General features: G+C 35.5%; 5 protein-coding genes across 6 annotated transcripts; 1 reads left to right on the forward strand and 4 right to left on the reverse strand.

Moving 5' to 3' along the window:
* Positions 1 to 2792: 2792 nt before the first annotated feature.
* Positions 2793 to 3710, reverse strand: LOC100934117 (taste receptor type 2 member 3-like). The gene has a single exon (XM_003772571.2). It carries the CDS (start codon positions 3708 to 3710, stop codon positions 2793 to 2795), a length of 918 nt encoding a protein of 305 aa, XP_003772619.2.
* A 7491-nt stretch (positions 3711 to 11201) lies between these two features.
* Positions 11202 to 17341, reverse strand: LOC100932037 (probable inactive serine protease 37). 2 transcript variants are annotated; one of them, XM_031939217.1, is made up of 5 exons: positions 17207 to 17341; positions 16305 to 16446; positions 14840 to 15093; positions 14230 to 14366; positions 11202 to 11399 (listed from the first exon to the last, which is right to left on the reverse strand). In XM_031939217.1, exons 1-5 carry the CDS (start codon positions 17301 to 17303, stop codon positions 11259 to 11261), a joined length of 771 nt encoding a protein of 256 aa, XP_031795077.1. In that variant the 5' UTR covers positions 17304 to 17341; the 3' UTR covers positions 11202 to 11258. The 2 variants fall into 2 exon arrangements, with proteins under 2 accessions (XP_031795077.1, XP_031795078.1); XM_031939218.1 differs by having other exon boundaries at positions 17047 to 17317.
* Positions 17342 to 24130: 6789 nt separating this feature from the next.
* On the reverse strand, positions 24131 to 30060 carry LOC100934375 (probable inactive serine protease 37). The gene is made up of 5 exons (XM_003772572.3): positions 29796 to 30060; positions 28820 to 28961; positions 28011 to 28264; positions 25927 to 26063; positions 24131 to 24357 (listed from the first exon to the last, which is right to left on the reverse strand). The coding sequence occupies exons 1-5, from the start codon at positions 29827 to 29829 to the stop codon at positions 24217 to 24219; spliced, it is 708 nt and encodes a 235-aa protein (XP_003772620.1). The 5' UTR covers positions 29830 to 30060; the 3' UTR covers positions 24131 to 24216.
* Positions 30061 to 35424: 5364 nt separating this feature from the next.
* LOC100934637 (probable inactive serine protease 37) lies at positions 35425 to 39966 on the reverse strand. The gene is given in 6 exon segments (XM_023505530.2): positions 35425 to 35595; positions 35598 to 35635; positions 36718 to 36865; positions 38003 to 38223; positions 38837 to 38978; positions 39681 to 39966. Coding segments are annotated over 6 exon segments (702 nt in total). The 5' UTR covers positions 39715 to 39966; the 3' UTR covers positions 35425 to 35476.
* An 11815-nt stretch (positions 39967 to 51781) lies between these two features.
* On the forward strand, positions 51782 to 58587 carry LOC100932292 (probable inactive serine protease 37). The gene is made up of 5 exons (XM_003772567.4): positions 51782 to 52121; positions 53187 to 53298; positions 55251 to 55468; positions 56760 to 56898; positions 58362 to 58587. The coding sequence occupies exons 1-5, from the start codon at positions 52088 to 52090 to the stop codon at positions 58489 to 58491; spliced, it is 633 nt and encodes a 210-aa protein (XP_003772615.2). The 5' UTR covers positions 51782 to 52087; the 3' UTR covers positions 58492 to 58587.
* The last annotated feature ends 12936 nt before the right edge of the window (positions 58588 to 71523 follow it).

The raw sequence follows: 71523 nt of genomic DNA on the forward strand, positions 1-71523 counted from the left end.
GTCAATCTTGGCTAGTGGTACTTCCTAATGGTAAAATAGCTTCATAGAATTTGCAGTTAGATGGGGCTTTAGACATTGCATGTAAAATAAACTATTTAACGGTAGGAGAACCCATAGTTCAGAGACCTTAAGCCACTTCACTCAGGTAGCAGTATAAGAGCAGAATGAAGGTGAGTATCCTAGGAATTTGACCATGGACTCTATTTTCTTTTAATTTCCTTATATGTAAACCACAAGAAATGAGACATTTCCATTTTTTCTGCTATTTGTGATGATTTTCCCACTCTAAGCATTCAGATAGTTCCTTTTCTAGCCATTACTTCCCCCTGGTAAGCACTGAGGTGAAAGACACTACAAACAACATTGGATAATTAGTCATTAGTTAATTGTATTAGATAATTAGTGCAATGTTATTCCAGCGAAGACACTGAGTGTGAGTGGGTTCTTCACTTTCTCTTTGGTTCTGCTTTGTAGAGAGTGTCTTGGGGCTGGGACATGACAGAACTCTCTAGGTATATGGAAGAGAGATTAGACTGATTCTGCTTGCCCTCAGAAGATAGAACCAGGAGGATCATGGGTAGAACATACAGATTGGGGATTTCTGGGCTAGATGTAAGGAAACATGACAACAACGAGGGTTGTTTAGGCAGAAAGGGCTGCTTTTTGGGTTAGTGAATTCTCCATCAATCACTGCTGTTCTTCAAATAAAGATTGGATACTATTTGGAGATAGAGAGGAGATTTCAGGTCAGTTACCACTTTATATCTTATGAGGCCTAATTTTGATTTCTGTCGTATACAAAGAGAATGTCATTGTTACACTATTGGTAGTGTGGAAATTTTAAGTATTGCACAATCCTCATCTTGACAAGTTAGCCTTCAAGATAGCTAGCTAGGATCCAGAGTGTAATTCCCTGTCCTAAAAAGTGTCATTGAATACATGTGAACTGAATAGGAAAAGCTTTGCAGCCTGATTTTTCCCTAGACTTGGCTATTCTCTAGAAAACTGTCTTCATTCTGATTTATTGATTGAAAGCAGGATGACATTAAGACCTTTATTCTTTGTTTGGAGGTAACAAGGTCTCTCAGACTCTAATTTAGGGATAATAGAATTTTAGAACCAGAAGATACCACTTGCTCTAGTGTAAGATCAGGGAATCCTTTTTGTTGAATTTTATTCTTTTCATGCACACAGATTCAACTATCAGAATACTTCTTTCTACAGGTCCACTTTTGCACCTAAGTGCAATGGGAAGGAATAAGGAGAAAGAGAGTCAGGTGTTAGAAAAACCATTTATACATTTCCTATTGTCTTTGAGAATTCCTCTATACTGCCCCTCTCCCATCCAAGTTCTGACAAGCAGATGAAGCATCCTATTATTCCTTCTTTTATTTTCCTTAAGTACTTGGGTGGAATCATGAAATTCATCTAAAAAATTCATCAACCATAATCTCTATTAATTATTAATCTCATTTGCAGTGGGTGCTATGACTATATCAGTTCACAAAGCATAACATTCTTGTACCTTATCTACAGTACAACTAAAGTGGATGACTAAGGTCAGTGCTCAATGAAGTACAGAAGAAAAAATCTTTACAGTCTATAGCTCCATAGTCAATTGACTGAGTTCATATGCTTCTTTTGATCTTGAGTAATTCAATGACTCCCATTTTCCTTTTTGTCTAATAAGGGTGTTGGAACTTTAAGTTAACTTGAGCTGTTGATCTATGACCTCAGCCTCTCTCAATCTGAGCAGAAATAAACTCTTAAGACTATATGTTAGAGTTTGTAAATAATCTTGGTATGGCCATATTACGATGGTTTTCTTTAAAATATGATTTTATTCACATGTGACTAAAGACAATTGAGAGTTAAAAATTTTGCTGATCATTTTCTCTTCTTTTGTTGTTGTTTGCTTGAATTTTATTTTCTTTCTCATTTTTTTCCTTTTTGATCTGATTCTTCTTGTGCAACAAGATAATTGCATAAATACAGATGCCTATAAAAAATGAATTGAATTGATTGACCAAAAACAAAAATAATGATCAGTTTACAAGATCCAGAGTAGGACAATCTGAGTTTAAACCTCATTTTTGTGATTTGTTAAATCTTGTGTTCTCAAATATTGAGAAGAGACTGTCATTGTCCCATTATTCTGTTTGACTAAAATACTCGGATTGCTAAGGTAAAAACTAGAATTGAAAGTTTTGAAATATCAGGATCTTTGCTTGAATTTTTTAGTTCTTTTGCATGTATAGTCACAGATTGTCTTTTAATATGAGCACTAAGATTAGAGTATGAGCTTTTGTAAAAATAAAATAAAATAAAAATTTTGCTGATGGAAAGGACTTCTTCCAGAGAAGGGAGTTTGGGTTTTCATGGATGCTGAGATCCATACAGAGTCAGTGGTAGGTTTGAACTTCACCACGGTTAGATTCACTGGAGGGAAAAAGGAAAGAGAGAGCAGGAAAAGGGTTGAATCAGTAAGCAGTTATAATAATTGAATTTCAAAGCTTCAAGGCACTATAGGGATCACTTCATCCAAAACTGTCTTTTTGTCAATAACAGTCAATAGGTGTAAAATAAGTTTGTCCAAGGTCACAAAATAGAATCTTTAATCCAAGTCTTCTGGATCTAGTTCTAGGGTTCTTTCCATTATATTATACCTTAATTTTTGCCAAGCAGAAAGTGTTATGGGAAATGAAGAGAAAATGGTGAAAGAACCTAATACAGAAACAGATTGAAAGACAATGAAGCTCTTTTCTTAAGACTTGGGTGGAACTTTCCATGTCCTAAAATTTTAGCCTCCACTTTTTGATATGGAACATCTCAAGGAATGCCTGCTTTAGCTTCTGGTTCTCTAGGATTAGAATAAAAGTTTGAAAAGAGGGATAAGCAGCGAAAATCAGAGCCCCTGTTAACCCTGCCAGTTTGGGGTTTGGAAAGAAATGACTAGACATACCAAGAAAGAGAGCAAAAATGTATCCAGTGAAGAGCAAGAGAGAGAAGAAGATAATTTTGGTGGCTTTTATGTGGGCCCTGGTGCTCAGGTCCCTCGTGCCAGGGGTATACTGCTGCATCTGCTGGGTATGTCTCATCAGGGAGAGGATGAGCAGACCAGAAGAGACCAAGCACACGGAGAAGGGAATGACTGACCAGAGAGCCCCAAGAACATGTAGGACATAATATTCAGTTTTCTTTCTTTTGAAAACTGCAGTGTTATTTTCTGAGAGATTCCTATTAGAATAAAAACTGAATTTCACAAGGAGTGCCATTATGCTGAAGAAGGAGTAGAGCCCAGAACCAAGCAGAATCCAGACCATCACCCGGGAAACTCTCCACTTGAGCCAGAGGAAGACATGGTGAGAGAAGTTGGCAATCTTTAGACAGTATAGGACACTGAGGCAGGCCATCAGACAGGTGCTTAAGTTATTGAAGAATGTCCAGAAAATATCGATAATTTGCATGACTATACCTCCTTCATGTAAATGGGGATAAAATGCGACTAAAACAGAATCAAGTATTAGTATCCCTTGCAGGATGATCCTGGAGAGAGTTAAGTTCAGCATGATGAAGTCAGGAAAAGAAATTTTCCTGCTCTTGACCCAGGTAAGACAGAACAGCAGTATAGTGGAGCCATTCACCCAAGTCCCCAGGAAGAACTCACTGCAGGCCAAGAAGAAAGCCACCATTTTAATCTCTACATTCATTATATTTGCAGAAGGGCAGTGATCCCTGACTGCTTCTCCTGGCAGGATTTCCACCTCCTTGCTATTCTGGATCTTCTCTGACCACGGTCAGGAAGACAAAATTACTTGCTGGTTTTTCCTTCTTTGTCTCAGGCTGGGGGGATGTGCTTTTGTCACTGGTCACAAAGAGCCCAGAAATCCTTGTGATCAGTCCCACAGCATCTAGTCTGATTTTTCCCAAGAAAATCTACTGGTGTTTCTGGAGTCCGGACCCCGGATTCAATTAGTCAGGGAAAAGATGATGAGCCTGAGATGCAAACTAGTGCAGTGTCACGTAGAGAAGGGAGGGACCAGAGTCACGGAAGAAGAGATTGGTTAGTATTTGAAAGCCAAAAGTTGCAATTTAACACAGAAATGTGATAACCAGAGAGAGAAGCAACAAAACCAAGGGGTGGAGGGCTGCATTTGGGAAGAGGAAGGGCTGAATTCAAATCCTACTTCAGATGCAGGTGCAAGTTATTTAACCACTCTGAGCCTTAAGTTAATAATATACCTTCTATACAATACCTTACTGTATTGTAAGGATCAAATGAAATGATGTATGTGTGAATGAATGAAAAGCACCTGGCCTGTGAGTGCTGGAAGTGTAAGTATGCTTTCAAAGAGAACATATTCCAATGGCGGAGATAAAACAGAAATTTCAGCAGCAAGTAAAATGGAATGAAAATCCCAGTAATCCCTAGGTTGCAAGCAAGGCAGCTTCTTTCACTTCTTTAGTGTTATTCCCATGAATAAAACCTTATCTGTTTCTGATATTGAAGCATTTTGATGGTTTGATGTTGATTTTTAGAACAGCACCAACAAAATGCTTTGTCAACCTTACATCACAATGTAAAAATTTGTTTTCTTAGAGCCATTCAGAAAAGAGGAATCATTGTTTCAAGGTGTGGAAGAGTCAAATCTAAGGAAGAACAGAAAGAATCATTAAGAAGAATGAATTCTATTGTACACAGTAAGAGTATTGTACTAAGATCAACTGGGAATGACTTAGCTATTCTTAGCAAAACAATGATCCAAGAAACTTCAAAGAACTATGGATAAAATTGCTATCCACCTCCAGAGAAAGAACTGATGGTGTCTGAATGCAGATTGAAACATACTATTTTCCACTTTATTTTTTTTTTCTTTGTTTATTTTGGTCTGTATTTTCTTTCATAATGTCATTAATGCAGAAACATTTTGTGTCATTGCATATTCTTAACCTGGCAGCCAGGTGGTGCAGTGGATAGAGTGTATAACACTCATCTTCCTGAGTTCAAATCTGATCTTACTTAATAACACTGGGCAAATCACTTAATCCTGTTTGTCTCAGTTTTCTTATTTTATAAAATGATCTCAGGAAAGGAAAAGGCAACTATCAGGCAAAGATACCGAGCCTAGAAAATCGCAACTGAGATGATAGTTGGACAGATTGAAGTGACTGAACAACAATATGAGCAACATATGTATAAACTATATCAAATTGCTTATCCTCTCATGGATAGTGGAGGGGACAACCATGGAGGATTTGAGCTAAACATTTTAGGGAACAAATGCTAAAAATTGTTTTTCTATGTAATTGGGGAAAAAACAAAATATTCAATGTAAAAAAAGGAAAAAAGAAGAGTGAGTTCTCATTTTACTATAAAAAGCAGATTTTCATGTCAAATACACAGAAAAGTAGATTAGGGGTCCTCAAACTTTTAAAATAGGAGACCAGTCCACTGTCCCTCAGACCGTTGGAGGGCCGGACCATAGTAACAACAAAAACTTTGTTTTGTGGGCCTTTAAATAAACTTCATAGCCCTGGGTGAGGGGGATAAACGTCCTCAGCTGCTGCATCTGGCCCGCGGGCCATAGTTTGAGAACCCCTGCAAGTTAGGCTATTGTTGTTGTTCAGTTCATTCAGTTGTCTCCAGCTCTTTGTGACCCCATAGGGTCATTTCCTTCTCCAGTGGAGAAGTATTCCATAAGAGAGATAGCTAAGTGCCATAAAGAGAGAAGGGACAGTTTCATACACCAAGTAGAAAAGAAAATGTCACACAGAGTGGAATACTGACAAAAAAACAAAATAATGGAATAAATATTTTGACTTATGTGATATAAAATTTAGTATAAAATGTAAAGAATCACACATCTAGGTACAATTTAGGAGCTTCCACATTATACTTTGATTCTTATCAAGGGGCAATGTGGTAAAAAGAATATAGAGCTGGCCTTAGACCCAGAAAGACTTGGATTCAGATGTTGTATTTGATGCATTGAGGTTGTATGATCCCTAACCTTTCAGTTCTTAGGTGGCTTTATTTAAATTTCCAAGAAGATGCTGACTGCATAGGTAGAGGGCCATTCCTTGTTCAGAACTGAGTGTGGATCACAACATATCATTCTCACCCTTTGCTTGAATTTTATTTTTTCTCATTTTTTTCCTTTTTGATTTGATTTTTCTTGTGCAGCACGATAATTATATAAATATGTATGCATGTATTAGATTTAAAATATATTTTTACCATGTTTAATATATATTGGATTACTTGTCATCTAGATGAGGAAATGGAGGATAGGGGGAGGAAAAATTGGAACACAAGGTTTTGCAGGGTCAATGTTGAAAAATTATCCATGCATATGTTTTGAAAATAAAAGGCTTTAATACAAAACAAAACAAAAAACAGTTTTCATATCCTTCCTTAGTCTTTTCTTCTCCAGGATGGACATGCCCATGGACATGCCCAGATGGACATGCCACTGATCTTCACATGCCACGATCAGAAGGATCTCATCCCGTGTTACTTCTTACCAAGCTTCCTTCCCTCAGATATGGTTCCACTTTAGTTTTCCTTTATGATTATATGCTATCTCACTTGATACTTATGACAGCCCTTACAGTAGACACTTTTGTTTTTCTTATTTTATAGATAAAAACCCGAATCTGAGAAGGCTGATCACTCAAAGGCAAACTTGCCAAGGGTGGTGGTACAGTTAATACATGCGGATACAGAACTGGAACTCACCTCACCCTAAATCCATGTCTATAGTCTACTCACTACTCCCTGTGCCCGAGATGCTTCTTTTATCAGGGAGCTACAGTGTTCAAACCATGATTCTTTGGGATCTATGAAGGTGTGAGGGAATATTTTGCTTCCGACAACCTAGACTGCTTATCATTTTTTGGGATGTGGAAGGAGACAGCAATTTGGGGAAGCAGACTGTGGGCCCTCTCATGTACTCTGAAAAACAATTCCTAATTTCTTAGGCCAGTTAAGTGGACTCTCTGAGGTCAACAAACTGACATTTGAATAACCAGTGATTTGTGTTCTTACCCATGTGTATATATGCAAACCTGTGCTCATTAAAGAAAGAGAGCAAAAGGATCCTTACCCAATTTACATGTCATTTGATGCCCTGCAATTCCTTTAAAGAAAAATCAGCCCAAAGATCATTTAATCACAGATGAAGGACAGCTGGTGCTTCAGTGACAGTGTCCAGACCTGGATGTCTGGGAACTTACTCTGTTATTGACAACTGTGCAATTCTGCCCCATTTAAATTCAATTCACATGCAAGTCCTCACCCATGATGTCATTCATTGGTCTTTGAAAATGAAGGACTTAAAATGAATGTAAATGACAAAAAACCAGCAAGAAAGAAAAAAATTAAAAGAATATTTGCTCTCAAAAGATACACAAATTTTATTTTAATTATTAATTTATTTTATTAATCTTTTATTGCTTAAATTTTTCTCAATATCCCTCTCCTTTCTACTATTACCAATCTTTCCCTGCAAGCCCCAGTTTTGGATTACTCCCAGAATTTTCTGCCTTTGCTCCTATTCATGCACTACTTGCAAGGAGCTGGAGAAAATCCTGAAACATGCTTCCTGGATCCACTACAAATATAATTTACATAATTTCAATGGCCCTCAGGGCAACAGGGCAATCCCTTTACACTTCCTTAATAGATTTACTCTCTGATTCACCACAACAGCTTTTCCAAACATTTTTGCCACTTCTCAGACTTTCCTTTCTCTTTTCCTTCCATCAACTGAGAACACTGGTTCATATTTCATTGGGAAAAAAAATGAGGCCATTTATGGAGAGCTTCTCTTCTCAATTTATACTTTTCCTTGCCAAAGACAGACAATCAAGATCTAATGACCTAATTCCATTCTTCCTTTCCTAGTAGATTGCTCCCTTTACCATCTTCAATCTTTTCTTGATTACTAACTACTTCTTTGCTACCTATAAACATGTCTATGTTTCCCCATCCTCAAAAAATTCTTCAATTGACACATGGAACATCACTTTCCTCCCATCTTATCCTTCCTCACTTTTGTGGCTAAACTCCTTGAGAAGGTCATCTATAAAAGGTGTCCCCCTCATTTCCTCTCACTCTCAACTTTCTACAGTTTGGTTTCTGACCTCGTTATTCAACTGAAGCATTTCTTTTCAGTTATTGAACATTAAAATTATCAAATAAAATGGCCTTTTCTCAACCTCATCCTTCTTGACTTCTCTGCTGCTTTTGATACCAATGATTGTCTTCTCCTCGATATTCTTATTTCTATGTTTTAATAGAATTATTATGCCCTGGTTTTCCCACACCTATATGACCACTCTTTCTCAGCCTCCTTTAGTGGATATTTATTGAGGTCACGATTACAAATGGTGGGTGTTCTTGAGGTCTCTGTCCTAGGCTCTTTTTTTTTTCTCTCCTAAGTGATAGCATTGCTTCCATGGACTCAATTATATCTATGTGGATGATTTTCAAATTTCCTGATTAGATTTTCTGCTGACTCCAGTCTCATATGTCCAGCTGCCAATTGGATATGTTTAACTAGATATCTTATAGACATATTAATTCAATATGTCCAAAAATCAACTCATTATCTTCTCAATCTTTCTCTCTTCTGTACTTTCCTAGTTCTGTCAAGTATATCACTATTTCCCCAACCACCTACACTTACAACCTAAATGTTCTCCTTGACTCCTCACTTTTTTTCACCCCTCATGTCTAATCTATTGTTAAGTCTTGATGATTTCACTCATGAGCTTTCCTTATATGTGCCTTTCTCTGACACTGACACCACTGGTTCAAGCATCTTATCACTTCACACTGGGATTATAATCAATAGTCTTTTAGTTTTATTCCTGGCTTCAAATTCCTTCCTATTTCAGGGCATCCTCCATTCAGTTGTCAATGTAATCTTCCTAAAACTACAAATCTAAGCATGTCATACACTCCCCATCCCCCAACACCACTCAAAAAGTTCTAGGATCATTAAAAATAAAGTTATTCCTTTTGGTGTTCAAAGATCTTTCTAACCTTCCCCTCTCCTACCTTTCCATTCTTCATATACCTTACTCCCATGCATTCTGTGATCCAGCAGTGGAAGTCTCTTTTTCTAATGAGATAATCCAAGATTGTACCATATTTCCTGGAGTTTTCTTCTTCCTCCTCGCTACCTCCTGACTTCCCTGGCTTTTATCAGTATCCAGGTAAAATTTCTTCTACAAGAAATCTTTTGTAATTTCCCCTACAAGAAATCTTTTGTAATTTCCCTTAATTATAGTGCCTTCCATCTGTTGATTATTGTGAATTTATATTGTATTTAGTTTGTTTATATATAATTGTTTTTATGTTTTCTCCCCCTTCACATTGTGAGCTCCTTGAATGTAAGAACAGTCATTAGCCTTTCTTTGTATGCTTAATATAGTACCTGGTGCACAGTGCGCTCTTAATGAATGCTTCTTGACTGAGGGTAGAGTTGGTTTTTGAGTCACAAAGACTTGATTTCAAGCCTAATTTCTGTCATATACTGTGCAATTCTGGGCCAGTCACTTAATTTTTTAGTGCCTCAGCAACTCTCTAAGGCTATTGTTTGCAGAAAAGGTGCTCTGATCTCCATGAGTAGAGGAAAAGTCTTCATCCAGAATTGTCTTTCCCAATGCAATCACAAGTCTAGCTACCACTCCCTTCCCCTGCTTCCATTTGCCTATTTAGTCTGGATTATCTTTATATGTTCATTGATTCAGAAGGACAAAGCCTCAGGGCCATGTGACATGACCTTCAAGGTCCCCCAACTCTCCCAAGGTGAACCCAAGAGTGTGAAGGTTATCACTGGCTGATGCAAGGTTTACATGTGTCTAGTTTTGTTCTAAAATGGTTTTGTGTCTCTTTGTAAAGCCTTGGTGGCAGAGAACGTGTCAAATACTACTTTTATATTTCCCTTAGCACCCAACACAAAGCTGGGTCTAAAGTAAGTGCTCAACAATTATTGACTTTTAACTTTTGTTCTCCTTCCATGTCCCACACAGTGGAATGTGTCTTTTTATATAAGCAAATATCAAATTTTTTTGTTTATATAGTCAAGGTTCTTTCTTTCTGGGAACATCATCATTTTGATGAGCTACAATGCTCTTCTACTTGGAAGTTCAGAACACTTCAGGTTGGATTAATGTCTTTGTTAGGGTAATTTAGGTCTGTGTGATGAGATTTCTTGAATTATTTCCTTTTCCTAGAATTCAGGCTAGAGTCCATGTGGATGCAAGTCAGGGAAGAAGGACATATTTCCTAAACAGCTTTGCATTCTCTGTCAGAGGGCTATCTCAAGAGAAACCAGCAACCTCATCCTGCTTATGTGAAAAGGAAAAGACTCTGAGGGACTGATGTCATCCCAAGGGGATCTAGAACATGATTAATATTTACTCAATTTGTTTATGGCTTTATTTCTTCATCTAACAACTTGTGGTACACACTAAGATGTCTATGGTCTAGTTTTTTTTCTTCCATCTGGCTTGAATAAAGGATATTTTGATGAAACAAGAAACAATGAGTTTTTGATTAATTGCCAATGCCATTACAATCTTCCCCATTATTGGCTTTTTACATGTTCCTGCTTCTAATTTCTCATCCCAGTTTTATCCATAAGAGGTATGCTGTATATTTCAATTTAATCTGCATTATTAAGACTTTCCATTTCTTTGATTTTTTTTCCCCAGGAATGTTGTAAAGGCTCAAATAAGATAATGGATTTTTTTTTTTTTTTTTACAAACTTTAAAGCGTGATTCAATACTTCCAATCTGGTAATAATTTCAGTCTTTGATCCTTCAACTGCACTTCTGCTAAATTCAAAGCCATGTTTATATAAGCAACACAGGGTGGATAACGAGGTTTGGGGGGGAAATCGTTTTTGCATATACTTTTCAGTTTAATTTATATGAACACTATCAAATCTAGAAATAAAAAAATAAATCAAATCTGATTTGTAGGTAATTGCTAATTTCTGAAGTGTAAAGGCTCCCAGTGAAAATTTAATGCTGACTGGACCTACCTCCTTAGTTTTTTCTTTCCCTTTGGGTCTTCTCCCATCTGGCTATATTCTTTTGAAAATGTGATGAAAAAATTAGATCCAGTATAGTGTAATCAATACATTAATGCCAGGAACACTGGAAGGATGAGTGCTGAGTCTTTGGATCTATTTTTTTTTTTAATACAATCCTGTCTTTGGGATGGCGAACAGAGAGACAGAATTTATCTTGTAGACATGATGTTCTGTATCCAGGGGACATAGTAGTAAATATTGGTGTAGACACCAATATTCTCTCCTAGGAAATGCCCTACTTCTATCCCTTGAGTTGTGTTTTGGCATATGACAGTAGCAACGGCAAGCTCCTAAAGAGAGAAAAAATATAGAGATTGTGAGAGTTAATTCTCAAATTGAAAGTTATCTAGACTGAACTCAAAAAACTACCAACTTCCCTTTACTTTACCCTCCAAACATAAGTATAGAGTGTCATAGCTGGAATACTAAACTAATAGTTATGGGAACTACCATTAATGAAATTTTTGATTAAGTTATGTTTTGCCATTCTAGGTCTTGTTTTCCACATTGACCCAATTTATAATTGTGTGAGATAGTGTTTTGAAGTTCCTTGTTCATATTGAAATCTTCTACAATTCTATAATATGGCAGCAAGAGGTCCGAGGATTGATACTACATTGTTCCTGTCATGTGAAGGCATCACAATTAGACCAGCATTAGTTACCACTATTCATTCTCCATTGTACTCCAGCTATAGAATGTAGCCATAGATAATGACAATAATATAGGAATCTCCCCTGTCCTTCTTAGGGGATCCCAGAACCCAAATTCTACCTCTTCTCAAATTATTGAAGATAGAAATATATTCATATGATATATATAATAGCATGTAAATAGATGCATCCATAGTATCCATATATATTTACCAAAGCAATAGTATATGATCACATGTGTTTACATATAACATAAATTTATATAGACTTACATACATTTGTGTTTTTCTATATATTTAAATTATATATATATATATATATATATATATATATATATATAATACATATATAAATGTATAACCACACATGCATCTCTGAATGTGAGATTCTATTAATTAAGTGAATTCCTGACATGGAAGTTCTTGCCTCCTGATAACAATAAATGACTCATTGGTTTAATCTTAAAGAGTTGTTAGGTGACTTGTCCATAGTCATGAAGAGTTAACAAATCAATCAATAAAAATAATCAAAAGCATCTGTATACCCAGCAGTATGTGTTATGATCTAAGAATCCCAAGAAAGAAGTGAAAACAGCTCCTACCCTTGATGAGCATACAGTCTAGTAGGGAAGTTTTATTGGTATAGACAAAAAGACACAAAATATATAATGGAGGAGGGGAGAAGGAAGCACTAAATGCAGCTATAGGTATCAGGAGCTGAGCCTTGAAGGAAATTAAAGCTTATAAAAAAATGAAAGAGGCATGAGCGGTAACTGGTACAAGAGAGTATGGAAAAAAGAATCTGAATGCTTTGTGAAGAAATGTCAGAAGGAAGGGTTGACGGGATCAAGCAGTAGTGTACATGGAGGGAAGGAATGTAGAATAAGGGAAAGGTTGGTTGGGACCAGGTTGTGAAAAGGGCAACTAGAATTTATTGAGCGGGGGAATTTCTCTTAAATTTCAATCGAGTCGAAAAAGAACTAAGAAGCTACCTTTTCAGACCCATACCAGACTAACAACCCCCTCCTACAATGTTTCCAGCAAGTTCATAGACAATTCCAACCAGACAATCCTCTTGCCATTTTTTTGAAGATCTCTCATTTACAAACCTACTTCCTGAGGCAGCCCTTTCCCAAAAGTGTGACAGTTTTAACTTTAGGGAATAATTTCTTATATTAAGCCTAAATTTGCCTCTTTGTTACTACCACCCATTGTTCCTAATTGTGCTTTTAAGGGGGCATGTGGGACTATTCTCATCTCTCTTCCACATGCTGGCTATTCAAATACTGACAATTGTCATTTGCCCAGCCATTTGAGTCTTCCCGTTTCTAGGCTAACACATTCTCAGCTCATTAGGTTCTTGGATTTAGAGTTGGAAGGGAATTTAGATCATTTAGTGTCCACCCTTTTTCACTTTTAGATAAGGAAATGAAGGCTCAGATTGCTAGGAGATCACATAGGTAATATGTGGTGAGAAAACTATTTCTTTAGTGTGTTAGCAGCAACGTGACTTCCTATTTGTGCCAGATATCATTTCATAGTCTCAGAAGAGAAGACTTACTGAAATGCAGTCTGACCTTATTAATTTAGACTAGATGAGAGAGAAGTAAATGTTAATAAAAGTCTGAATTATGTGGCAAATATTGTTTATTATTTTATGCTATAACACATATTGATATGAAAAGAAATGGATAAAAAGTTTTTTTTCTTTTTTCTAAGATTCTTTTTATAAAGTTCATTTTAATGGACAAGGTTAGCTTGTAAGAAGTACATTAACTGATGATCTACGAATGAATGTTGTTTAGTATACAATTGCTGCTTTCCTAAGTAGGTTAAAATTTTCCTTGGAAATTGGTTTTCACACAGCTAATTTGTTTAGCAAATTTTTTTTTTTCACACAGAGGGTGTGTAGTTTTAAACTTTAGACCTTCCAGGGTACATTCTCACAAATTTGAAAGTTGTAGGAATTGGTTAAATAAAGGAGCTAAATAAATAAGAGTGCTGGATTAGAGTTAGGAAGACCTGAATTAAAATTCAACTTCAGTTATTTATTAATTGTATCACTCTGGGCAAGACATTTAACTTCTGTTTGCCACAGCTTTTTCAATTATAAAATGATGTTAATAACAATCACTTTCCAGGTTGATTGAGACAAAATTTTTAAACTGCGTAGCACAGTGCCTGGAAACATACATATTAGATATTTAATAAATATTTCTTTCCTCCTTTTCTTCCTCCATTCCTCCCTCCTCTTTCTCCCTTCCTCTCTCCCTCCTTTTCTTTCCCTCTCTCCCTCCTTTTTTCTCTCCCTCACTCTCTCCCTCCTTTTTTCCTCTCTCTCCCTTCCTTTCCTCCTTTTCTCCTTCCTTCCTTTCCTCCTTCCCTCTCTCTCCTTCCTTCCTTCCTTCCTACCAACTTATGTGGCAGAAAAAGGTAAAATTTAAATTGAGAGGAAAAGGGAAAATTACCACAAAGAGTCTGGTGAGTGTCTTTAAAAACTTGACACATATTCCATGCTTGATAATTCTTCCTCGTTTGGTTTGCTTGCATTCCTTTTCAGAGATCAGAGATGCTTCTATGTTCTGCTGTAGATCTGGGTGCTTGCCTGGAAGGAAAAAGGAAAAAGAGCTAATTTTGCTGCTACCGTCCAGACCAATTTTCCTTTCCTTTAATTTGCCATGATTATTTTAAATGTTCTTTTTTTCTATGTAGAAGGTATAAATTTATACTCTTTATAATCAGAAAGGCCTAAAGCTAAGTGGATCTATGGGAATAAGGAGGTAGCAGCTGCTGCCAAAGGTTCTGAACAGGGCACTAAGGCCTTCTCTACTCTGAGGCTGTCTGCAAGAAATATATAAAAAGACATTCCTGGATGAATAAGTGGTCCTGTTGCTCAGGCTGAGCCCATCCTGTATAGTGGTAGCCTATTGAAAGAATTCAGGAGAGCAAGGGAGCCATGTGAAGTCTCTTTGTGGCAGGGCAATGTGGCTGAAGGGGGGACTGGCCCTTTTGATGACTTTCCTTTGAAGGTTAAATCTATATTTCTCTGTCTTGTGTTAAAATATGCCAGGCACTCACCAATATTGTCCATGCTCCAGTCCAAGCCAGAGACTGTGCACTTGGTACCTGTGGGGAAGTTTCGAGTGGGCAAGGCTATGGGCTGGACCTTATGGCTGAGGGTTACAGGCTTGGGTAGTTTGAGCAGCATGATGTCATGCTCTTGATATTTATCGCTTTCATTCCAATAGCGAATAACTTCCATTGGGCTAAAAATCTGCTCGGTTCTGTCCCTCATCCCGATCTTGAAATTCCCCAGCACCAAAATGAGATTTCTGAAAGGAATCGGGAGAGGGGTGATAAGTGAGAGTTCTGGGAGCAAGAAATCAGAAGATCATGTTGTCTCTAAAAGAACAATGTTTTCTTCCCCTTCTGTAAGCCACAGGTGAAGTTTTCCAAGTGGGTAAGTGCCATCCTTCTTAACACTTAAGAACTCTGAGCATCAGAGACAACCAAAGCAGTAATCTTGGGGCCAACTGTATGGACTAGGACACCAGGGTTAGTCTAACAATGAATAATTTCTCAAAAAAAGTCTGTCGTGTTGACAAACAACTTGGTATAAAGAAGCAAACTAAGGAAACAAAAGGCTGTAAACATTTTAAAATTGTTCTACATGGTTTTCTTTTGAAGGTTAATGTAAGAATTTTGATTTTTCATATTTGAGATAAAATATCAAAGGAAAAATTGAAGTGTCTGAAAAAAATCACAAGGTCATTCTATTGGTTCATCAACATGTTTTAAAATTTTGTTAATTCCATTGCTCTCAATCTACCATATATACACAAAACAATGTGTGTAAGTATGTGCATATACACGTGTGTACCCAAAGAAAATCCTTTGGGAGTTGTATGAGGGAAAACAATTAACCTAATTGGCTCAAGGTCTAATCCTTCACTGAGAGAACTATGATAACCTCAAGATATTATATCTATAAACCTTTTTAAAAAACTGTAGGTTGGTCACTGAGGCAGCATTTTGTCCAGTCATGGAAATAGAAACCAAAGGGATTATTGCTAACTGTTTAACAGTTATTTATATAATGCTATAAAGTTTTCAAAGATAGATCACTGTAGTGCTGAGAATAGCCAAGTTGTTCACAGTTCTTCATCATGCAATGTTGCTGTTATTGTGTATTGTCCTGATTCGGCTTATTTCACTTTGCATCAGTTCATGTATGTCTTTCCAGGCTTTTCTGAAATCATCCTGTTTGTCATTTTTTATTGCACAATAATATTCCATTACAATCATATACCACAACTTATTCAGCCATTCCCCAAATGGTAGGCATCCTTCAATTTCCAATTCTTAATTACTACAAAAAGAGCTGCTACAAATATTGTGAGCAAACAGGTCCCATGCCTGTACAAACAGGCTTTCTGCCTGCCTTTTGATCTCTCTGGGACACATCCCTAGTAGCCATAATGCTGGATCAAAGGGGATGCCCAATTTTACCTCCTTATTAAGAATCAGAGCACATATCACTTACGATAAATAGCAGTGAGAAGCTGCCAACACCCACTGTTGATGAATAAGGACTCCCACACAGGGGTTGATAGGGGACTTGAAGTATACCAAGTAAGGGGCAGGATCGTCTTTCTGTTCAGCTTTGTTATTAGAGGAAAATGTATCTAGGAAAAGAAGGAAGGAGGAGGCAGTTTATAACAACAACAAAAATTCTGCCTTAAGAAACTTGCACTGGAAGTGTGGAAAGGTTTCCTATCACTGCAGGTCTTCAAATGGAGGCTAGATGACTTTCCTAGAAATCCTGAGGGCAGCCAGCCCTGAAGTCAGGAAGACCTGAGTTCAAATCTGGTCTCAGACCCTTAACACTTCCTATATATGTGTGACCTTGGGCAAGTCATTTAACCCCAATTGCCTCAACAACAACAACAACAACAAAAATCCTACTCAGGGGTGGACTAGACTGGATAGCCTCTGTTGTTCTGTAATTCTGTAATTTCTTCTCACCTTATCCTAGGTCTGTGTCATTTTAGCCTTCAGTCTAAGACTGAAGTTTTCTGAGAGCAGAATTCAGGGGTGTAGGTAAATAGGAGGGAGGAAGGAATATTTGAATCCAGTTCTCTGATCCAGATCCAGCATTCTTTCCACCGTGCCAATGGCATTGTATTGTTGGACCCTTCTTTCCCCACTCCCCACCATGCCCCTGTCATCAGTCTTCTCTCATTTTTCCGGAATCATAAAGGTAGAATTACATATAGATCTCTCACCAGCAAAGAGAACAAAGAAAAGGATGAACTTCACAGCCATGTCAGAATCCTCTTATGGCTGATGCTGCAGAGGGAGAGAGGAAGGAAAGCAGCAAAGTGGGTTTGATAGAAGCAGTGGGTTGAGTTGGAGGAGTTATGATTGGAGAATGAAGCTTAGAACCTGAATAGGGGACTCCAGGGCTCAGAGCTTTGTTCTCATCCAGAGAAGAGAGTTCTAGAATAAGGCACCTCCACCATTCCCAAGATGACAGGGTCATGTTAGCCTCCTGCTTGCTAATCCCCTCTGGGCTTGTAAAAGTAATTTATACCTTACCCTGGTCTCTTTCCTCTTTGTGACAATGACCCCTGCTGTTAACATCATCATCATCATCATCATCATCATCATCATCATCTCCTCCACCACTGGCCCCATTAACACCCTCATCATTGTGATTCTAGACAAAGAGATTAGGCTAAAATTACTTTGACCCTTTAAAGAAATGTTAAGAGAGAAATCAAATCAGTTCTCTTCTACATTAGCCAAGCTTTTTCTAGAAATAGGGACTTCTTTGCTTTGAGTAGCAATATGGAAGATGACATTTCTATGTACCCTTAAATTACTTGCATTATAACTAGCAGATTTCTATTCCAATTATAAATCATTGGAACTGTATTGCAATAATGAGTGTATATCAGTTCTGAATTGTAATAAAAGATTAATTTGCTTTTTATAACAGTTTACATGCTTCTGAAAACATGCTAATAGCTATTGCTTCATTCCATTCTTATAAACATCATGGCATAACGGGTAGAAAGAGCTGGCCATGGGGCCAGAAAGATCTGATTTCAAGAGTCATTTTTGATCCTGGATCCTGGATAAGTAACTTAAACTGTATTCTGCACTAGTGATGGCCAACTCAAATAGACATCTGAGCATTGGGTCACTGATCTGTGTATCAGGATCTCTGGGGAGCTTTAGACTAATTTAGTTTTAAAATGTAATTTTATCTATGTCATGCTGTATTTTTCTTTATTTTGCTAAATATTTTCAAATTCCATTTTAATCTGATTCTAGCACACTTGAATGTTGCAGGCTTCTCTGTGGTGTGTTAGAGACTTCTCCTTTAGACCAGATCTTTTTAAATTTTTTCCATCTGTGATCCCTTTTTGCATGAGAAATGTTTATATGACTCCATTATATAGGTATATAAAATATATATACAAATCAAACATTTACTAATGATAATTCTTAATTTTGCAACCCCTACATTCAGTTATGTGACCCCATATGGTGTTGTGACCCACAGTTTAAGAAGCTTTGTTTTGCTTAGATAATTCTAAAACTGTAAATTGGAGAGAAAGTGCTGATCTATAATGGTAAAATGAGTTTTCTCATCCAGTAGTTCCTTGTATCAATGAAATTATAAGTCCAGTCCCTATTCTGTATCCTAAACACACACACACACACACACACACACACACACACACACACACTACACCAAGTATGGAAAAGATATTCAAGACATGCAGTGTGCTATAGTGGAAAGAACATTAGATTAGATTGAATCAGAAAGACTTAGGTTTGACTTGCACCCTTTGGCTAAGAGAAAATCCTTTAACCTCTCTAAACCTCAGTTTCTTCATCTGTAAAATGGAGATAAGGTTACTGTTACTGGAAGTGCCTTCAAGGTTTAAACCTCAGAGTACTTCAGAGGTTCTTGTAAAGCTTAAATAAGCAATTCAATAAAAAGTATTTTGCAGACTTCACAATGCTATATAAATGTCAGCCATCACCACTGTTCTCTTCAAGGTGATCATTTTAAAGTACAGTTCTGATTAACTCCTCTCAATAAAACCAATTGCTTCCTAATTGCCTCTAGAATCAAATAGAAACTCGGTTTGATATTAATATTTTTGAATTACCTTGCCCTTTCCAATATATTTCCCCCTTCCCATACAATCTTATAGTCTAACCATACTCACCTTTTTCACTGACAACAAGACATTTACCATCCATTTATTTGCCTTTGACTCTCCTTACTTCAAATGTATGCTTCTATTATTGCAGGCTGGATGTATTAGCTTTTCTCACAGCTATTTTGCACTATTGGCTCCATGTTAAATTTGTGGTCTTCTAAACTCCCTCTCTTCCCTACTAGGTCTTTTTTATGTGAATTATTGTCAAAACAGGTGTTCTTTTGCAGTACTTGTGCAATTTATTTTCTTAACCTAAATGTGTATGTTTTGGATGGTTTACAAGAAAAGCAAAATGAAAACTCAGTTGAAAATAAAAAGCCAACTTCCATTGGAGAAGGGATTTCTATAGGAAGAAAACTCAGTTGAAAATAAAAGTAATTTTTATTAAAATGATAGTGCAGAAGGAGAAAAAAATGCAATTAAAGGTTAAACATGACTAAATCTTTTAGACGAGAAAACCTCATTCTAGAATACATATTCATAATTTTCTGAGCAAGTGGATCTCACCACATCAGTAGGCACATCAAGATTGAGATGGGAGTCTCTAGGTCAGGGACTCTTAAATTTTTTTGTGTCATGAATTAGACCTGGTCCCTATGAATGATAAGTCTCTGGTTGACCCTAAACCATGGGTTATGTTATTTTGCTATGATTTATTAAAATTATTATAATAATTTTCATTTTTGAATTCCTGAATAAATCCATTCTGGTCCAAATGGATGCTTTAAAACAATATGCTTCGCTATAGCTTTTTCACTAATATATTGTTTTCTCAAAAAATTTATTGATGCTTCTAAAAACATTGCTATTATTTGCCAATATCATACCAATTGAAGATTCCTTTGAAACAAAGAAGTGCATTTAAGCAAAGCAAAGCAACACATTGATCTTATGTGACAGTATTTATACCACATTCCATTTCACTATTCTGAGAAGGAATATTTTAAGAGTCCTCCAAATTCAGAATTAGTCATCAGCTTGAAGAATTCTGATATCTTTCATGTTAATGTCATCATTGTAGATTGTTTAGTTAGTTCAAGCTTCCTTTTTTTTCTGTATCAATTCATACATTTTGTAACAGTTCATACATCCCAAGTTTCTCTGAATTCTTTCTATATGATAATGTTCTAGTATATTAACATACCACATTTTTAAGGCAGCTAGGTGGAGAGAGCACTGGCCCTGGAGTCAGGATGACCTGAATTTAAATCCGACCTCAAACACTTGACACTTCCTAGCTGTGTAAATGGGAGCAAATCACAACACCAAATGCGTCCAAAAAAGAAAAAAGGAAAAAACAAAAAAAAAATGTACAACTTTTTTTTTTATTAATCAATGAGCACTCAACAATATTTTGTTATAAATATTTTGACATCTAAGGAAACTTTCTTTCTCTCTTTAATCTTCTGTTTGGTAGTGATAATATCTTCATGCCAAAAGGTATGAGCACTTTAATCATTTTCCTAACTTAAAATTGTTTTCCACAAAGTTGGATCAATTCACATTTCTACTAAGTGCTAATGTGCTTATTTTCCCACAACTCTTTCAACATTTATTCTCTTCCAATTGCCTTGGCATGAAGGGAAATGTAGAATTTTTCTAATTTGCATTTTTTAAATTATTAATTATTTGGAACATTTTTTCTTATATAATTATAATTTGCATTTCTTCTGGAAACTTTATACTCATAGCCCATATATTATTCAGTAATGAATCTTGCTCTTGTGAAGAGAAAATATATTTATAACATTACTTATTGCTTCTCTTCTTTGAGACTGTGGTTTCTATTTCTGTGTAGTTGCATTCCCAATCAATTGCTCTCCCTTTTATTTAATGAGATAATCACAGATTTAAATTTTCCTATTCTACCAATTATTACTGTTAAACAGGCCATAGATCCTGCTTTCACAATTCTCATTTCTATTTTAAAAACCCCTTAGGAAGTATGTGTTGTGGTTCCATACTCTCCTCAAAATCTACAGGAACCCTTTCTCATCAGATGTTGCATCATTTTCCTTTGTTTTGCAATATTTATTCCTAGATTGCTGACTTTTTCTGCCAGATATGGAGGCCATATTTTCTTATGTTATTAATATCTTCCATTAAGATCTTTGAGTTTTATTTTTCCTGAAATCCGTGGCAATTTTATTTTTTCTCCTTTTCCCCTATTACTCACTTTTTTGCTTCTTCCACTTTGTTGGTAATTTCTTTGGGGTTTCAAAATATTTCAGCCTTGTTCCATGCTAAAAAAAAATAATAATGGTTTACTAACATAGATTTCTGCCTCTAGTTATTTTTGAAGAGACAAAACTGGTCCCATCTGAATGTTGAATACTTCTGTGCCATCTGAATGTTGAATACTTTCCTCTGACTTAGCAGAGTGACATATCTTCCCCTCCCCCCTAATATATGATATCTTATCTTGTTTTCTCTGGTCTTCAGTTTTCTGTCCTATCAGTACAAAATGTTGCTACATTGATGTTATTGCATAGTGTGCAAAATTCTGCGATTTGGAGTCTAAATTGCTGAGCTGCTGGGAGAATATAAGGATAAGAACATAGAATAAAGCTCTATTTACAAGTCTAGACATACATCTGGACCATTCCTTCTTTTCATACATTGGCTTATAGAGTTCTGTTTACAGAATTTTCACTGTTTTCAAAATGAATAATTGGAGCTACACAAAGCAGACCTAGAGACAAATTTTAGAAATCAAATAGTGGTTTAATTTATCTCTTTCAGAGTGAAGAATACAGTTTGCAAACTGAAAATTCTCCTGGGAAGACCATCTCCATCTGTTGCAGAAAAAGCAGATGTTTTACACACAAAAAATAAGTGGGAAGGGAGGGGATTATATACAATCTTTTTCAAGGCCTGAGTGGTTATCCATGAGAAGCCCCCAAGTGCAGGACAATATGGATATTTTCTAATCCTGTGGGAACAGTTTTTAAATGATTGTTTAAGATCCCTGAGGTTGTTACTTGGTGGGGCCCAAGACCAGAGTTCTGTGATGGGAACAGGTTTTGCTATTTTTGATTGACTTCACTTAACATATAAAGGAGAGTTTTGTCAAGTATTGATTAATCATTTCATGCTTCATTGTTAGACTCTGATTCCCAAGTCAGAGTCTACTGGAAAAATGATAATTGAAAAATCTAGATTATTAGTATACTCATTACCCATATCATATTGGCAATTATGAAAAGTCAAAACTATTTTCTTCACATGTTGCAGCACAGAACACTGACATGGCACTACTGTGAAGTGTCAAGATGTAGAATTGTGTTTATTGTAAGCCTATGTGTTGCATTTGTTAGTGCAACTTTGCTACTGGGATAGTGAGGCAAGGGATGCTGAATGAAAGAGAGATAGATATTTGTGTCCATTGGTCTCCATGAGACCATGGAGGCAGTTGAAATAGTTGATTTAATTTTGATGCATAATTTGTATTTTAGAGAGGTTTGAGAGATCTTGAGAATCAGAGGAAAAATTTCTTGTCCTCCATTTTTTCCAGTCACTTCTATATATTTGTTTCTCTTCTATATAGATTTTGTTCATGAAAACTTTTTAAATTTTATATAATCAAAATTGTTTATTAACCTCTTGTGATTTTTTTCTCAAGGTTGTAAAATTTTACATAAACCATAGATATGAAAGGTGTGTCTCCTGTTTTGTTTTGTTTTTAATGATTTGGCTAGGACCTAACATAAAAAAAAGATAAAAAAACAGCAAAAAAAAGTTATCAGAAATAATTTTCTGGAGGCAGAAATTGATTGAAAAATAAAGCTAACAAAATTTCCCTGATAAAATCTTACATAAAAGATACTGAGATCAAATTCATAAGATTAAGATCCATTTCTAAATAGAAAAAGGTTTAAAGAATATGAACAGACAGTTTTCAAAGAAAGAAACCCAAGCTATCAAATTTAAGAAAAATCGTTTCAAATCACTAATCATTAGAGAAATGAAAATTAAAGCAATGCAGAGGTACCATATCACACTTATTAGATTGGTAAAGATGACAAAAGAGGAAAGTGACAGATGTTGGAATGGTTGTGGGAAAATAGGCAGGCTAAAAATGATGGTGGTATAACTGTGAATTATTCTAGCCATTCTGGAAAGAAATTTGGAGCTATGCCTAAAAATTTGCTGATCTGTGCATACTCTTTGCCTCAGCTATACCATTACTGGACTTTGTCTTAATGCAGGTAGAGTAAGATTTGGGATCCCAGGGTCACTGTAAGGAAACATGAAACACACAGCAGAGAGAAAATAAATCAACCCAGCTTTATTGAGGAGAAATGCAACAAAGAAGAAACAGTCAGGAATTATAGAAACAGGATAGGTCTCCTGCCCCATGGAAGGAAGCTAACCCAAATTAGTAGACTTTGGTGGTTTTTGTAGAGTTGTTATCTGAGTCAAACGGGATTGGATATTGAGGGAAAAGAATGAAGAACCTGAATCTTATTCATGTTGGGTTGTAGGAAGGCTAGTTGATATTCAAACTCTTTACTGGAGAAAAAAAGAGGCTTTTGGCTGTTAAGGGAGATAGGGAAACTACTGAAGTTATGTATAAAAATATTATAGGACTTTTTTGTTTTGATTTTTGTTTTCACAGTAGCAAAAAGAAAAAAAAAGAAAGAAAAAGGAAAAAAAGGGAAACCAAGAAGGGTAAGTAATTTCATTTAACCTAAAAAGGAGAGGAAGAATAAATACTGGTCAAGATATTCTACCTTATTTCCCACCAGTTCTCTTCTATTTTAACTTAAATCATATTCCTCTTACCATCAGTCCTTTAGAAGCAAAAAGGAATATCCACTTCTCTTTATGCAATCCTTTGATTTTATTTAAACATGGTATTGAAGTAATTCATTAGTCTTCAAATTTTTCGTCTCTGGACCTTTTCCCTATCTTTTTCATATTTCTTGCCTAGAGTTCTCTAAGACCATACTACACTCTTCATTATTATGAAAAAACGGTATCCCAAATATTTAATATATTTTAATATATTATATTTATATATCAAACACATATACAATATGTATACTTAATATATATACATATATTAAATACATAATGTGATTAAAATGGATGTGTTAAGTGCAATGGAAGGATTCTTTCCAGGCCCTCGAATGTCATATTCCTTTTAATAAAAATGAAATACCACATTTAATTTTCCCTTGCAATAGCATAACTTTGGGAAACAAAGGCAACTCATTTCATGGACATAATTTTCTGGATCCAAGGGATATAATGGAAGATGTTAGTGTAGACACCAATGTTACCTCCCAGGAAATTCCCAACTTCTATCCCTTGAATCTTATCTTTGCAGATGACAGCAGCCAATATTGCCTCCTGAGAAAGATAAAAGAAAAAAGAATTAGAGATTCTCTTTTGATTTATAGATCCCCAATTACCAAGATTGGACCTGGCACTTCCCTACCTTTCTCAACCCCATCTATAGAGACAATGTCATGTAATAATTATATTATACTATATTGTATACTGTTATAATAAGAATGAGGAAATGAGTTAGACTCCCAAATCTGCCACTGCAAAGGGTTTATCCTCCCAGAATCAGTTAAACCAAGTGTCATATAAAGGGTTGGATTCTCTAAGGTGCAAAGAAATCTCGGGGTCTTTTAAAGTTTAGAAGTTTGTATGACTTTGTGAAATCCTAAACATCAGGGTCCAAAGCTCGGGACTCATTATCTCGATAAGCACTAATAAATGGTGTTAGGATCATGCTGAGACCAGCTTGTTAGTCAGTCCTAGTGACCTTTATATCCAGGACTATCGTGAGGAAAAGCATGTAATCTCATAGGTCTAATTTACCTTAAGACTTAAACTCTATAATCCAGCAGTGAACATTAATGGACTACATCTCCATGGTTGGTTGTTATCCTTCCTTCTTGAAGAGGACCAAAATGTTATCACTAATTTAGAGTCGAGTTACAGTGTGTCTGATTGTGGCTGATCAGACCAGTATGAGCTTGGAATGCTCTGCCATAGTTCGGACACAAATAGTCCCTATGAACATTTGGGGTGGGTTTTCTAACTTTGCACATCTTGTGCATCTTCTGAACTAATTCAATTCTGCTTTACACATAGAGCACAGCACTTTCTCTGATGAGGGCACAGCATGTAAGTTGGTACAGTGTCAGAGTCTTCCATGTCATACAATCAATTCTAACATTCTTAAGAGAGACCTTGAGTATGGCGTTGTATTGCCTTTTCTGATCATCTTGTAAGCAATTGCCCTGTGTGAGTTCTCTATAAAATAACATCTCCATTATATAGTAACATAATACCTTATGTCATTAATTAGCTTCAAGAAAATTCAGTGTTAGATGAAGCAATTGGCCTGGTTTAATGGATAATGACACATGTAGCTCTTATAAACAAGACAAATGTTTGGGGTGACCAAAATCAGAATTACAAAAATAAAGAAGAGATGTGCATGGGACATTTCTATTCTAATACATGTTTATCAATGGACCACCATAGTTTGATCATCACAAAAATAAGTAGAAGATTGCTCCATCTTAATGATTTTAATGGTCTGTCTGAGTGGACAGAGACAGAAAGACAAGAATGACCTTATTTATTGTGTACTCAGAGGATTATAGATTAGAGTTAGAAGGGACCTCAGAAATCATCTAATCTAATCCCTTTATTATATAGGTGAAGGAAATGAGACCTAGGAAGGTTGGGATTCCTGAGTCTAAGATCATACAAGTAGTAAGTGTCAGAGAACAGCTTTGAAATTAGGCATCCTGACTCCAGAATCAGCATTCTTTCTAAAATACTATACCACCTCTACTCTGACAGAAGAAATGTGGAACAATGGAAAGAGCCTGGCTTAGATCTTTATGAGAATAGAGAGATGTCTTCATAAATTGAGAAGAGAATAGAAAGAGTTACCACAAAAATTCTCTCGAATGACTTTAAGAATTTCACACATATCCTGTTTTTGCTGACTTTTCCTTGTTTTGTTTCCTGGCACTCTTTGTCTGACAGCAGAGATGCTACAAAGGTTTGACGAAGGTCAGGGTGCTTGCCTGAAAGAAAGAGGCAAAGAGAATTTCTTATTTCTAGTAAACATGATTCTTTTCAAATGATTTTAGTGTCTTCCTTCCTCTCAAAGTATCCCATGTTTATATTTTTTTTGCATTTATTCTCTTTATATTTATTTTATATAGTCATATATATTCTCTCTTCCATTAGAATGTTAGCTATTTGTAGTAGGGGATTGTTTCATTTATTGCATTTATTCTACCAGTGTTTAACATAGTCTTGCAACATGGTATTTAGTTAATATATCTGTGGATTGATTTCTTGATATATACAAAAAGCATTCAAATAGAAAAGAGAGAAAGATCTTGTTTGTAAATGATCATAGCAGACCTTCATTTCAATATATTTCCTTTAAGCTTGTTTATTTTGCCTGGCCATTGCAGCAACTGTGGCAAAGAATCTCTCTTTCACCTAGTCCAAAAAAAATCTAAATAAATAAATAATTGAAACCCCTCAAAAGTTTTATTTCCCATCCCTTCCTATTTATCCTATATATGAACTTGCTTGTATGTATATATTTGCTTGTTGTATCACCTATGTGAGCTCCTTGAGAGCAGCAAATTTTTTTTGCCTCTTTTTGTATCCCCCCTCCTCAGTGTTTAGTACAGTGTCTGGAACATAATAGGCCCTTCACAAATGTTTATTTATTGACTATTTGAAATATAATGACACTTATTGATGAGCTTAATGATGAATTTAACTTAAATGATGAGATCACATATTCATCGTGCAGGGGTGTAGGCAGGATTTGAGAAGATGAAAGATTTCTTCCATTCTTTTGTCTGTGGAGACTTGCACTTTCATCATCTTCTTGCCCCATCTTCTTTCCTCCTCTGTTCTTCCCCACTATTCTTAGTGATTTCCCTAAATACCAATTTGTGCATCTAGCAGAATACTACAGGCAAATGAAGCCAAAAGAAGAATGATGGACTAACACTAGCACTTTGGACTAATGGATCAAGAAGGAGCATTGTTAGAAAACAATGGGACATTTAAGGAATCTTTTATGGACTTTGAGAGAGAAGTTCTGGATTTAAACAGGAGAAATAACATGGAATGAATGAGCAAAAGGAGAGAGAACGTATGGTAATACTCCAATTAGAAAAATAAAAATTAAAACAAGAGCATAAGGGCAAAGACAGAATTGTAGGGAGTCCAGGATATACTAACTAAAAACATAGTTTAAATTCAGTGAAACTAAGTAGCAAGTAAAGTGATCTATAACAAGGAAGCAGCAAGAAATCCTGAGGAGAAAGAAAGTATAATGTGTGTGCCATGTGAGTCAAATTATTGTCATCATCTCCCTTCGGACCCTGAATGAGCCTGTTGCTTCAAGTTTCTGAATCCTAGAACCCCAGTGTTCTCCAGACCATTGACTCACCTTTTAGTCTAGCCCCAGAAGCCATCATCCAGAGCATCCACAGATGCAATTGTGAGTTTTGCCACTTAGCAAATACCTTCTTGAAGCTCCTGCCTCTTGAGAAGTTAGAATTACTGAAGACCCAGAAAAAAAAGTTCTTACCAACAATTTTTTCAAATGGATCAACAGATATAATTCTTATTGATGGAAATGGAACTAAAAAATGCATTACTAGGTGCTTTGCTTCTACTCATTAAAGATCCCTCTTCTCATTAAGTCCTTTCCATTTAACATTTCAGAAACTGAAAATTCTTCTATTTTGTCTCCCTATTAGAATTTGAGTTTTAGACATCTGTATCACTATTATTTTTCTGTTCTTTAAAAAAATTTTTTTATTATAGCTTTTTATTTACAAGATATATGCATGGATAATTTTTCACATTTTTCGGTTCTTAAGCTCAGAGCTTAGTAAGCTCATAATTTTTTTTTCATTATCCATCCATCCATCCATTCATTTTTTGAGGCTCCTTTAAGATGACCTATATTTACAGTCAGTCATATGAGTACTCACCATTATTTTTTACACTCCAATCCAAGCCAGAGATAATACACTTTGTACCTCTAGGGACATTTTTAGTGGGCAGGGCCATGGGCTGGACCTTTTCATTTAGAACTGCAGGTGTAGATAACTTGATGAGCATGAGATTGTGCTCAGAAGAATCTGTGCTCAAATTCCAATAACGAATGGTTTGGACAGAATTAATGGTCTGTTCTGTCCCATCTCTAACCCTTTTCTTGAAATTTCCCAACTTTACTTTGAGGCTTCTGCAATACAGATTGAGAGCAAGAAGAGAATAAATTATGAATCCATTCAATCACATCTTTGAGGTTTGCTTAAAACATACATTAGCTAATTCTCCTCTGACCTGACCCTACATGGACTGTTTTTCTTTTCTAGATTTACAAGTCTTCTACAGTTTTAGGAGGTTCTTTTATTATAAAAAAGCAAAAATCCTCCTCATTTTTTCTATAACACCATCTCTTAGCACAGGGACTATGTTGTCATGTCTTGATCTTACAAATTGCATGATCTCTTCAACTCTTATTACCTCCCATTTTAACCTTTTCCATTTTTTAAATTAAGTTTCTTTTTTGCTCATCAAACTTAGAGCCTTTCCCACACGCCTCTCTCCCCTTCTGTAATCTCCACTGATCTGGAGTGGTTTAATAAGACAAATTTAACTCTTCTATTTGGTATTGATACTATCCTTCCTGAGGGAAATATAACCTTAAAAATGTTTTCCAGCTACAGAATTCAAGAAAAAAAAAAACAGTTTGAGAGGGAGCTATATTTTAAGTATGAAAATCTTTGTTACTTACGGTAAGTAGCAATGAGCAGCTGCTAGGACCCACTGTTGATGGATCAGCACACCTACACAAGGGCTAAATTGGTTTTTGATATAAACAAGATAGGGTGCTGGATCATCATTCTGCTCATCTGTATAACCAAAGGAAAATTCACCTTGGGGGAAAATGGAGAAAGGAGTCAATTTATAGGATAAGAAAAATAGAACATTCTTTCACTCACTCAGTTGTCTCAACTGATACTAGTCTTGGTCTTGCTACTTCATTGCTTCCATACTCTATTTATCAAACAAAAGCAGCAAAGGAGATGAGTAAAAATGGTAGAATGAGGTAATTCCCATACCCACACCAAACTTCTTTCCTAGACAGTACCAGAAATCCAAGGACCTAGGATTGTGGAAGGGAGAGAATTCAGTACAATCTTTTTAGCTTTTATGATTGGAAATGAGATAAATGTTTTGAGTTTTATCCTACTGTTATTAAAATAGGATTTTCCCCTAAAGCAATTGAGTCCATGCTTTCTAATAACCTGATCAGGATAGGGAGAAAAATTATACCAAGAAAACCTCTTAACTCATACTATTTGGCTTGGGGAACATGAAGATGTGTGTGACACTTCTCTGAGATGGGAAAAATCAAAGAGTAGATGGACATCTTTGTCCATAATTGTCTCCACACTATCCTTATTACCTCCTACCTCTAAACCCCCATCCAATCAAGATCCTGGACATTTCTTATTATATAAGAACAGTTAGGTGATATAGTGAACTTCATGAGCTCAAATTTGGCCTCAGACACGTCCTAGCTGTGTGACCTTGGGCAACTCATTTAAACCTGTTTGCCTCAGTTTCCTTTTCTGTAAAATAAGCCAGAAAAGTAAATAGTGAACCACTTTAGTATCTTTGCCAAGAAAACCCCGAAATGGGGTCATAAAGAGTGAGAAATGACTGAAAAATGACTAAACAATAATAACAAATCTATGACTGCTCACCAGCAAGGAGAATAAAAAGAAAAATGTACTTCATGATTATGCTAGGATATTAGGTATCCTAATGATGAAGCTGGGATTACAGGAAAACATGGAGTTCAGTTCTCCCTTCCACTCTTGTTCCCTGGTGGTACAGAATAGAAGTGGATGGTGTTAGAAAAGAATATTCAATGGGATAAGACTGAGCTTGAGCTGGGAATTTTAAGGCTCAGAGGTATTTCCTTCTTCAAAATAGAGCATCACGAAGCAGGTTATTTCCACCTTTTCCCTTTTAAAGCAGTAATAAAGTTTATTTATACCTTTTTCTTTATGACACCCATCTCTCCCTTTCCTATATCATCACCATACCCATTATCAACATCACTGATGTTGTCCTGAGCAACAGACTAGACATTCTGAATGTATCTCAGAGCAGCAAAGTTGCATGTGGGAATTAAGTGCATAAAGTCAAACCAGTTATTTATTTGCTAATAAATAATATTTAGATTGGGTTCATGGGTAGTTTTACAAATCAGAAGATGTTATGGTGAATATCAATTCAGGGGGGTAATACTAGAGACAATTTTAAATATAATTGAAAGCATATCTCTACACTTGGGAATCCTACAAATTCTTTAGGTTCTTGTCTCATTTCAGCTCTTCCAAGAAGTAGCTGTGTCACTATGAGCCAGAAATTTAGCCTTTCTGAACCACAATTTTCTTATATGAAAAAGATAGAGGTTGGATAATTTTATTTCAAAGTCCCTTATAACACCAAAATATTATACTTCTATAATTTCCCTCTAGAAACTTATTTGATCTCTATGAAATTTCTGTTGTCAATAGTGTATTTTTGTATTGGCCTTGGTGTCTCTCTCAATGATTTTTCAAGGATTTCTAAGAGAGATTCCTAGGGTTATAGTTGCAAATTCTTTCACTGTCTTGGGAGGTAACTCATCACTGTCCAGTGACTGAGACTTCTCAGATCTATGAGCTGAGAACTTGGAAAAGTCAGCATCTCTTGGGCCTCCATCAGAGCTTCCTCTGTGTCCTAACGATATAGCATTGACTCACACATTTGACCCAAAGTATTATAAAGAAGGCGAAGATACAGTTTGCAATAATAACCACCTCTCTTGAAAACATGGGCCCATTTAAAGCAAGGGTGGGAGTTGTTTCAAAAACCTTGAGGCACTCCTTTAAAAGGCTCAGTTTCACACAGAAGTCTTACCTCAACAACCTTCTCTTTAGAGAGAAAATCATTGTACTGTTGTGTAGCTTCTAGGTTTCTTGACTTTCCAGCCTCCCCTCACTTCTCATATTTCTTCCTGGTTTGTTTTCTAAATTGCTTCTACTTAATTGCCTTGCCCATTATATTTTAAGTCATTTGAGGGCTAAAATTGTGTCCTTTTCATTCTTTTATCAGCAGTACCTAGTACTTTGTATTGTTCACCATGGATTCTGTTAAAATTGGCCTTTAATTGAATTGAATTGAATTACAGAATCACGGAATTAGAAAAAATCACCTAGTCCAATTCATACACCATTGTTATCCCCCTTTTCCCCCCAAAATAATTTTTCCCTATTTAACAAATGCAGCCTTTGCTTTAATCCAGATTGAAGCAGTTAGGTGATAATAGTGCATAGTGTATTGGACCTAGACTATAAAAGACCTAACTTCAAATCCTACCTGGAACACTTGCTGTATGAATCTGGGCAAATCGTTTAATCTCTTGTCAAGCTATCCTTGTTGTTACTGTTGTGTTGATGGTACGCGTATGTTGATGTGTCTTCCTTCTTTTGACCAGTTCAGATGTCTTATTTGCATTAATATCTATTTGTATATCCAGGTCATTTTACCTATTCTCCTGCCCCACTTCCAGTATATTCTTGTTCCCTTTCTTCTCCCATTCTTTTCTTAAGATCATTAAGACATAACCATTCCCAGATCTTTTCTATGAACCCTAATAATAGGATTCAGAAGCAACAAATGAATCTTCTCCCCATATTTGAATGCAAGCAGTTTATCATTATTTGATCCTTCATTGCTATTTATGTTTCCCTTTTTTATATTTGTCCACTTTTGTGTTTGAACTTCAAAATTTCTCTGTAGCTATGATCATTTCATTATGAATACTTGGAAGTCCTCTATTTTATTAAAGCTCTATTTTCATCTTATATTGTTATGCTAAGTTTTGCTGGTAAGTTGTAGGTTGTAAGCCCTTTGCCTTAAGGCTTGTCATATTCCAAGTTCTCTGCTCTTTTACAGTGGTGTTTCTAAATCATATGTGATCTTTACTCAGTACTTCTTTCTGACTGCTTGTATTTTTTTTTCTTTGACTGAAAGATGATATAATTTCTTTCAGGAGGTAACAAGTCAATTCTTCCTATTTCACTCACTGAGGCAATAAACATTCTTTGAGGACCTATTATGTGCCAGGCACAGTGCTAAGCAATGGGATATAAATATGAAAATAGTCTCTGCTCTTGAGGAGCAGACAATCTAATGGGGGAAGACAACACAAGATATCCAGTGCAGGGTAGAGAGACAAATAAGTCCCAAAATAATGCAACTAGGTGAAAAATTAGATATTCTTAGTTGAATTCCCTCTTTAAATATACTAGAGTATTTGCTCAAACAGTTTTTACTGATAAAGACCACAATAAGAAATTTGGAGATGTAAAAAAGTGCATGAAATGCTGTAAAGCAATAGAACCAAGTGCATAATTGATAAGATTTATAACTTTAGAGGACCAGTCAGTTGGTAAAATTTTATTTTTTTTAAGAGACATAAAAGCGATACATCTTCTTCCATATAATCTTCCCATTTTTCCAATAATCCATATAAAATTGTTTAATGATCCCAAATGATCTTTCATATTCATTAGATACATTTAAAAACATACTAATAGTTAATTTCAACAGAACTTTTCAATGAAAATGAATATGAATAAGTATGTACCAGATTCTGCTGCCAAATAGAGGGTTCTTCCCACACACACACACACACACACTATTTGTTCAATGAAAATAAGTAATGAATTCCATTCTAAAATAAAAGGAGAAAGAAATACGGATGTCTTAGTGAGATTTTTTTTTCTCACTGGATTTCAAGTCTTTATTGACTTTGATATTTGTGAATATAGGTATGCCTCTCCCCACGAATTTCACAAATTGTACACTCATTCATGCCAGATTACTCTACTTGACTTTTATCTATTGTCTTGCCATCAATTCTTCACAAGACAATTGGTTTTCTATCAATATTCTGAGGTCCTTTCTCAACAACCAAAAAATGCATTTATTAAATGTCATAAATTAATGTTAATTCTCTATCTTCCATTAGCAACTCAATTTGGTTTCAATTTCACAGAATATTTTACTTCTGCATTGGATATCTTCTGGTATCCTCAACTTAAGCATCCAATTTTGGTTGTTTTTGTCCTCTATTACATTAGAAAAATTAGAAAGCTCCTTGAGAGCAAGACTATATTTTTATTCGTATTCTCAGTGCTTATAGCACAGCCCCTTGCATATAGGATCTTAATGTTTATTGAATTAAATGATCTCTCTGTATGTGCTTTTTAAGCTGAGGACACAAAGGGTTCTTTATGTTTTGTCATTTAGCAGTGTACCATGTGGGCTAACCATTGATTGTCTCATTTGCTCCAGGACTCACTTTACTGTCATATTTTTCTGACATCCTTTATGCTTTTTCTCTTGCTCTATTCTTGGTTAATGTTTTTGTAGCCTGTTTGTGCCTATCAAGGCTTCTCTCTCCTTTACATTTTGGATAACTTGCTTTTTACAAAATTATTTATCTCATGAATCAAGATAACATACTAGTGCTATTTGAACTTCTAAGGCATCTTTTCTAGTCTTTAGGTTGCCTCTTCTAGTCTGCAGGAAAAAAAAAAATATTCATTTTAATTCATTAAAAAATGCCTACTATTACCATTGTTCCAGGCTCCGAGACACTGAACAAAGACAAATTAGAACTATCTCTATACCCAAAAGAACTTACATTATACTAAGCAGCAGCAATACACATATATAAGGTAAATAGTAAATACAAGATAGAGCCTAAGGGGGTTCTCCAAGTAGTGAAGGTAAGGAGAAAGAATTTTCCAGGCATGTTTGAATATTGTGTAAAGACATGGAGACAAGAATTGAAATAATATTGTGTGTAACAGTGTATGGTTTTGGTACAGAGGGAATAATAAAAGAAAAGACAAGTTTGGATCCTAATTGTAAAGGGTCTTAAATTGAAATACCCTTTATTATTTATTCTAGAGGCCAAGAGAATAAGAGATTCACTTTTTTGGGGGGTGGGAGCTGGGATTTTGACAGAAACAGGGAGATGAGACAATTTTTAGAGAACTATATATGGAAAATGTATAGAAAAGCAGAGATGTTGTGTATAAGAAGACAGACCAAAGGAAAAGTTATTGCAGTAGTACTTCAGGTGCACAAGATGCAGGGAGATGGCTTTGAAATTTTTTTTCTTTTCTGCAAGATGATCCAATACATGAACTGAATGATTTTTAGAATCTGTTATTGTCCAACAGAATTGATCTACAAAAATGCATATATAAATATAAAGTGGTATTTGTCATTCATCTTCTAGAGGACTGAAGACAATCTTCCAAAAAAATCTTCCACCTGAGGGTCTTGAGATATAGTTCTCCTCTCCCAATCCTAATTTCTTATCAGCAAATCTTATAGAGCAGAGCTTCTTAAATTTTTTTTACAGGTGAACCCTTTTTGTTAGAGAAAATTTTGTGACACCTTGAGTATGTAGGTATATAAAAATAGGTATAAAAATCATACATTTACTGATAATAAATCATAATTTCATCAATCCCACATTCAGTTTGGTGCGGTTGTGACCCACAGTTTAAGCAGCTTTGTTATAGAGTATCTTATTTGAGCAACTATACAGCACTGTTTATGTTCTACTTAGTTTCACATTTATGGCTGTAATTCAGATTCTGGAATTTGGCTGTGTTTATTGTCTTCCTTCTTTGAATTTTATTTCACAATTCTTTCCTCCCTTTTATTCTCTATCTCACGGCCTAATACCAGGGCCTACCAATAATATTACTTCAAAATAATAACAATAACTACTACCTACTTCTATTACTTCTACTCCTCCTCCTCCTCCTTATGATTTGCATAAAGGTCCTATTATTAACAAAATCCATCTACTAATATCTGGATTGCAATCAGCTCCAACACTAAAGTCTTGGAGATTTGCCTGCAGTATGCTGTTAAGTGATCTGAAGGGTTCAAACAAAACAGTCCTTGGTTCAGGACTTTCCAAGTTTTCTTCACTCTAAGATCAGTCATCTTGCTGTCTCAGTATGTATGTACCACATTGATACCTCTCACTTCAATAAAATTTTTAGTGCAGTATAAAATCTTGGAGTCAGATGCATTATCATATCAATATCGATTTATTCTTTTCTCCCAGATGCCTCAGAAAAGCAAAGTACTAAACACTTCATTTGGTGTGTAAGGAAAATTAAATGAATAGGTCTTGTGTGAGAATAAAATTTAACCAGATGTTAGTTCTCCTTAAAGGTATGTTTGAATCCTTTATGAAATGAAGAAGAAAGAGCAAAAATGAGATCCTGCAGATATCTTTTCATGTCATATTACTTTTAATATACAACCCATGACTTTTTTCTAGCAACAGTGTAAATCAGAGGGAATAGAAACGACTCATCCTGTAGACAATTTTCTGGATACAGAGGATATACTGGAAAATATCAATATAGAGACTGATAAGATCTCCCAGGAAATGCCTAGCCTTTCCCCCCTAAATCTTGTCACTGCAGATGATAGCAGCCAATACCACTTCCTAAAAAAAGAGGGAAAAAAAAAACAACAAAGTGATCAGAATTATTTTTTCTGGGCAAAAGATTCTCCATCTCCTAAGAATGGAAAAAGCGTCCCAAAGTTACATCTTTTCTTACCCTTCAGAAGCAGTATGATGTAAGGGGAAAATACTAAGAGAATCAGGAGAAGACTTGAGTTTAAATCTGAATTCTAATATTACCTAGCTAAATTTTAGCCTCTGGGCTTGAGAAATTTTATTAGAACAGTTTCTCTAAGGAGAATATATTTAAATTTTTTGTTTAAAACTATGAAATTGAGAAATTATGATACCCTAGGGAGCTTATAAGAGTATGAACCTAAGCTCCATCATGGATCCTAAACCTGAGGACCTTTCTCAGGGACAATTTTGTTATTCACTCCTAGGGAGAAACATTTATAAAATTAAATTTTAATTTAATTAGATACCATATGATAACTGTGATGTTATGATGATGTTAGATCATAAAGATATATATTTTATGATGCAAACATATTTTATAGTAACAGAGAAAAAAGGACTTTATAGGGAATCTTTATTTCAAAGTATAAGACTGTTCACAATTAAGTTTCCACCAGCCTTTGAGTTCACTTTGGTTGTCTTCCAAATACCATCAATCTTCCCAAGAGCCAATAAGGGATTTCACTAATCTCTGAGTCTCATTTTACCTTTCCTATGTCCCCAGAAAACTTAATTTTCCCCATCTTCAATAACATCAACAATATGCAACCAGAATAGGTTTTTTGAGGATTAATAACAATACCTTATTCTTTCTTGTCAATAACCATGTATCGTTTATGTTATTGATAGATCCAAAAAAGAGCAACAACAAAAACCCAACACAAAACTTAACATAATGATAGAATGAAAGCCACATTACAAGGCTATTGTCCTCCTTGAAATCACTTAATAAAAGGAATGCATGGAGCTAATTAAGCTTTTTTATATAATACAAATAGGCTACAAAAGTTTTAATATTCATACCACTCAGAGTCAAATTTGAAATTATTGGAGGCTAAAGAATCAAATATTTCAAATTGAGAAGAGACTAGATATAAGATAGTTACCAAGTTTCCACACAAAGTCTCTTGAATGATTTTAAGAATTTCACATATTTCTTGTTTTTGCTGCTGACTTTTCGAAGTTCTGTTTTCTGACACTGTTTCTCTGTGATTAGAGAAGCCTTAACATTTTTCTTAAGGTCAAACTGCTTTCCTGAAGAAGAGAGAAAAATTTCAGTCTAGTAGCTTTTAACACCCAGTCCTTCCCAACCTCTCTTTTTTCTTTCCCTCTAAATTACCATGATTCTTTTCACCATAATCACCCTTTTTGTGTTCAGACATATAAAAAATAGAATGCATTGCTGCAATGTGGGAAAAGATTTTTATTTTTAAATCATTATTACAGTTATCATTTCTCTTCCCTCCTCAAGAATCATATTTGAAAGTTATATTTTTCCATTTTTTTTGAGCAAGAAAGTGATGTGATCTGATAATGTCTTCATTAATTTTGTTACTTGAGTTGATCAGGTTTTAAAAGGAAAGACTTGGGAATTACCTATTAAAAATCTAATTGAAAATATTTATATCTAATGCTAAAATAGCCCAGGAGTTGCCTTTAATACTGCCACTCTGAGATATATAAGAATTCTGATGTGCTTGCTGTATATTAAGTAGCTCAGTGATTCAGGGAGAAGGATCCATATAACACATTTCATTGCTGGGATAAGCCCTGCTGAGTTTAATGGATCATATTTTGCCAAGTTTCTTCCAAGAAAGGGGACCCAGGTAGAAAAGGAGCTCACGTCTTCAGGAACCTAAGGGACTCATCCTTCTGGGTATTTGGAACTAGTTGGTAGTGATCTTCACTGGCCAATTTCTTTCTCTTCAGATGCCCCTTTTTTGGAATTCTGCGCCATTCTACAAAAAAAAAGGAGGTGATTCGCCCTGCACAGTTTATGAAATGTCCACTGGGTGTCTCACAAAACCAATGTGGCAGGGCTTACTAAAATAGAGAGACTAGAACACTCTTACTATGTATGCACAATGCCATGTATCTTTGTCTTTTTCTTCTCCTTAATTGTAAAATTCACTTTATTGATTTTGGGTTATTTTGATGGTTATCGTTGTTATTTTAAAGAGGTTCTTATCTTGGAAAAAGAAATTCAGAACTTTTATAGATAAAATAGATTTTGAAAGAAAAGACAGAGTTTGGAGTCTTAACAAGAGACAAAATGATTGCAAGAAAAGCCTATAGAGTGCTGAGTTTTTTCTTCATTTCTTCCCCTATGTTCAGGCTTCTCCCCTCTCTAAATGACTACTAGACTGCTGCTAGATGGACCACACTACTCACCATCATTCTGGATGCTCCTATCCAAGCCAGAGTCAGTATACTTGCTGAGCTGAGGGATGACATTGATGCTTTTAAAGGGCAAGATCAAGGATGGCTTGTTGAAATGCTTGGAGGAATCTGTAGTTAAGTTCCAGTAATAAATGATCTGGATGGAATCAATAGTGTGTTCTGTTCTATCCTTAAATTTGTTTGAGAAATTTTTCACTGTCACTTTGAGGTTTCTATGGGGATAAAGGAGTGATATTTGGGGGGATTGAGCAAAGAAAGGGGTATATGATTTTTAAAAGCTTAATAACATCTTCTTCGTTTAAAAATGATCACATCTCTATTGTTCAATGTCCAAAACCAGATGCAACAAACCTAAATTTCTCCTTTGTTCAGTCTACCTTGGGGGCTTTTCTTCTTTTTTTATCCTCACAATTTCACTGAAAATATCAATCTCCTTTAAAAAACAACCCAGTAAAAACCTATTTCCTTATGAAACAACAAAACCCTTTGTGTTCACCTTTCACATTTCCAAATGACCCCTGAATCTATGTATTTATGTGTATGTATACCTATATAAATTTATATATCTCTCTATACACACATATATTTATATCTATATAAAAACATACATACATATTTTGTCTATAAACATATGTATTTATAATCTATGAAATTTAATGAACATTAAGGGCACAGATTACAAGTGTGACTATATTTTTCTATTTATTATTTATCTCTCTAATTTATTTATCTATTTTCTTTTCTAGGTGTTTGTAGAAGTCCAGGGTGGAGAGGCTGGAAGAATGGGAGTGCAAGGCTAGAAGGTTGGAGGTCTCCATTACTCATGGTAAATAGCATTGGGCAGCAGCTAGCAGAGATTGTTGGTGCAAGACAGCAGCTATGCAGGAGTGGAAATAATTTTTGCTATAGACCAGGGAAGGGGCAAGATCTTTCTCTTTTTCTGAATTATGACCAGAGGAAAATGCACCTATGGAGAAAGAAGAAGGAAGGCAGATTATAGAATCAGAAGAAGCACATCCTCTGTTCTTAGTTTTTCTAGTACACGTGTGTGTGTGTGTGTGTGTGTGTGTGTGTGTGTATGTGTGTGTTTCCAAACATTCTCAGAAATGTAGGGACTAGGGAGTTAGGAGGGATCAACCACTGGCTTTTAGGACTGGAGAAGAAGCAGTTGTCTTAAATTTCATTTTCCAGTGTTTAAGAGTATGATTTCTGCAGAGAGTAATGGGATTCATATTAATAAACTGAGTCCTGGGAAGGAGGATTTTTTCAAGGCAAGAATAAACTTCAAAAGTGACATAAATAGGGGTCTGAGAGGAGGTAAGCAACAAGGCAAGATATATTCATCATGATTCATAAATGTCTCCAAATTCTCCTTATTCCTCTTTCCATATTTTAACATACATAATTTCTACTCCCCCTAATCCAGGTACTTCCTGATAAAGATGGGAACCCACAAAAATTTACTTGAAAGGAGAGAAAAGGGAAAAATGTAGGTGAAATAAAAAGTAGATACAAATCTCTGCTCATAATTGTCTCTATACTTTATACTTCTCCATCTTTTACTCTACATAGAGTATATAAATAAATAGTCTATATATTTACTTTTTCTTCTCTTAATCTAAATATTTTTTTGGCAAGAGAGGAATCTGTAGATACTCAAGACACTCACCCACAAGAAGAGCAAAAAGAAGAATGAACTTCATGGTTGTGTTAAGGTTCTGCTCTAGAGATGAGACTGGGGAGTTCAGGAGGACATGGATCCTAGTCTCCCCATGTCCCGTTAAGTGGTAGAGGGTCAAAGAAGTGGGTAATATTGGGAAGAAGTTTTCAATAGACTAAGAAGCCTGAGTTGGATATACAGGACTCAAAGCTCTTTTCTTTTTCCCCAGAGTAGACCGTTCCAGAGGCAGGTTATCTATACATTGCCCCTAGTGATCCCTCTTCTTTCCCCACTACTTTCCCCCCAACCATATGAATTATTTATATCATATATTGGACCCTCCCCTCTTTATGACAGTGTGACTTTCCATCCCTGTTAACCTCACTACACCATAGGCATCATCAGCTTTATTGTCCTGAGCAACAAAATAGTAATGTTTTTCAAAGTGTGTCCAAGAGCAACATCCAGTAAATGTATCTTAAACAGTTTAGCTAGGGTACATGTGGGAATTGAGACACATCCAGGCCAAGCCAGATAGTTACTTTGTCACTAAAAGTAAAATTAGGACATTTGACAATAGAGGATTTTCTTATGGTATATGTCAGAAGCAGTGTAATTGTGGCTAGAATAAACCCTAGATTTAGGAAGCAGGAAATCTTGGCTCTTTCTCCAGTCCTTCTAAAAAGTATAACTTTCAGCAAGATGATTAGACTTCCTCAATTTCAGTTTTTTCCACAGTAAAATTGAGGTCTAAACTAAAGGATCTCAAAGTCTGATATAAAGCTTTAAATTCTATGATTTTATGATTTCTTATATTTCAAGGACAGTTCTTTTTCAATAATACGTTACTACATTATCTTTCATGTCTCTTGTTTTCCATAATTTATTTCTTTTTGAGAGAAAAGGGTCTTTTAAATGATACTTTAAAAAATAACAAAGCATCAACCAGAAGTAAAATATACAAACTATAGCTGATAAAAGCTCTTTTGAAACACCCAGTAAGTGTTCTAAATTATTTAGATTCATTTTTCTTTTAGATTGCTATGTGATGCTATTTTCACAACTACAATGTGTCAGTTGCTTGAATCAATGCTCTTAGAGATTTTTACTATTTTCTAGCCATGATAGGTCTTTCTAGTTATAGTAAATGTGTTCGATTTATGAGCATGGAAGATTCAATTCTTTGTCTTTATTTTATTCATTATACATACCTGTGTGATGAGTGCTAATAATCTGGCATAGACTGGAAGTTACTGCATATTATTGGATTGCAACCATTCTAATGGGTTGTAGATGTTTAAATTCCAATTCTAAAATAATTTTGTCAATATTTTGACAAAAGTTTTGTTCCTTGGTCAGAAAATATAGCAGGAGTTTTATTATGAAATTGTTCCTAATTTATTTTTTGGAATATGTTAAATTCTTCTCATAGATGTCAGTAAGTCTACAAACCTTAAAACATTAGAAGGTATGTAACCAACCTTTTGGTATTATGGAAGAGGCTGAAGATCATAGAAATAAAAGGGAACTTAGAAATCATTCACTCCAGCTACATCATATTACATATAAGGAAACTGAGGCCCAGAAAAAGATTTGCCTAAAAGCAATAGATAATTTATGGCAGAGCCATCATTAGAACTCAGGTCTTTTGATTCCTGGTCACTTCATTTTCCTTCACATTATGCATACTGTTCTGTTCTGTTTCTTTGGAGATGGACTCGAGGGAGAAGAATTCCTGTAACAGTCCTGTAACAGCCTGACATAACAGGATAGATATATTATGCCAGTCTTTGACATTAACTGGATTATTGTCAGTTCATTGCCTCAATGATGCAACTTTCTATGCTGACTAAAATGCAGGCAACCCCTTTGTGGAGAAGGCTAACCTCTCTTTGTAAAAAAAAAAAAAAAAAAAAAAAAAAGCCTAAAACATTTAGAAAAGCTAATTGAAACACAAAGATAAAGTTTTTTCCCTTTATTTTTTTATTTTTATAGCTTTTTATTTACAAGATATATGCATAGGTAATTTTTCAGCATTGACCGTTGCAAATCCTTTTTTCCAACTTTTTCCCTCCTTCCTCCCACCCCTTCCCCCAGATGGCAGGTTGACCAATACATGGTCAACATGACCAATACATGTTAAATATGTTAAAGTATAAGTTAAATACAATATAAGTATACATGTCCAAACAGTTAATTTACTGTATAAAAAGAGTCAGACTTTGAAATAGTGTACAATTAACCTGTGAAAGAAATCAAAAATACAGGTGGACAAAAATGGAGGGATTGGGAATTCTATGTAGTGGTTCACAGTCATCTCCCAGAGTTCTTTCACTGGGTGTAGCTGGTTCAGTTCATTACTGCTGCTCTATTGGAACTGATTTGGTTCATCTTCATTGTTGAAGAGGGTCACGTCCATCAGAATTGGTCATCATATAGTATTGTTGTTGACGTATATAATGATCTCTTGGCCCTGCTCGTTTCACTCAGCATCAGTTCGTGTAAGTCTCTCCAGGCCTTTCTGAAATCACCCTGCTGGTCATTTCTTACAGAACAATAATATGCCATAATATTCATAAACCACAATTTATTCAGCCATTCTCCAATTGATGGGCATCCACTAAGTTTCCAGTTAAAGATGAAGTTTATATGTTCCACTTGTCAATTCTCAAAGACTTGAGACACTGGATTTCAGGAAAAAAAAAAAAACCCCAAGAGTCTTGTTTTTTATGAATTTTAAGAAAATTTGTGAAAATCTTTAATGCCATTTTTCATCTTCTCCAAATTGTTTCATATAATTAAGAGATTTGTAGGTTTGCTGTTAATAACAAGTAATGTCAAAAACTGTATGACACTAATATATGTCAAAAGATCTACATTAAGAACTGACTGGATTTAGTAAAAGGAGATTAGTATTAAAGGCTGGTGATTTTTTGGTAAATGGTTGATCTGCCATTAACAATTTGGATTTTGGTGAGAATCTTCTCTGAAAACCATTGACATTTAACTACCATCTATGCTGGTGATTCATGGGGAAGTGAAGGAGAACTTGAGAAGAAATCTAAGTGAAACATTTAGAAATTAGGGGCAAGAAACGATAATGGTAGAGTTTTTTTTTTGTTTTTTTCCCTTGTCATTTTAAAAATCACTGTTGGCAATTAAAGTTAGAGGATTCAGATTAAAAAAAAAAAAAAAGCAGATTAGGAAAGTAAACAGTGGCTTAGAAGACAGTCCCTGAAAATAGATTGTGATTATGTCACTTAACAAGACCTGGTCATAATATATCACTTTTGTTGTTCAGTTGTGTCTAGCTTTTCATAAACTTATTTGGAGTTTTCTTGGCAAAGATCCTGGAATGGTTTAACAGCTCCTTTCCCAGATTCACTGAGGCAAATAGATTAAGTAACTCACCCAGAGTCACAAAGCTAATGTCTGAGAATGGATTTGAACTCAGAAAGATAAGCTTTCCTGATTCCAGTCTCAGTGCTCTATCCACTGGGCCACCTAATTGCCCAATATACTGGCTTAAGGTCTTGGAAATCTGGCAAGGCTTCACACTAAATATGGAGATAAGGGAGAAAATTGTCGACATATTTGCCTAGTGAGTAGGAAGTACAACATAGAAAGAACAACATAGTAGAGAACAAAGACAACCAGAGAAGGGAAAACTCATCTTGTAGTGGCAGTGAGAAGAATCTTCTACATATTTTTTAATTGCCCCAAACTGAAGGTGAGAGGGCATCTACAGTAGCCATTGGCCTGTGGTGTGAGTCTCTTATTTAGTGGGGATATAGAGAAAGAATATGAGTCAAGTAAAGAAGAGTCACATATGCAAATGTAGCCAGGGGTCTCTCTACTGGGGCTTTCATTCTGAGACCTAAAACAGGATTAGGAAGAAGTCCAGTGTGCCATGGGTGAGGGAGTCAGTTGGTGAGTGATGGTCAGAGACCAGAGGCAGTGGGCTTCAGTTTTGATATATAACATTTTGGATCCAGGGGATAAAGTAGTAAATCTTGGTATAGATGCCCACATCACCAGTTAGAACATACCCACGAACCCAGGATAGGATCCCAATGAGCTTCCTTCCACAGATGGCTGCGGCTGCAGAGACCTCCTGCCAGAAAGACAGCAAAGAAATTCATAACTCCTACCTTATGCTCCACTGCTGCTCCTTCCACTTTTGCTCAATTGTTCTCTAGACATTGGGTATGATTCCTTCCCTCTCCCCACAAAAAAAGGTTATGAGGAGATCAGGTACTTAGAAAGCTGCTTCACTGACTAGTTTTCTGCCTTATTTTCCATTATATCTTTCCATCCATGGCCAGGAATATTTCAGAATTAATTGAGAGATTTCAGTGATCCATTTGAACACATTTATAGATAATTCTTGTTTTTTAATCTACTTAAGATAATCAAAACTATTTTTTACTTAGCATTTGGGGTAGGGAGGGGGAAAAGAATATTAGTATTATGCTTAGAAGTTAGAGTCTGAATCAACAGAACAAACCTAAAAAGAGGGAGAACAGAGGCAAAGTTAGAATAACATTGTACATCTGGTCACAAGTGAGGATCAAATAAGATCTAGTAGGAGAGAATTACTTGACAGGGGGAATGATGGATTTCCTGTAGCCCCATGAAGAACACATTCTTCATGGACTTCCCAGGGAAGACACAGAGACACTACCTGAAAGGAATAGGGGAATGTTTCACATTCTGGAGAATGATGTCATCTGAGCACAGAAGAAGACACAAGATAACCATTTCTATTTGCTCCTTCAATTAGTCTACTTCTCCTCTTGCTACTTTATGCCTCTTTTTTTTTTCAGCTTTATTTTTTCTATTTTTTCTATTACTACACTTTGAGGAGAAAAACTAGGAAAGAAGGAAACCTAGGACTAAACACCAACTTCATGAAGCAATGAAGGGAAATCAAACCAAGTTTCTCTTTCTCTCTCTGTCTCTGTCTCTCCCCCCCTCTCTCTCCCTCCTCTTTTCTTCCTCCTTCCTGTCCCCCTCCATACAATTCTTCCTTTGGTAATTCTGAGTCTGAATGTCCCAGGAGAAGGTTATCCTTTTTGGGACATCTCTACAGGAGAACTCAATTCCACAAACATTTCTTTCCCCATCCCTTCTAGTAAATTTTCTAGCTGTGACATATTGCATGAATACATCCACACTCCCCATTCTCCCCATCTTCTCATTTTTTACCACCCTCCAGGAAGTCACAATAAACTCAGGAATGGACCCTGCCTGCAAACTGATAATTACTTTTTTGTTCCCCTTTACCAAACCCATAAAACCTCTTTGATGTTGCTTAAGTTTGGAGAGATCCCAGTCAAAGTCTTTGCCTCCTAAAACTTGACTGGCCCCAAGTTCCAGTTACTCATGGTAAGAAACATGAGCATGAGCATGGTAAGAACTCACTGGTAAGAAGCAGTGAGCAGCAGTCAACACCCATTGTGGGTGAATGAGGGTTCCCACACAGGCTTGGGAGCTGGATCTCAGGAAGATGAGGTGGTATTATCAATCAATATGGAATGGCTGAATAACTGGAAGAAAAAACACGTTTCAGAATTCAGCTGAATGATGGTTACAGAATGTTCAAAAACTCAGCTTATTCCACACTCTTTGATTTTCATTTAACTGGTTTCTGACCCCCTTTTCCTGCCTCTTGGGGCTGTCCTTAGAGATACAGGAATTTATTTCTTAATTCTTCTTTATTTTTCTATGGCCTAACCCTTACCCCCAATAATAATAACAATGGCCAGTTGGTCAGTTGATAAATACTTATTAAGCACCTACTATGTACCAGGCACTTTGCTAAACACCTGAGGATACAAAGAAAGGCAAAAGACAGTTCTGCACTAGATCACAATCTAATGAGGGGACAGCGTGCAAATAACTAGGGACAAACAAGTTATGTACAGGATAATAGCTAAACATTTAAATCTCACTTTCAGCTTTGCAAAGAACTCTCTTGATATGATCTCATTTAATTCTCACAACGATCCTGGGAAGGAGATGCTATTATTACCTCCATTTTATAGATAGTGGCTCAGAAGGAATGTGATTTGTTCAAATCTTCCTGACTAGGAGTCCAGCATTTTAGCCCCAGTGCCATTTAACTACCGGATTCAACCCTTGTTTCTCAAGGGTACTTACAGAAGCCAACAGGCATTCAGCACACACTGTCAGGAGATGGAGAAAAAGGAGCTACCACATGGCAATAGTCAGATCTTGTCCCTCTGATGAGACAGAGAGGGTGCTGGCTGGATTTAATTTAACTGCTTGCTAAGGGACTTTCAGCCAGCTGCAGGAGGAAGATGGACAATGAGCCTGGAAAAGTGTTGGACTGTTGTTATTCTTTAGACTTAGGACCCTGATTCCAATGAGGACATCTATCAGCGATGTTAGTGGTAGACTGTTAGTGGTGGAAACAGAGAAATAAATTTCGGGTCTGAAAAACTTGTCTCACCATGGAAATGAATGCCAAAGAGAAGCTTTTTCCTCCTTCCTCCCAAAATGAAAGTCCTCAGAAAAGAGCAGCCGGATCTCCGTGTGTGGCCATCTTCCCTTATCCCTGTTCTTCCCCCTAATGTATCAACCCTCTCCACTGAATAACATCCCTTACTTCTGTGTAACACTGACCCCTTCCCTTTGTGTGACATTAGTCACTCCTTTGGGAAGATGTTTGCACAAAATCAGGGTTAATTATGCTTCTTATAGGTCAATATATTCAATATGGAAAAGACCTGAGCCTCAATTAAACCTTTGATGATATAGGACAAGTCACTTAATTTTTCTGAGCTTCAGTTATTTTATCAGTAAAATGGTGATGATGATAATAGCTCAGAAGATTGTTATTAGGCTCAAATAAGATAATGAAGATAAAGTGCTTTGTGATCCATTAAGTGCTCTAAACATATCAGTATCTGTTTCTTGGTGTCCCACAAAGATGGAAGGAGTCACTATCTTAATGTTGTACAGAGAAGGGAAGATTCAAAATCCTACAGAAGACAAAAATTAGTATTACACAGGTGAACAGGGTCGCTTTTACTTATTTGGGAGCATCTCTTTTACATAAAGGACATGGTGGGTATGCACATGGCTAGGATGAAAAGAAGGGAAGGGTAACTGATTGTGGAGAAGAAGGAAGACCAGGAAGGAGGCCACTGTGACACTAACTTCCTAGAGCCTCAGGGAAATCCACTTACCCTCATTGGGGGAAATCTCTCTTCCTAGAAATAAAATAAAATAAAATAGAGATAAAAAAGCAAAACTATAATAGACCTCACAGTCCAATGTGGCTATGACATTATGGCATTTTTAGCTATTTTTAGATACTCAAATTATGGTTGAAGATCCTTGAAAAGATATGGAGAATGCCAGAAGAACAAAAAATTATACAATTCCTAGAAAAAGAGAAGAAAACTCGTTCATTTCTTTTTCTTTTTTTGGGGGGGGGCGGAAGGGTTATTACATTTTTTTAAGTTGAAGCTTTTATTTCAAAACATATGCAAGATTAATTTTTTCAATATTGACCCTTGAAAAACCTTGTGTTTCACTTTTCTCCTCCATTCTCCTTACTCCCTTTCCTAGATAGCATGTAATCCAATATATGTGAAACATGGCAAAAATATGTTAAATCCAATATAGGCCTATGTATTTATACAATTATCTTGCTGTATAAGAAGAATCAGTCAAAAAGTAAAAAAAAAAAAAAAAAAAATGAGAAAGAAAATAAAATTCAAGAACACCACAACAAAAAGAGTGAAACTACTATGGTGTGACCTACACTCAGTCCCCACTGTTCTCTCTCTTGGTCCAGATGACTCTCTCCATCACAAGATCATTGGAACTGGCCTGAGTTATCTCAGTGTTGAAGAGAACCACATCCATCAGAATTGATCATCTATAGTCTTCTATTGCTGTGTTCAATGTTCTCTTGATCCTGCTCATTTTGATGTGGGTGTGGTCCCTTTAAAATTCCTTTCTTACTGGAAACTGAATGGATGCCCATCAATTGGAGAATGGTTGGGTAAATTGTAGTACATGAATGTTATGGAATATTATTGTTCTGTAAGAAATGACCAGCAGGATGAATACAGAGAAGGTTGGAGAGAATTACATGAACTGATGCTAAGTGAAATGAGCAGAACCAAGAGATCATTATATACCTCAACAATGATACTGTATGAGACTGTATTCTAATGGAAGTGGATTTCTTCAACAAAGAGAAGATCTAATTCAGTTTCAATTAATCAAAGAGGGACAGAAGCAGCTACACCCAAAGAAAGAACACTGGAAAATAAATGTAAATTGTTTGCATTTTTGTTTTTCTTCCTGGGTTATTTCTACTTTTCAAATCCAATTCTCCCTGTGCAATAAGAGAACTGTTCAGCTCTTCACACATATATTGTATTTAGGATATACTGTGACCTATTTAACACGTATAGGATTGCTTGCCATCTGGGGGAGGGGGTGGAGGAAGGGAGGGGAAAAATCGGAACAGAAGTGAATGCAAGGGATAATGTTGTAAAAAATTATCCAACTGTCCCATGTACATATGACAGATATGAATCATGTCAGAAGGTAATTTCTGATCAAGAAGAACCTCAAAAGAGAAAGTCAAGATCATAATCAAGACCTCCCACAAACTACTCTTTGGCTGCCTCAATCAGCCTAAGTGCCAGGTGAGATAGATTAATTGCATGGGACAGTTCTTACATGATATTCCATATTGTTCTTAAATAGGTATCAGGAAGATAACAGAAAAGAAGGCATGAAAGGAGAAAGAATCTTATGATAAGTCAAATACAAAGGAAAATTTCTCTCTCTCTCTCTCTCTCTCTCTCTCTCTCTCTCTCTCTGTTTCTCAAAGAAGGAGGAGGAGGAGAAAGGAGAAAGAGGAGAAGGAAGAGGAGGAGAAGGAGGAGGAGGAGGAGGAGGAGAAAGGAGGAAAAAGAAGAGAAGGAGGAGGAGAAGGAGGAGGAGGAGGAGAAGAATCAGAAGAAGAAAAGAAGAAGAAGAAGAAGAAGAAGATGCTAATGTTCTATAGACCTTGCAAACAAATCTGATCCCTAACAGTTAGTACATCTATAGAAGAAAAATCACAAAGGACATGTTTTGTGTGGGAGTTATCACAGAAATTCAATACAAGTGTCTGGTAATTCTTCCCAATTCCATTTATCTTTTTTTCTCAGTCATTGTCATTAACTCTCTCTTTGTTCAGACAGAAATCTTTCTCAGTGGTCAAGATGAAAAATGAAAAAGAATGGGGCCCAAAATAATACTTCCCATTCTGTCTTCTTAAGTACCCCTAATTTCTAATCAAAGGAAATCAGAACTGTGATAACACATAGATAAACTATGAGATTAATTTTGAAGAAGCCTCAGCTAAGGCAGAGGAAGGATGAAGAAGATAAAATTAAGACTAGAACCCATGAGTCCAAGGAGTTATCCAAGAGTTATCCAGTAACTCTTTTACTGGAGATTGTAGTGGCCATCCCCAATCCAATGTAGACAGAGAATGAAGTCCCAAACAAAAACCAATCTAATTCTAATTGGACACTAATTAGGTCCTACACCAAGCCCCATTTGATCATGGTTTGGGTTCTGATTGTTTCAGATTGAATGTAATGACAGCAATGATTTCTGCTTTGGCCAGAAACCCTGAGGGTCTTCCCCTTCCAGATTCATTCATTCATTCATTCATTTAGATCTTTTTGGACTAGATGGAAGAGCAGATTCTTTGCCCAAGAAGGTTAACATCAGGCCTAGAATATTGTTGTTAAGTCATTTTTCATTCATGTCTTTCTGATCCCTTTTTGGATTTTCTTGGCAAATACACTAGAGTAGGTTTGCCATCTCCTTCTCTAGCTCATTTTACAAATGAAGAAACTGAAGCAAACTGGGGAAATAATTTGCCTCAGGTCACACAGCTTGTAAGTGTCAGAGGTTATATTTGAACTCAGGAAGATCTTTTTGACTTTAGGCCTGGTGTTCTATCCACTTTACCACCTAGCTTCCCCATAGTAAGTACTTTAATATTTGTTGAATTGAGGCCCTTGAAGGTGAGTTATGTTGTCTAATAGAGGAGATATGACTAGGCCACAGTGTATCTGAAAAAAAGATCTCTGAATTTTAGTAGACTGAAAAGTTCAATATGAGTCCACATAGGGAAGTGGGATGAAAAACCGATTTAATAATCTTAAATTAGAAGAACTTAAGAGGAGACAGTGTTCAGGATTAGAGACAGGCTCCCCAACTGCATCATTAACTGAGGCTCCCTTATGAAACTGTTTCTTGTAAGGGGTCCTCAGCACTTTCCAGGGGGCCCTGTCCTTACTTACTCAAGGGATAGGGCTTCTTTCCCGCAATAACTGAATAATGTAGGGAGCTTGGCAAAGCAGGGAATTTGGAGAGGTCTTGTTAAGACCTTGTTGGTTCCCTTGAGAAGTTGTGCCTTTTAAAGAGGATTTCATGGAGTCAACTAGGTAGTACAAGTGGATAGGATACTGATCCTGGAGTCAGGAGAACCTGGGTTCAAATCCAACCTCAGACCTTATTAGTTATGTGATCCTGGGCAAGTCACTTAACTTAGATTACCTCAAAAAAAGGGGGGGTACCTTTGGGATTTACTGGCTAGCCTTTCTCCTTAAAGGGGCCCGCCTTCCGAAAGGGACCAAGCTTCATGAAAACGTGTTCACCTCCTTCATCCCAGGAACACACAGGACTGATGTGGGTTCTCAGAGCAAAGAAGGAGCTTAGGAGCATGTCTACATGCACAATCTCTTTCAAATTTTTAGATCAAGGAACTTAGAAGTCTTAGTATATCTGGTAGCCAACTAGCATTTATTTATTAAGCATCTGTTATATTTCAGGGCCTGTGTTAGGTACTGGGGATGCAAAGAAAAGAAAAAACTACAATAGTCTCTATTTTTTTTTCTTTTTTTTATTTAATAGCCTTTTATTTACAGGTTACATGTATGGGTAACTTTACAGCATTGACAATTGCCAAACCTCTTGTTCCAATTTTCCCCCCTCTTTCCCGCACCCCCTCCCCCAGATGGCAAGATGACCAGTAGATGTTAAATATATTAAAATATAAATTAAATACACAATAAGTATAAATGACCAAAACGTTATTTTGCTGTACAAAAAGAATCAGACTCTGAAATATTGTACAGTTAGCCTGTGAAGGAAATCAAAAATGCAGGTGGGCATAAATATAGGGATTGGGAATTCAATGTAATGGTTTTTAGTCATCTCCCAGAGTTCTTTCTCTGGGTGTAGCTGGTCCAGTTCATTACTGCTCCATTGGAACTGATTTGATTCATCTCATTGCTGAGGATGGCCAGGTCCATCAGAATTGGTCATTGTATAGTATTGTTGTTGAAGTATATAATGATCTCTTGGCCTTGCTTGTTTCACTCAGCATCAGTTCATGTAAATCTCTCCAGGCCTTTCTGAAATCTTCCTGTGGGTCATTTCTTACAGAACAATAATATTCCATAATATTCATATACCACAATTTATTCAGCCATTCTCCAACTGATGGGCATCCACTCATTTTCCAGTTTCTAGCCAAATAGTCTCTATTTTCAAAGAGCTCACAGTCCAATGTGGCTATGACATTATGGCATTTTTAGCTATTTTTAGATACTCAAATTATGGTTGAAGATCCTTGAAAAGATATGGAGAATGCCAGAAGAACAAAAAATTATACAATTATAGGAGTTTCCAAGTGAAGTTTCCATAGGAAGGTAGATCTCACACAAAGGATTTTTTAAATCATCTAGTTAGACTTTGGCATTTTAATGATGGGAAAGCAGATTCAGAGAACATCTTATCCACAGTCACCCAGCTATTTATCAGAAGACTTGGAGCAGGAATCTGAATTTTCCTCCACTCCTGTTACAGTTTTGCAAAATATCTTTGAAAATCCCTCAACTAAACAACTTGTTTGACTTTGATCTGTCTCATTTCTTGCATGTATTGTAGCTTTTTTGCTAGGTACTTGTGGAATGTCTGACCTGTTGCTAAGGACAACAGTGATGATGTGGATAATGGAGATGTCAGTGATAATAGGGTACAGGAGGGCTAGTGTGCATAGTACAAATGACCCTTATCATTAGAGAGGAATTGTAAATGAGGAGGCAAGATAGACCAGGTTTCTCTGGGGAAAGATGTAGATAACCTGTCTCTGGGTTGTTCTACTTTGGGGGAAAAGGAAGAAAAAATCTCTGAGCCCTGGAAGTCCCTGCTCAGATTCAAGTTCCTATCCTACAAAAAATTCTTTCCTAAGATCAACAACTTCTCTGTAGTAACATTAGGGAGGGGAAGAGAAGAGGGGAGAGACTGGGTTCTCCTATCCTCCCCCACCCTATGACTAGGGGAGAATCCTGACCACAACAATGAAATTCATAATTCTCTTCATTCTCTTTGTGGGTGAGTGTCTGTGGATTTCTGTCTTTATTTGCCAGAAAGAAATTGTTCTCAGTTGGGAGAGGGAGGAGTGGAAGTAGGAATGGAAAGTATGAGGATGAAAGAGAATCACTTATGAACACCCTTTATTCTCTTTGCCAAGTTCTATCTTTAAAAAAAGGATCAAGCTGATTCAGACCAATTCCAATGGTCTTGTGATGAAGAGAGCCATCTACATCCAGAAGAGGACTGTGGGAACTGAGAGTGGTTCACAACATAGCATTTTCACTCTTCTTGTTGTGTTTGCTTACATTTTATTTTGTTTCTGATTTGGTTTGATTTTTCTTGTGTGACAAGATAATTGTATATATGCATATATTGGATTTAACATATATCTACCCTGTTTAACATATATTGGACAACTTGCCATCTAGAGGAGGGGGTGGGGGGAGGGGGGAAATTGGAACACAAGGTTTTGCAAGGGCTAATGTCGAAAAATTGTCCATGCATATGTTTTGAAAAATAAAAAGCTTTAAAAAAAAAAAGGATCAAGTGCTTCTCCCCACATTCACCCCTGTACTCCATTTCCAGGTCATTGGAAAAGTTTCCATTTCCTACTCAATACTTATTGCTGTCCTCAGAAATAGGGGATACATATGGGATAACTCCTTTGTACTCATTTTACTACAAAGTATGACCCTTTTTCCTCAGGTGACCCCATTTCCTATGTTAATAACAAGAAAACAAATCTCAGGATCTTGGATCCCTCCTGAATCTTCAAAGCTTGTGCTAAGTTCTTTTCTACTCTCTCCCCTAGACCATTGTCCTTCTGAAAGTATCTGGAGAGAGTTTGGTGGGACGGGATTACTTCATTCTACCATTATTATTCCTTCTTTCTTGTTTCTTCCATTTGATAGTAGAGTGAAGACAAGAATGAAATAGAGCAATCAAAATCTAGAATGAGGATTGAGATGGGATGGCAAGGACAGATCAAGAAAACCTGATGGAGTCAGGAAATAGATGGAGTCTTTTTTCTCTTTTTATAATCTGTTCTCATAATTCTTTCCCTTCTTCTCTTACCCCAACTAGCTTCATTTTCTTCAGGTCACAGAACTAAGCAAGATGAAAGTTTTGAGAGCCACTTCAAATCCTGTGAAGTCCAGCAACAATGTCTACCAGCAGCTGCTCACTGTTATTTAGGGTGAGTTTTAGGGGCTCTAACCTTCAACTTCCACTTCCAAGCACCCCCTTAGTCTGTCTTTTCTGGGTTTGTCTGACATAAGTCAACCCATTTGAAATCAACTCATTTATCCTCCTTTTTAAGTAAGATAGTTGCTGTTCCTCAAGATATGAAAGGGCTCGTTGTTTCTTTTCATCCAAAAACTCATAAAAGCAAACAAGAACAAAATGAGAACAATTTATAAAGCAACAACACTGTAGCTACAAACAACTTTGTAAATTCTCTGTATAACATAATAACCACACATATTGTCAGATGTGTACGGTTAATAATGATTGAAACAATGATTCTTCTGATTGAGAAGTGATGGATTAACGATACCATGATTGAGGCCATTTTAAATGATTTTGGGATGAAGAGAGCCATTTACACCCAGACTGTGGGAACTGAGTTGGATTACATCTAGTATTTTTACTCTTTTCATTGTTGTTTGCATGCATTTTGTTTTCTTTCTCATTTTTTTTCCTTTTTGATTTGATTTTTCTTGTGCAGCAAGATAATTGTACAAATATCTATACATATATTGGATTTAATATATTTTAACCTGTGTAACACATATTGGATTACTTGTCATCAAGGGGAGGGGTGGAGGGAAGGAGGGGAAAATTTAGAACACAAAGTCTTGCCAATGTTGAAAAATTATCCATGCATATATATTTTTTTTATTTAATAGCCTTTTATTTACAGGATATATACATGGGTAACTTTACAGAATTAACAATTGCCAAACCTCTTGTTCCAATTTTTCACCTCTTACCCCCCCCACCCCCTCCCCTAGATGGCAGGATGACCAGTAGATGTTAAATATATTAAAATATAAATTAGATACACAATAAGTATACCTGACCAAAACATTATTTTGCTGTAGAAAAAGAATCAGACTCTGAAATATTGTACAATTAGCTTGTGAAGGAAATCAAAAATGCAGGTGTCATGCATATATTTTAAAATAAAAAGCTTTAATAAAAAAACAGAGAAGTGATGGATTAAGGACACAGAATGAGACTATATACACTATATTACTATATTCCAAGTCCTCAGGTCATAGGACTAGCAAGTGTTGGTATATCAATTAGCCAAGTAGCATTCATTAAGTAGCAAGTATATGCCAGCCCAATGTGACCAGAACAATGATAAAGAGAAATCCAGGATACTACATTTTTAGCTATGCTTCTTCAGTCATAGATGAAGACTGAGAAAACATGAAGAACATCAAAGGCACGAAAGGTTATACAATAAATAATCCACAAAAATTTCTAAGTGATATTTTCCAAATGAAATTTTTGTAGCAAGGTAGATCTCACATAATTTTTAAAATCATCAAATTTGGCATTATACATATACACATACATACATTATATGTGTATAAACACCTACCTCCATATATGTGTGTGTATATAAATATATACATATATATCTATTTACATATACAGTCATTATAACAAATATGTATTCAAGCAAAACAAATTCCCTCATTGGCTATGTTCACATAATATATGTGACTCTACAAATTCATTAGATAGCTGGGTGGCAGAGTGGATAGAGTGTCAGTCCTTTGAATCAGAAAGATGAGTTCAAATTTAGCTACAAACACTGTAGCTGTGTGACCCTAGGTAACTGATTTGAAGGCAGGTAAGAAGATAGGTATCTAGGTGGCTCAGTGGAGGGAGTGCTGGGTCTGGAGTCACAAAGACTCATCTTCCTGAGTTCAAGTCTGGTCTCAGACACTCACTGGCGATGTGACTCTGGACAAAAATGACTGGGAGAAGGAAATGGCAAACTATTCCCAGGATCTTTGCCAAGAAAATCCCAAATGGGGTCATGAAGAATCAGATATGATTGAAAGACTGAACAACAACAACAGCTTCTTTCTCCCACTGGATTCAATGCTTTTATCTCTTTTTTTTTTCTAGAGACATCAAAATGATGCTGGGAAATTCCATAAGGAGGATTAAGAAGGGAAAAGAGTCACTTCTTAACTCTAGTCAGATTATTCAATGCTATAACTTCAGCACAGATTTTTCCAGGCTCATCCTGTGGTCTAAGCCTGAAGTCCTTTATGATGTTCAGTCTAAGTCCCTATCTACTCAAAATGTCCCTACTGGCACCAAACATACTATATCTAATGGTGGTGAGTGCTTATTTAGAAGGAGAAGGGAAACTAGAGGGAGAAGAGGAAGATACCCATGTTAATTTTTTCTAATAGACTAATTACCTCGTTTTTTTTTAATTTTGGGTTTTCTCTCTCTCTCTCTCTCTCTCTCTCTCTCTCTATCTCTCTCTCTCTCTCTATCTCTTTGTCTCTCTCTCTCTCTCTCTCTCAATCCAGTTTCTCTGAAAATATTCAAAATACTTATCCAGGATTTCTAACAAGAAGTCCCATTTTTTGCTAGTACCACCCTATTCTCATCAATGATTATTTAGGGATGAAGAAGCAGAGCAAAATGTGTCTGGATAACAAAATTGTATGGAGAAAACTTTGGACTCTCTTAAATCAAAACAACCGGGTACCTGAGGTTCTAGAAATGCCAATGATTTTATTTATTTTTATCTATCATACTAAATTTTTTTCCATATTTTTTTCCATTTTATTTTTCCATATTTGTGCTTCTGGAGAAAAATTTCTTTCCATTTATGTTGGAGTCACTGTGCATACTGTTTTCTTGTATCTGCTCTGCCACCAATTTATATAATTTTATGCTTCTCTGAATTCCTCATATTTTTTTTTGTGGCACAAAATATTCAAAGATATGCATATACCGTGATTTGTTTAACCACTGTCCCAATTGATAGGCATCAGCTGTTTCCATTTCTTTGTTATCATGAAAAAAGTATAGCTTCAAATATTTTGGCATATCAGTGACCTCTTTCTCTTCTTTTGCCCCTATGAATGTACCCCTATAACAAGGTTTCTTAATATTTTTTCAACTCACAACTCCTTTTTACTGGGGAAATTTTTATGTGACCCAGATATATAAATATATAAAATAGGTATACAAATCAAACATTTACTGATAATAAATCATAATTTTGCAAATCCCCTATTCAGTTACCCATATGATTATCATGGGTCATGATCCACAGTTTAAGAAGTTTTGCCTTCTAACAGCTGATAAGTGAAATTTTCCTAAGGTACAGATCTAATCATTTTATTTTCATGATCAAAAACCTTCAATGGCTTCTAAATAAACTATGGCTTTTGAGGGATGTGAGGTTGTGACCACAAAATAATTTGAACATTTTAAGATGTTGCGTTATTGTTATTATGTATACACAAGATCTTCTCTCTAGAGAGTTCTTTTTTTTCATGTCTGGACACAAAAGGAGTTTGATGGAAAAGAATGATGATTAGGGGAAAGGGTTGGAAGGAGGCAGAAATTCTGCATCTAATAAATTGCAAATTCCTTTTCTTTTTCCTTCAGGTAAACAACGTGGGCTAAATTTTAAAGTCCCTCTGACTGGAGAGAAAAAATGTCAGAAATTGGAAGTAGGGAAAGTCAACCAGAATAGGAAATACATGAAATTCTTTAAATCATTCAGGAAATTTTGCTTGGAAACCTGGTAACTCCTTTGTTGTGTCTTAGCTTTTATGTACCATGTAAGTCAATGTTTAATTGAATGAATTCATGAATTCACCAAAACATTCTCATTTTAAAATTGTGAAAATCTGACCCAAACTCATTTATTCTCTCTGTTCTTTGTGAAGAAATGGCTTGTGCAGTGAATTAGCATGTGGTGTTGGAGCTTAAAATTGGTCTAAAATCTCCACATTATAGTACATTATGTTAATTTTCTTAATTATATTGCTACAAAGCTGTTAAGACATTTATTTATATTGAAGGGTATTCACTAATTTATTCCTCCACCAGTACATTTAGAAACATTGTGCCTAAGCAACGAAAAAATATGAAGTTCAGCTTAGAGTATAGTAGTATAGAGTAGTATACTCTATAGTATAGAGTATACACCATCTATATAAGACCGTGTACTAATTTGGAGAAGACAACATAAACTTGAGAAGTGTGAAGCTTTGTTCATATTCTGATGAAAGAAAAATCATTTCTGATCAAAGAAGCACCTTAAAATAAACCTTCTCCCTGGTTAAATCTAAATAGGGAGATTTTGTCTGGTAATTTTGTATGGCAGGGACAGTGACTTTTTCTTCTTCATGCATTGCATTTACTTAAGGACTACATATAACACAATTTCCTGTTCTTGCTTGTCTCTATCCTCTATAGACCTTTGCTGGAAGGTTAGAACAAGATTTCACACAGTGAGGGACATAGTATTGAAGCTACCTTTCCATTCTATGTTAGAAACAGGCCATAAATACTAGCCTCTCACTCTCCAAATTAGCTCTCTGGTTTAGATTTTTTTTTAAACTTTGCCAATTATTAAAACCCAAGAATACAGATGTTTCCTTATTTTCTTTTATGAATTTTGACCACTCAAGAAATGCTCTTATTTATAATGTTATTCTGATTGTACTATCTTTTCCTTTCCCCCATATTATTTTAAACAACATTATACTTTTAGGACATTAATTAATGACATAAGGTGGCACACAACTAAAATGGGGAGAGTGTCATTTTTTTAGATTTCCCAATCTCTAGGTTGGGATTTAATGTCTTCTAGGTGATTAAAGAAAAGACAGATCTTTTATTAAATGAAATTTATGGATTGCATACTTGCCTATTCCTAGGATATACCCATTTGAGAATTATTAGTGGAGAGCTCATTAGATTAGACAGCGTACCTGGATCCAGGTACTATTATTAGAATATCATAAAATCAATTGATTTTTAAAAGATCTTAGAGAGTTTTCCTACTTTCAAATAGCCTTCACATAGAAGATAAAAAAATACACTAATATACTTTAGACAAAGCTGTGCTGTTAGTAATGATATAATTGGGATTCAAACTCAAACCTAATGATGATCTGTATAGTTGTTCTATGACATACTGTTTCAGCTTAAGGCCAGAAGAATATTTCTGACCACCTTTTCCTTCTTTCTTTTTCTTAGGAAGTGGTATTGGCTGCTGTCATCTGCATTGACAAGATTCAGAGCAAGAAAAATTAGGCGTTTCCTGGGGGCTAATATCAACGACATTTACCACTATATCCTCTCAATCCAAAAAATTTTAACAGGATGAATTGCCTCTATTGCCTCTGGAGCCTTGTTGCTGTTGGAAACCAAAACCAATGTGATACTGAATTATATTAAAAGGCATATCACATTCAAGAGCACAGAAACAACCTTTTCATGGCATTGTATTATCATTTAAGTGTATTGTATCTAATTTTTAATATCATAAAGAGAATGAAAAGACTAGAATAGGCTCAAAGAATTGTGGGAAAGATATAATAGGGATGGAAAACAAATGATTCTGAGGAAGGGATGGCAAAAGGATTGTTTAATTACCATGTTCAAGTAAATAAAGAATTTTTATGGGGAGGATGCTAATCAGATATCCATTTTGCCATGAAGGATACAGTAGAAGTAGATTCAAATGAAAGTGGAAGAATTACTGTTGGAGCTAAGGAAGAATTCCTTGATCAGACTTAGAGACACACTGAGATCCTCCTCTTCCATCTATTTTAAACTTAGTGAAAATAACTTAACCATTTTTTTTGTTTTCACTTGTTATGTCAAAAATTCCATTTCAATATTCAGTCAAAAATTTTACACTTATGGATATTTCATGGACTGAATTATAGGTAGTCTTCCTCCTACCGGTATATAGGGAAAAAGATTAATACCATTAGTGGATAACATTTGTATTTACACTGGTGTGTTTTATCTTCATATTCTCAATCTAAAGGCACAATGCCTTCCTGGCATGTAATAAGTATTTAATAAAATGTTAATTTAAAACATCAAATTAAACACATAAGAAGTATTTAATAAAATGTTGTGATGACATGACTTAGGTCAGCTTATCACCTAAAAATTGTATGTAGTCAAAATTATTCCTGAAAGTACTTTAAACCCAGAAGAGAATAGAATCAAGTTCAGTGTGAGATATAGAGATATAGAACAATATGTGAAGTAAGTATTGAATTTATTACATGTTCATCCAACATAAAATAGAATCTCCCAGTTTTATATATGTTCATCTTTTTATGTAGAAATGTTTGTTTTTTGCTGTTTGTCAAATTCAGAATTGCAAAAATCTCTTAAATTGTCCACAAAATGCAGAACAATATCTTTATACATTTGGAGATTGACCTTTTAAAAAAGGTTACTATCAGAGCACAGGCAGAAATGGTCAGTGTTGGATGGACTGGGGTGGCGGGGAGATAGATCCATAAATTCATTGTTTATGGAGTTGTAAATTGGTTCAACCATTTCAGAAAACAATTAGAAATTGTGCAAAAGAAATAGTACTAAAATGTTCTTGTCCTTTGACCTTGTCATCAGTATTCTTGACTATAATTATAAATGATATGGAAAAAGGAAATTGTTTGGAATTCAGAACCAGGGTGAGGTGCAGCCATGGCAGTTTGGCACTCCTAAAATCTATGTTTTATTGTGATGAGGTCCAGTCAGCCATGTCTGACTCTTTCTAACTAGGCAGTGGCTTACACACAATGGGTAGTGCACTGAACTTGGAATCAGGAAAATGAATTTTCCTGAGTTCAAATCTGGCCTCAGACACTAGTTATGTGATCCTGGCAAGTCACTTAACCCTACTTACTTTGGTTTCCTCATCTGTAATGAGCTGAATGAGGAAAAGGCAAGACAATCCCAAATAGGAAGAGTGAGGCACAATTGAAATGACCAAACAAGAATATAATAATGAGAATAATTGAACTTTTACACTAAAGAATTTGGTTTTAGGAGCTGACTTCCAGTTGATCTTTAGTCTCTAATCCCTATAAAGAGAATCCCATATTATTCTGAAAGTTCATTTGAGACTATTTCTTGCTCTGAGAAGAAAACTTGACTTTTCTTTTCTCTATGTTTTTCTTTGAGTTGCTTTAAACAATTTTTTCCTTTATTTTCTTAGGTTGGGATGGTCTTTTAAAAGTAAACTTTACAACTAAAAGTAAACTTCAAAAAGACTACTATGTGATGATCAATTCTGATGGACACGGCTCATTTCAACAATGAGGTGATTCAGTCCAGTTCCAATAGACTTTGATGGAGAGAGTCATATGCATCCAGAGTGAAGACTGTGGGGATTGAGTGTGGATCACAACATAGTATTTTCACTTTTTTGGTAGTTGTTTGCTTGCTTTTTGTTTTCTCATTTTTTTCCTTTTTAATCTGATTTTTCTTGTGCAGCATGATAACTGTGGAAATACATATAGAAGAATTGCACGTGTTTAACATCTATAGGATTACTTGCTGTCTAAGGGAGGAAGTGAGAAAAAATTTGCAATATAAGGTTTTGCAAGGGTGGATGTTGAAAACTACCTATGCATATATTTTGAAAATAGAAAAATATATTTAAAAAAATAAAAGTAAGCTTTATAAATTGTCATTTATTTGAATTCATATAATTTTGTATTTGAGGATAATTGTAATCTTCAGGATCACTAGCTGGGGTTGGTCTTAGGCCTTCTTAAAGGCTGTTAAATTTGGGACACTATAAAGAACTATGATTAAGAGACTATTGGAATTCTTTTGTGGAATAGGATAGGGAATAAGAACTGTACTGTGAGAACTTTTTGAGAAGGTTAGAACATTCCCTGGTGGAGACTCTTGAAAAAACAATGCTTGAGCTTCCCTCAAATCCCAGAGAACTTTACAGAATTGGAAATTTGAAAATTTGCCCAAGTACTGCAATTGATTCGCTAAAGCTAACAAATATTTCACTGGGGGGAAAAATATTGCCAGAATCATTTCAGGACATCCATAAAGCTACTCTGTCTGGCTAGTTGTACTATGGCTGTATGGGATAAACTGAGGAGTGAAGACACTCTCATGGGAATATAGTTTTAAACTATACCTTTATTAGTGACTTGAGACTTTATAAGTAGATCTATAGTTAAAGAAAGTTACAGGTGCTCCTCCCCTCCAGTTTCCTACCACCTCTTAATTAGCATTTAAGTACCTCTTTCAAAGGCAATTTTTCTTTTATTTCTGGGATTTCCTCCCTTAGAACATAAACTCAGACTCCCTCCCCCCCCCCCCAAAAAAAAAAAAGAAAAACAATGGGAAAAAAGATCAGGCTGGAGGGGGTGAGGGCTTCTCTGTTCAGGCTATTTAATCTTGTGTTTTGCAGTTTTTACTTTGCACTCCTTTTACTGACAAACACCTTGTCAAATGAGAGATACCCTGTCTCACGAGTTTGTAATAAACCTCTTTTTGCTTTTTCTTACTCTGAGAGTCTCTGTTTTTGTGGTCAGTACTGTCCCACACAGTAGACAATTGGGACAGCAGTCGATGACATGGTGTTTTGAGATGACAAAGCTGAGATGCACTGGGGGAATGAATATAGTTAGACAATGTCCATGGCTCTAGAATGGAGGGACCCCTTTAAAAAAAGGAAGTAGATATAGTACTCCAGCTCCTCAGGCCCAGTAAATGATTTTAAATATTAGATGTTAAAAAATAATGAAAACATTGTTTTAAAAAATTAACTAAAAAGAAAACAATCAATTTGAAGTTTGATTTGTATGAAAACAGAAATTGGAAAAAGTTTCAGCAAAATATTGCTAATATTGGTAATCTCTAAGGGATCATGGAGAGAGAGATTTTAGACTCTGGAGATAAAAAAATATTTTCCCATTTCCAAAAGGACACAAAATGTATTCTGAAACTTTTAACTAATAAGAATGATGTCAACATCTTGTGAAATTCTTAGAAGAGACTACTAAACAAATGGTTTATAAAAACTTATAAAGGAAAAGATAATCATACTTCACTAAGAATAAGGCATATTAAATTAACCACAATTCCTTTTTAAAAATATATATTTATTTAAAACTAAATATATAATAATAAAAGACAAAATAGAAAAAGGAAAAAAAAACACCAAAAAACACAAACAAAACAAAACAACAGAACAAAAACATAAACAGAACAAAACTTCTGTGCCCAGAAGAACATTAGGGAGGATTAGAAATATATAACAGGAAATCTACCTTTCAAGAAAATATATAAATAATAGAAGATACTATATTCATCTCTTTCCATCTTTTCTTTGCTTCCTTGTAGGTTATTCTTTTGTTCTCTGCTGAGAAGTTTTTACTTTTTTTTTCCTTTTCATCCCTTCTATCTCCCCTAAACAGGTTGCAATAAAGCATAGATATATTTATGTATACCATTCACACACATATATATTTGTATGTATACACCTACACACATATATACTCCCACATATCTATTTACATATATACATACACACATATAAATATACAAATGCATTTACACATGCATATATATGCATTTAAAATTATTAATATAGCTAATATAATGTAGATTTCTTTCTTGATTGAATCTTTTAGTTTGACTTTATCTGAGATAAATAATTACTAGCCCTATTTTTTTTCCTAATAAACTCTGCTCTCACTAGAAATAACTTTCCTACTCCCCTGCCTAATCTTCTTAGTTTTTTACATAGTTCTCAACTTTACCTCTATCTCCATTTCCATCTCCACCATCTCTAACTTTTTCCTCAATCTCATTTAATTTTAGAAGTCTTTTTTGAGTTCTTTTATAAATTCTCTCTGGACAGAGAGTCATTTCATGTTCCTCTTTGGGGTGAAAGGAAGAAACTTTTTTTTTAAATTTCAGTGTTCTTTTTTGAAGATGTCTTCCCTATTTCATTGTAAATTTGAATTTTTTCTTCTTTGCCCATTCTTTTTTAACTTAATTGTGTAACCTTTTCTAATTTGGGGTCGGGGGGAGGGATGGTACCTCTAGCTTCACTTCAGTTCTCTCCTCTGACCTGAACCTTAAACCAAGAGCCCCCCACCTCCTGCAAGTGCCAGCAGCCAGCAGCACCCTTGCCCCTCTGCCCCACTGCTTCTGCACTTACCAGAAAAGCTGGTTCTCTCCCACCCATGATCTCTGCAGCACAGTTGGGCCTAGCATTTCTAATCAGCCAAGGTTCCCTCAGTCTTCCTGGATTCTGTATGAGGTTGGGGAAGTGAAAGTTCCTGTGTTTCTAAATGAGGCTGAAGCCCAACTCAGCTAATCTCATGGCTCCCCACTAATTGTTTGTGTAAGTGTTTGCATTTCACACTGCTCAAACAGGGGCTGAAGGTCTTTCTTGGTCTCGGTTTGTCCCCAAAAGAGTCCTATTTTGTCCCAAATCTTTGTTTCATGGGTTTATGTTCTCCCAGAGGTGCATTTTTGTTTGTTTGTTTGTGGGGAAAATCTGGAGATCTTGGAATTTTCTGACGTACTCCTTTGTCTTCTAATCCTCCCCCACTATTACTCCCATTATGATATATCTGGATTTCAGAAGGGAATTCAGCAAAGTATTTCATACTAGTCTCATTGACAGAATTAAAGACTCTGGCATGAATGTATGGCTGTATTTAAGTAATATTGATTAATGGATGAATGTCAACTTGGAGTTGTCTAGTAATCTAGGGAAAGGCTCTGCTATTGGTTTTATATTTATATCAGGGACTTAGATGAAAGCATGAATGGCACAATTATGAAATTTTGAGTCAGGTGATTCATATCTAGGAAGAATAAGGATTCTGAATTATAATATTTTGGCAGGTTGACCATTTGCCTTCACAAATTCAAAGGCAAAACAAATACTTTGTGGCCTGGCTAATGACAACAATATATAGCTCAGACAAAGAAGCTTTGCCTAGCTGAAACAACTCTGGATATCCTGTCCTTGTTGAATACCTTTTTCCTGTCACTAAGTGAATTCACACTAAGTGAATAAGTTTCTTTTTGCTAAATGGCCTACTAATGTCTCATTTTGTGTTATACTTCCAGGGAAGTGGACTGAATCAGGCTCTGTGGAGAACAAATGGAAAAGTAGGCTACAGCTCAGAAATTATTGAGATTATTTTTTATTTTTTTGGGGGAAGGAAATATCTGAGTTTTCTCTATGCTTCTGATATGTTCCTTCTTCTATACCTTGAAATTAATTTTCTTCATTCCATGTCTGCACCAGGGAGATGTGGAATGTTGCATATCCTATCAGATATGGTTGCTCTGTCATTCTTTTTTTTCTTAAATGTTTTCCTTTGTTACAAGGAAGGTTTCAGTGAAGGGGGGGTTTGAGATATTAAGATACAGTGTGTAAAAAATACCCATCAATGAAATACTTTAACTTAAAACAAAAAGAGATAATGCTAAGCTATTTTTTTTTCCGATAGGATTACTAAAGTGAGATTAGGGGAATGATGTAAATATTATTTACTTAGATCTGGGTACTCCCTCCACTGTGCTACCTAACTTCTGATTATATTAATATCTAATAATAGCAAAATCTAATTAATTCATGTTGCATTAATTTCAGTTTTGGTAAGAATCATTAGATTAATTAAAACATTCATTCATTCATTCATTTTCTCCATAACCATTGTTAAGTTATTAAATATTCAATAATGCTTTTAATCCAGGGAGGAGGATATTATAAAGGGTGTCTTATTAGAGCTTATAATGAGATGGATATGACACATATACAAATGTGTACTAACTACATAATAATCATAAGACAGAATAAGTAATATAAATATTTTCAAGTTATACTATTATTCAAGGACTTATGAAAGTCATTTCTGATGGTAGTAGGTGGTATTGGGGAGGGGGTAAAGTAAAAGTAATAGTCATTAAATAGTTATTCCCTCAAGTGGTCTTAATTAATGAAAGTTATTTAAGTTTGTGTTGTTTTTCCTCTTGAAATTATGAAATATTACAAGATAGGAACAGAACCATTTTCTTTCACACCTCTCTGTAGTGCCATCAATGCTCAAGCACACATAATAAATGTTATTATGTGTTCATTTTTATTTTTCTTTCTTTGTTTTCCAGAGAGACCTGAATATGAATCTGAGCAGAAATATAGAATGGAGGGAAAGGGACTTATAAAGATGATACCCATACTATGATAAATGAAATCCAGCAGGCAATTTACTGTTGCACAGATAGCTATCACCTAAGAATATTGAGACTTCCTACTTACATTATTCTTTTTTTATAGTATTAATTTGCTAATTCAGAACATATATCCCATCATAACTTTGTTTTGATGGAATTACCTTCCCCTTGTCATGTTTCATCTAACATTGTGTTTTCATGGAACCAAAGTGCCGTTATTCCAAATGATGTATGAATGTATATTAGGCAGCCAATCATCCTCCATTCTTCTTTATGTTGGAGATTTAATTTTCTAGGCATATAGGGGAAGAATGAATCCCTAAGTAGATGAGACTAAAGGAATAGTCCTTCTTGTGACTCCCCTTGGGATGCATCTACCTGGGGATGAATGATGTGAGGGTCACTAGGGTGGATTTAAGATAATCCTCACCTTATTAGGTAATTGATTACTCATTAATTGATTATTGGGCCATTTTGTTAGGTTATGAAACTTTCAGATATTTAAAAGATCTTAGATATGGTCCCTACTTTAAAAATGGCAAACTCCTCATTTTACAGATCAGAAAACTGGCTCTGGCAAGATCAGTCCTTTGTACAAGACTGTATGTGTGACTATATCTTTGAAAGTGGCAGAACTGGGATTCAAATGAGTATTTGGATTTTTATTGGATACTCATCTTCCTGGGGCACACTAAGGCATGTTCTGACTGAAATGACTAAGAATTTCTTGGCTAGAAGTAGGCCTCTGATACTCTGTCATTTCTTTCTTTCTTTGGAAGTGGTATTAGTTACTGTCATCCACAAAGACAAGATTCAGGGCAACAAAGGATAGCCAGTTCCTTATCAGCATCTACATCAATATTAAATACTATATCTTTAGCATCCAGAAATTTTTCCTTAAGGTAAGTTCTGCTGTTTTCTGCCCTATGCTGTGAGAAAAAAGTCAGTGGTGATACTGAATTGTATTAACAGGAATATGACATTCAAATGTCTAAATATAATCTTTCTACTGCACTCAGCATTAAGCAAATCAATTTGAGGGTCACTGTATACTTAATTTTAATAATCATATAATAATCAAATAATCATAAATATAATTTAATAATCATATTTTCAAAAGAATGAAGAAAGTAGAATGAGTCCAGATATGGAAAAAATGATGGAAAAAAGGTCCTATGATAAAAGGTTAGAATAATATCAAGCTTCATTAGCCTGAAGAAGGGATGACTAAGGAATAAAATTTATCCTGTTCAAATAAGTAAATAAAAACACTGATCATGTTCCTTTTGCTCATGAAGAACTGAGCATAATATGGAAACTATTTAAATTCAAATAGGAGAAATTCTATTGGATAGAATGCATAATTTTGTGATTAGTGTACTCACTCAATTTATTTCTTCATCTTTTCTATTTTAAGACTCATTGAAGATGGCCTACCCTCCTATATGCATTTTGCTTTACAGTATCCCTTTTTGGATAGATAGATAGATAATCAGCTCTGGAGCTAAATTATTCAGATGAAGGAGAGAAAGAACAATTCATTTGAGCCCCCAAGATTCAAAATGAATTAAGACTTTCCTTGCCAAAAGACAAATAATTATTTAGCCTTTCTCTCTACCATGAAGTAAACTTAAACACGAGACATTTTTCATGTGTTGTTTCCTTTAATTAGAGCTCATTGAAAGCAGGCATAGTCTCAACTTGTATCCCCAGTAATTAACAGATTGCTTGGGACATAGATTAATATATACTTTTGCATCCCATTCTATTCCATAATTTGAGTGTCCATGGAGAAACGATCATACTCTGACCTGTAATGGAATGTTACCTTTTTTTTTCCTGCCTTCCATCCCTGATAGATACATTCTCTGTCTGTCTCTGTCTTCTGTCTGTCTGTCTGTCTCTCTCCTTCCCTTTCTCTCTCTCTCCTTCCTTTTCTCTCTCTGTCTTCTCTCTCATTATCTCTCTGTCTCTCTCTCCCTTCCTTCCTCCCTCTCTCCTTCCCTCCTCTCCCCCCTCACTCCTTCTCCCCCCCTCCCCCCACAATTTGTCAGAATAGAAGTTAGCAAGCACAGGACAATTCAAAATATCATTAAATAAAATTTTGTACAATTTTGTGGTAGATGTTTTGCTTATTTTTTTCCAAAGACAGCTGATTTGGTTAAGTTCAGTTAATGTATCAATTCAGTGGAGATGAGGTAAGAGAAGATAGGATTAAGAATAGTAAAATTCGTTGTCCGAAAGGAAAAGCCATGTTATTTAAAACAGTTGACTTGGTTCTTCTGGACAAATACATTTAGTGACCTATGTGTAATCATAGTGATATTATTTTCAAACCCAAAGATTATCTCTGCAAACAATTCACAGTATTCATTCCTACTTAAGACATCTCATGTTATTTATCTGGCAGAGAATGAGATTATACATCCAGAGTCTTCCTTTCTTTTCTAGGATCCTTGCAGTCCCCACAGTTCATATTTCTTTCATGAAAATCCCATACTAGAAGGGGATAGGTAAAAGTCTCTAGGAAAACAGACTTGGTATGTATTTCCTGCAGCCTCTACTACACTGCATAGAAGCAGACAGCTAAAGATGTTTTCAGCTATTTGCTATATATTTTTAAGATCCCCTTAACTTTTTGCTGCAATCCAACCTGTATGTACAGGTTTAACATTGTACTGCTAATAAAACCACAAAATCATGAAAAATGGAATGTAAATCATTGCAAATGGGGATTTGTATCTTTATTTGTATCTCTAGCACCTAGCATTTAGTAGGTATTTAAGAAATACTTGCTGACTAATGGATTGGTTGGTTGATTGAAAATCATAAAATAATTTCCAAAAACTAAACAAATTCCTGTGGAATATTGCATTGTTTTAGAATATCTATGCATCTGCTTCCTTCATCATAATGGTAACAGCTTCTGAAATTATGTAATCTCATAAAAGCATCTTGGTGTTAAAATGCTAGTTTTCATTCTAACTCTGCTCATAGATATTAAATCACAGGATCAATCAAACAGAAAGCATTATGTCAGATACTATACTAAGTTCTGAGGATATAAAGAATAATATAAATATATATTATATATAAATGTTATATATAATTAATATGATATAAATATTATATATAATTAATATAAAAATAAAAATTTCAATAAAATTATAAAGAAAAAGAAAGAAAGAAACCCCAAAGTATGTATAATTTATATACAGAATAGATGGGAGTCAATCTTAGGGGAGAAGGCATTGGTAGCTGGGAATATTGGGAAATGCTCCCTGCATAAGATGGTGTTTGAAATGAGTTTTGATGTAATTTAGGGATTCTAATAATTAAAGATGAGGAGAATACATTAGGGGGAGGGCCAGGTCAAAATCATGATGAAAAGTCATGTGTTTGGAATAGTAAGTAGAATAGAAGGCTGAACCAAAGAGTAGAAGAACCCGAGGTCACATAGTTCAACCTAAATTTTCTCTACAATATCTCTAACGAATTGTTCCTCCAGAACTCCAAATTGAAGACTTTCCCTGGTGGCGCAATGAATGAAAAGAAAACTAGAACTGGAGTCAGGAAGATTTGAGCACAAATCCAGTCTTAGACACTAGCTGTGTGACCCAAGTTAATTTACTCAGTATCTGTCTACTTTAGCTTTCTTTTCTATAAAATGGGGATAATGATGGTGTTTGATTCTGCTTCACTTCACTTTGCATCAGTTCAATTTTCAAGTTTTTCGAAAGCTTTCGGAAAATAAAAAACAATTTCTCGTTGTTTCTTATAGCACAATAGTATTCCATTATATTCTTTTTTTATTATTTTTATTTTTTTTATTTAATAGCCTTTTATTTACAGCTTATATGTATGGGTAACTTTACAGCATTAATAATTGCCAAACCTCTTGTTCCAATTTTTCACCTCTTACCCCCTACCCCCTCCCCCAGATGGCAGGATGACCAGTAGATGTTAAATATATTAAAATATAAATTAGATACACAATAAGTATACATGACCAAACTGTTATTTTGCTGTACAAAAAGAATCAGACTCTGAAATATTGTACAATTAGCTTGTGAAGGAAATCAAAAATGCAGGTGGGCATAAATATAGGGATTGGGAATTCAATGTAATGGTTTTTAGTCATCTCCCAGAGTTCTTTCTCTGGGCGTAGCTGCTCCATTGGAAATGATTTGGTTGATCTCATTACTGAGGATGCCCAGGTCCATCAGAACTGGTCATCATATAGTATTGTTGTTGAAGTATATAATGATCTCCTGGTCCTGCTCATTTCACTCAGCATCAGTTCGTGTAAGTCTCTCCAGGCCTTTCTGAAATCATCCTGTTGGTCATTTCTTACAGAACAGTAATATTCCATAATATTCATATACCACAATTTATTCAGCCATTCTCCAACTGATGGACATCCATTCAGTTTCCAGTTTCTAGCCACTACAAAAAGGGCTGCCACAAACATTCGTGCAAATACAGGTCCCTTTCCCTTCTTTATAATCTCTTTGGGATATAAGCCCAGTAGTAACACTGCTGGATCAAAGGGTATGCACAGTTTGATAACTTTTTGAGCATAGTTCCAAACTACTCTCCAGAATAGTTGGATTCGTTCACAACTCCAACAACGCATCAATGTCCCAGTTTTCCCACATCCCCTCCAACAATCATCATTATTTTTTCCTGTCATCTTAGCCAGTCTGACAGGTGTGTTAGTGGTATCTTAGAGTTGTCTTAATTTGCATTTCGCTGATTAATAATGACTTGGAGCATCTTTTCATATGACTAGAAATAGTTTCAATTTCTTCATCTGAGAACTGTCTGTTCATATCCTTTGACCATTTTTCAATTGGAGAATGGCTTTCGCTGATTAATAATGACTTGGAGCATCTTTTCATATGACTAGAAATAGTTTCAATTTCTTCATCTGAGAATTCCCAGTTTATTGCTTCCCTTCTAATCTTGTCTGCATTAGTTTTGTTTGTACAAAAACTTTTCAGTTTGGTATAGTTGAAATTTTCTATTTTGTGATCAGTAATGATTTCTAGTTCTTCTTTGGTCATAAAGTCCTTCCCGTTCCACAGGTCTGAGAGGTAAACTATCCTGTGTTCCTCTAATTTATTAATAATTTCATTCTTTATGCCTAGGTCATGAACCCATTTTGACCTTATCTTGGGGTACGGTGTTAAGTGTGGATCAATGCCTAGTTTCTTCCATATTAGTTTCCAATTTTCCCAGCAATTTTTATCAAACAGTAAGTTCTTATCCCAAAAGCTGGGGTCTTTGGGTTTGTCAAAGACTAGGTTGCTATATTTGTTGATTGTTTTATCCCTTGAACCTAACCTATTCCACTGGTCAACTAATCTATTCCTTAGCCAATACCAAATGGTTTTGGTAACTGCTGCTCTATAATATAATTTTAGATCTGGTACAGCTAAGCCACCTTCATTTGATTTTTTTTTTTCATTAATTCCCTTAAAATTCTTGACCTTTTGTTTTTCCATATGAATTTTGTTGTTATTTTTTCTAGGTCATTAAAATAGTTTTTTGGGGAGTCTGATTGGTATAGCACTAAATAAATAGATTAGTTTAGGTAATATTGTCATCTTTATTATATTTGCTTGCCCTATCCAAGAGCATTTAATATTTTTCCAATTGGTTAGATCAGACTTAATTTGTGTGAAAAGTGGTCTGTAATGCTCATAAAGTTTCTGATTTTCCCTTGGCAGATAGATTCCTAAATATTTAATATTATCAGTAGTTACTTTAAATAATTTCTCTTTGTAACTCTGATTGTTGGATTTTGTTAGTGATATATAAGAATGCTGATGACTTATGTGGGTTTATTTTATAACCAGCAACTTTGCTAAAGTTGTTATTCCATTATATTCATACACCACAACACCAATTGATGGTTATCCCTTCAATTTCCAATTCTTTGCCACCACAAAGAGAGCTGGTATAAATATTTTTGTACATATATGTCCTTTAAAATTTTTTTTTTGTAGTAGTGTTATTACTTGATCAAAGATATGCATGGCTTTATAGCTCCTTGGGCATTCTCCAGAATGATTGCATCAGTTTCAGAACTTCATCAACAATGCCTTGGTGTCCCAATTTTCCCATATATCTTTCAGCTTTCTTTCATGTTTAGACTTAA

Source organism: Sarcophilus harrisii, chromosome 5, assembly GCF_902635505.1.
Source record: "Sarcophilus harrisii chromosome 5, mSarHar1.11, whole genome shotgun sequence".
In the NCBI taxonomy this organism is placed as follows: Eukaryota; Metazoa; Chordata; class Mammalia; order Dasyuromorphia; family Dasyuridae; genus Sarcophilus; species Sarcophilus harrisii.

Bases quoted from the DNA above. Each gene is read 5' to 3' on its own strand.
- LOC100934117 (XM_003772571.2), bottom strand. From the start codon at position 3,710: ATGAATGTAGAGATTAAAATGGTGGCTTTCTTCTTGGCCTGCAGTGAG.
- LOC100932037 (XM_031939217.1), bottom strand. From the start codon at position 17,303: ATGACCCTGTCATCTTGGGAATGGTGGAGGTGCCTTATTCTAGAACTC. The intron at 16,447-17,206 runs GTTCTAAGCTTC...TTCTTTTCCTAG, and splicing joins CCCTGGAGTCCCCTATTCAG to ATACATTTTCCTCTAATAAC. The intron at 11,400-14,229 runs GTAATTTTCCCT...TTCTCTCTTTAG, and splicing joins CACTCACCAGACTCTTTGTG to GAGCTTGCCGTTGCTACTGT.
- LOC100934375 (XM_003772572.3), bottom strand. From the start codon at position 29,829: ATGAAGTACATTTTTCTTTTTATTCTCCTTGCTG. The intron at 28,265-28,819 runs GTAAGTAACAAA...TCTGTATTGCAG, and splicing joins GCTGCTCATTGCTACTTACC to AAGCCTCAAAGTAAAGTTGG. The intron at 24,358-25,926 runs GTAACTCTTTCT...TATCTTTCTCAG, and splicing joins CATTCGAGAGAATTTTTGTG to GAGGCAATATTGGCTGCTGT.
- LOC100932292 (XM_003772567.4), top strand. From the start codon at position 52,088: ATGAAATTCATAATTCTCTTCATTCTCTTTGTGG. The intron at 52,122-53,186 runs GTGAGTGTCTGT...TACCCCAACTAG, and splicing joins TCTCTTCATTCTCTTTGTGG to CTTCATTTTCTTCAGGTCAC. The intron at 55,469-56,759 runs GTGAGTGCTTAT...TTTTTCCTTCAG, and splicing joins ACATACTATATCTAATGGTG to GTAAACAACGTGGGCTAAAT.